At 39.6% G+C, this 72089-nt stretch overlaps 2 protein-coding genes and 2 long non-coding RNA genes across 4 annotated transcripts; 1 reads left to right on the top strand and 3 right to left on the bottom strand.

Annotated features, from left to right (window-relative positions):
• Positions 1-1143: 1143 nt before the first annotated feature.
• On the bottom strand, positions 1144-2163 carry LOC120551972. Its single transcript, XR_005637945.1, has 3 exons — positions 2065-2163; positions 1733-1821; positions 1144-1544 (listed from the first exon to the last, which is right to left on the bottom strand). It is a non-coding gene; the product is annotated as an uncharacterized LOC120551972 (long non-coding RNA).
• An 11466-nt stretch (positions 2164-13629) lies between these two features.
• LOC120552413 (musculin) lies at positions 13630-15459 on the bottom strand. The gene is made up of 2 exons (XM_039790481.1): positions 14814-15459; positions 13630-14621 (listed from the first exon to the last, which is right to left on the bottom strand). The coding sequence occupies exons 1-2, from the start codon at positions 15234-15236 to the stop codon at positions 14544-14546; spliced, it is 501 nt and encodes a 166-aa protein (XP_039646415.1). The 5' UTR covers positions 15237-15459; the 3' UTR covers positions 13630-14543.
• Positions 15460-17773: 2314 nt separating this feature from the next.
• On the bottom strand, positions 17774-43766 carry trpa1b (transient receptor potential cation channel, subfamily A, member 1b). Its single transcript, XM_039790977.1, is given in 32 exon segments — positions 17774-18618; positions 18953-19018; positions 19020-19063; positions 20607-20708; positions 21067-21135; positions 21247-21429; positions 21897-22026; positions 22123-22292; positions 22675-22764; positions 22869-23025; positions 23181-23251; positions 24411-24503; positions 24584-24643; positions 24788-24878; positions 25085-25251; positions 25491-25605; positions 26364-26528; positions 27738-27913; positions 28421-28521; positions 28620-28719; positions 36007-36055; positions 37028-37164; positions 37917-38062; positions 38623-38731; positions 38946-39053; positions 39991-40166; positions 40368-40530; positions 41061-41208; positions 41439-41563; positions 41938-42003; positions 43194-43333; positions 43686-43766. Coding segments are annotated over 28 exon segments (3348 nt in total). The 5' UTR covers positions 41157-41208; positions 41439-41563; positions 41938-42003; positions 43194-43333; positions 43686-43766; the 3' UTR covers positions 17774-18404.
• Positions 43767-43785: 19 nt separating this feature from the next.
• LOC120552749 lies at positions 43786-54738 on the top strand. Its single transcript, XR_005638065.1, has 3 exons — positions 43786-43916; positions 52260-52364; positions 54372-54738. It is a non-coding gene; the product is annotated as an uncharacterized LOC120552749 (long non-coding RNA).
• The last annotated feature ends 17351 nt before the right edge of the window (positions 54739-72089 follow it).

Raw genomic sequence — 72089 nt, 5'->3', positions numbered from 1 at the left:
GACAACACAGGTGGCTGGCTGCAGACCACCTGGAGCAGAAAAGCTGGGCCACACTAAGATCTCTGGGAGACACCACAGAGAGGAGAATTTAGAAATGGGGGAAGAGAGGGAGGAAATTATGAGGGGGGTTGGACAGAGTGAAGAGTCGGATAAAGCAACAGACAAACAAAGGATAGGAATTAAGATACTCATTGAAGGAAAAGGAATGGAAAGAGTTAGGCAGCTGAGACAAAGTTTCAGGACATGTTTGAAGAACTTTCAAGAAACCTATTCTTAGCTATTCTTAGTTAACAACTCAAAGCTTTAAGGAATTAGTAAGACATTTTGGTAAATGCACTTCTTTGCTAAGAGTTAGACTAGAAGATTGTGTTTGTATGGTAAATATGAAGCTACAGCCTGCAGACGGTTAGCTTAGCATAGAAACTGGAAACAAGGAAACATCTATGCCTGGCTCTGTACGAAGGTAACTAAATCACACCTACCAGCACCTCTAAAGCTCTCCAATTAACATATATCTCGTCTAAACCGGGGGTTATGTGTGGGACTATTTTTTAGCTGGAAACAGTGACTTCTTGGAGTGACAAATTGTTGTTTTTACACTTCGGTTGTTGAATGAATTAAAAGACAAAATGTGTTTATTTGTCTAGCTGTTTCCCCCTCTTTCCAGTCTTTGTGCAAAGCTAAGCTACCCAGCTGCTAGCTTAAGCTGTATATTCAACAGACATAGAGTGTGGTATCAGTCTTCTCATCTAACTCTCTGCAAGAAAGCATTTAAAGCAATTCCCCAAAATGTTGAACCATTGCTTTGAGAAACCTAATCTAAATAGGTTTTGTACCTTGCATTTTGCTTCAAAAATGTCATGCAACTCCAAAATTTTAACAGATAAGTTACATAATTTTAGATAATAACAGAAATAAACAATTGCATGCCAACATTTTGAGAAGATCTTATTATAATAACATACAACTGTTTTTCTATAATAGTTTATTAGAGTTAACATTTTAAAGAGGACATAGAAAGTGATGTCAGCAGAAGTAAGATGAAGTTTGTTTTTTTTACCCCTAAATGACATCTATACTATTATTTATAGTGATGGATAAACTCATCAAAGCTAACCCTATATCTATCACCAGCATTAGTGAAGGGTTCGTCTCACATGTCACAATAGGGCGGCTTACATCAAATTTGACCTCTCTCCTATTTCCTTTAACAATACCATTTAATAACGATATGGTCCGTTACGCTCCACATTGCGATTACATGCCCTCCTTTCAAGAGGTTTTCTCCTGACCAAGATGAATCTGTCTTCGGGACTCACGCTCATGCCCACCTTTGAACTGAGGGAGATGCTTTAGTGCCGTGACCTCAATCCATTCCCCCCTTATAGAGCTCAGTGAACATTTATCCAGACAGCACAATCCCCTGGATCAAATTCTTCAGCACGATGGAGAATTTCTGGAGCCAGCGAGTCTTTAAAGCAGAGATGGACTTCCAGTGAGGAAGAGTGGACTTGATAGCCTTTAGGACCTTAGATCAAGTTTTCCTGTGTTGGACATGACCAGTGGTTAGTCTTTACAGAGATGGAAGAAAAGGGAATAAAAATAAGTCAGACAGAGCATTGGTGGGGGACTGATTAGAAACGCAGAAGAAGCCAGTACTGCCAGCCGCGGGCCTGTTTAAAGTTTTTGACCTCCATGCTTTTACATGCAGAAATAGCACATATGACCTTACCTGCTGCTGGAGGAGCACTGTTCATCATCAAGGCAGATTGGCAAGCCTCCTTTATGCCGTTGCATTGAAAGCCACTCACAGGAGGTTACCTTGAAATAAAGACAAAGTCAAAGGCCTGCTATTCTTCTATAATCTGTTAGCTTTGGAAAGTTATCAATTCCCCTTCCACTCAACATCTTCATCTCTTTCTGTCCTTGTTGCTATCACTAGATTTTCTTTTCTCCCTCCATTGTCAGCATCACCTCTCCATCTCACAGACTTCATTTGTCAGCCTATTTCTCCCAACATTCAACATTCCCCCCCCCCCTCCCCTTTTTATGCCCCAGTCTCACCTCATCAGGAGCGCTTCCCTATGTGCACTGCAGCTCTCCTGTGTATCTGCATGCGCTACATCTGGGTCCAGGCCTGCTTGGTGGGAGCCCTTCACCTCCAGTGCAAGGCCTGACTGTCTTCAAGCCTCCTCAACAGCTGTCATGAAAAACCAAACAGACACTCTTAATTGGTGTTCCAGACTCAAGGAAACTGGACTAAAATATTTGCATAATTTCTAAGAGGACGGAGGAAATTGTTAAAACATGTGAGCCGAGGCCCCGGCTGCTGTAACCCTACCCGTCGGCCGAGTGGCTCTTGGGTGCCACCCAGCGCCAACGGTGCCAAGAGGGAATGGAGGGGGAGGGCGACAGGGGTGAGGGGAGGGCAGTGGAAGAGGGAGAGGCGAGGAATGAAAAGGTCATACTGGCTGATCCTATTAGAGTGTCTCACCTTCTCCTACTGCTCAGAGCCAGAGAAGACCTGACACAGGCCGAGCCAAGCCTGCAGTATCGTATTAACACACAACACTGGGTGGTTCTTGTTAGGGCAAACTACATTCTTTTTTCACCTGATATTTCTTCTGTTGCTTTTGCACATGTACTGTACACATGGGTGTTTGTGTGTTTCAGGTTCATGCATTTATACTAAATAAAGCAGTAAGTGTGAGAGGGTTGTGAGATGATCACCACGTTATTGCCTTTTTCTTGTAACATAAAGCATTGTTTGACCTCATGGAGGCCTCTAAAAGTTATTCAAATTAAACTCAATTAAATCACTCTTTGCTTGCTTGAAATGCTCACAGCTCATAGAAATATGCAACCTTAAAAAAAAAAGTCATGACTTGACTTATTCTTGTTTTAAAGAGTCTCAAGCCAAACATGGTTGTGAGCCTGTAGCTTATATTATTGCATGGATCATTGCAGATTAATTAAGCAGAGTATAAGATGCATTCGTGGCAAATTAAAGACCTGAACTGCTCAACAGTGCCTTGAAATCCCAAATTGTCCTCACATCTCAGAGTTGATGTTTTAAAATAAAAAAAACAATAACAAGGTTGGCTCATTTGAAAAAAAAAAAAACTAATTCAGAAGGAGAGAAACGGGTGATAATTTTATGACCAAATGGGGTGATCTTTTAAAGTACATTGTTATGAAATGATATGTTGCTGCAACCACAAAGAACTGTGGACAAGTAAGACTTTGTATAGATTTAAACTGTAGAATGTAAATGAAGTAAGAATTAGTGTTGGAAAAAAGAAATATATGGAAAGCAGGACAGTAAATATTTGTGTATCAGGTACGTAGCCTATAAGTGCTTGTGTGTGTGCAAGTAGATGTGCTGTATGCATATGTTGGTATTCTTTTCTTTCTATTGTTTTGTACATATATTTTTGTGATTTGCTAGAGAATACGTACATTTTGGTGTATGGTTACAGCAAAATCAATTCAATGAGTAATAAATGTGTATATGAATGGAGATATGTATATTCAATTAGAATTGAATACAACATGATACAATAGAATTTGACACTCTATCCAAACTTTTTTTTTAACATATTGTATTAACGTGTATTAGTTCATATTAGAATTAGCATATATATATGCAGCAGGAATCTGACCCCTGTCCTCCTCCATCCTGGTTCCCACATAGTGAACCAGAGTGGTGGGCGTTCACAGCCACAGCTGAGGCAGGGGTAATTAAACTAGTCTGGGCCATGTGGAAAAGACATAGAGCTTTAAATGCCCTCACTGGAGATAACATGAGCGCCATGCAGATAGATCACATGGGAGCCCTCCGTTTACTGGGGATGCCAGCTGCACTGAGACACTGCGGCGAGCTTTGTCACCTTGTAAATGAAAGAGGAGAGACAGGGAAGTGTGGGGAAGTCAATGAGTGGAACTACAGTGTGTCTTTTTGTTGCACACCAGAGGTAGAGGGAGCAGACAGGGGAACATGGGGTCTGAAATTGCACGGTGCTTAATAAAAACACGGAGGAGGCTAGTATGAGACGCATGAAGTAGCTCAAACAAGCATCAGGTGTCTCTGGGATTTCAAAAGGAAATTTCATGCTGTAAAACTATTTTATGGTTCTCAGCTAAGAGAGATGGTGAAATACAAGCCTATGATTGTTGATATTAGATATTATTTAGTTTTCATTTTTTTTGCAATATAGATGCAAATGAGCCATCACTGTACACTTCAGTATAAAGGAAATGGCAAATTACAAATTCACCAGAGCTACAACTATTATAAAAAACAACTTTGTATTACTGAGGAGTGATTAGATCTAATCGAATGGAGATAAGGCAAGTAAACAGATCATGAAACAGCCGCTCCTTATGAATACAACATAATTATTAAATGATTATGGGGATTACACACCCACCAGGGTTTGTGGCATGTCTTCATTATCACACAGATTAATCAACGCCACAGGATGAGGCAGCAGGCTGGAAAATTCAGTGCAAGAAAGATGCATGAGGTGAAAAACAAGAACATATAGCATTTTCATCTTAAAAGATAGATAGCGAAATATATACACACACACACACACACACACAGAAATAGATAAAGACACTGAAAAATATATTTGTTAAACAAATAAACACATTATATTTGCCACAGCACAGTGGCAAATACTAGTTACGATGTATGAAATTCAGTATTTAATTTATAGAAAGTCTGTTTGGTTCAACTCTCTGGAAGCAGGTAAAGCAGTTATTGGTGTTTGGATGATGAGCTTTTATTTAATGAGATGAAATGATCACAAATGCTGCAGGTCACACTGAATCTGGCACAGGCACACACAGCTCACATCTTTAATGCTCCAAGGATGCAATGTACTGTATTTCATTACCAATTTGGTTCCCAATGTGTGATTTTTATATCAATGATGATGAAAAAGTCAAAATAGGTGGAGTTGAATGATAAATCACATTTGGGGTAACTGTAAATTAATGTTTTTGAACTGCATCCGTTTTTCAAAGTTTTGATATGGATCAGAGAAACGTTATAAAATGTTCTTCAACTGCATCACAATGTATGAACGACTAGTGAACAGTTACCCTGATATTAGTGGTCTTCCCATTATATGGCGCAAATGAATCAGTGTCACGGGCCCAGACAGTGGGAGAAAAATATTGGATGAAAAATGTCTGCATGGTAACCATGGGACACAAACAAAGGAAGAGAGCAAGGCACTGAGAGTGACGGAGCGGGTCTTTGATGTAGTGATAGAGAGAGAGGCGTGTATGTTTGTGTGTGTGTGTGTCTTACTCTTACTGATGCAGAGAAGAAGGAAGAGACAGTGAGAGAAACAGTGCGTGTGTCTTTTCAAGTGTGTGTGTGTGAGTAGGTCTTTCTATGATGACAGAACGAACGACCTCTTCTGTCATGCATGGCCTTGAGAAGCCTCCATGGATTTAGGGCTCCATCAGCCGGGTGGGGGGGTGGGTCGGCTCTCTGGCTGTCCTTGGAGCTGCCCGTTTGTCTCTTTCCACACCGCCGACTAGCCAAACAGCAGGGTCCTCCGCCTCTCCCATGGGTCAGGTCCCTCTCAACCTCCGGCAAGCTTTGATCTGACGGACAGAAGAAGGGGGTCTGAGAGGGCTTTGGGAACTTTAAGCTCTGTGTAGGTGTGTGATGGGCTAACAGACAGAAAGGCAGGGGGATGGTCAGAGCCAGGTGGGGTCAAAGGCCGGTGTCCATCTCCACTGTCCTGTTTGTGGACCACAGAAAAACAAAAAAAAAGTTTATAAAAGATGCATGGAGTTTAAAGCTGCAATAATCAAAAAAATTTTTACAATACCAAGGGATCAAATGACTGTCACTCTTCGTGAAGAACCCACTGGGAATTACTGCCCGACTCTGTAGTTTTTAGCTCTGGGAAGTATTATAGCATCTTTCAGCTCATTGTTTTGCTTTTCTGACCCTCAACTTCAATGTTTAGGTCCACTCATCGCTCTCAAAGTTTTGTTTTTAGGCACCACAGCAGCTGTTCTTAGTTTGAAAAAAAAACAAAAACTGTGCTTTACCTGTCTGGCATCAAACAGCAGATAAAGTTAGCAACTAAACATTTGAGGAACATAGTAGAGCATTTAGCATTTAAAGAGCCAGATATTTTCATTGTTCGAGTTGGTAGAGACCAAAAACATGGCTAAAAGATGAGTGAATATTAGACGTGTCAGATGGCCAAATGAATGCTAACATTGCTACGTATCTGTTGGGTGTGTGTGCTAAATAATTAATTATTATAGGTTTAAACCACTCAAAATCTGCATGATTTTAATACATCATGCCCTAACCTTTTGTACCTTCTGCTCAAGGTGTTTTCAGCTTAATTGAATTATTCAGTAAACATATTCATTTGCTGTTTAATTTGCTAATAGTGCCACTGATAAGTTGAATTTTTCAAAATGTGAAGAAGCAACCTACAGGAAAAGATATTAAGAACGAGCTTTGTATCACTTTATGATGAGAACAACCTGATTGCTCACCTGTGTGATGGGTTGCATGTCTGTGTGATCACTGTATATGCATGTAGACCTCCACATGTGCCACTCATCTCCACGCCTTTTCCCCACGGGCAGCCTCTCTGACCACCACACAGCCATCAGCCCTCCACTCACTTCTATCCAGGACAGCCCCCTTTTGAAGGCTGAGTAATTAACGTGCCATCTGATACACCATCCGGCCATAGAGGCTCTCCAGGGACACACACACACACACACACACAAACCTGTATGCACACTCGCACGCTTACACGCACAGGTGATCCATCAAACAGTGTTAACTGGCCGAGTGTCGCTGTCAGCTGTGTCTCGTTGTATGATGGTGACCCTGAGGTTAGCCCAAAGAGACCATCATGTGCACTAATGACAATCCCCTCTTCAGCAATTTGGAATTGGATGCACCATAAAACTAATCCTGAAGATATGATGTCTGATTGAAGGTCTCTAACTATTGCCCTAAAGGGATAGTTTGGGATGGGGGAAATCTACTGACTAAGAATCATACAAACTGGTGAATGAATACCTTGTTTGTTTTTTTACTATTTGCGTAGCTTGAAAGTGTGTCAGGCTTTGCTTAACTTTGTTAGAATGTGTTTGCGATCAAGTAGCCACTGTGCTTAAAGTTAGGGACAAAATGTATCAATAATAATAATAATAATAATAATAATAATAATAATAATAATAGCTTGCATTTTTTTCTTTAAAAAAGTTTTCACAAATACACAAAAAGACTGAATAATTACAAAATGATGTGTGATTTGTCTAGGTATACTAGTAAAGTATTTTTTATATAATACATAGTCTACTCTTTCTTTCTTAATAATTAAATGGCAATTATAGATAAATAAGATCAAACTTGAAAGCCAGGTTTAACAAAATACATACTGTAAATATATTAAAATGTGGGTTTTACTCTGGGTGAGTAAGAAATAAAAAAAACTATCAATCTCCCCCAATACTGAACTGAGTTGTTCTTGTTAGCACATACTTTAATCAGTTTTAGAAACCAAAAGGCATGCTAATAAAATACATTCATTTGACAAAAATGTCCTCGTAATTGATTAAAATTGATTTGAATTGTGAAATATGTGGACGTGTGTGTTTCCCCCCGTCGATGCAACGTTTGATATGGTGGTGTTACGTTTTTCATGCTGCTGTGTAAATTAGACACAAGGGTTCACTTGTGTTACAAATCTTGACCTGAAATCAGCACAAAAGTTCAACAACATTAAAATGAGTAATGGGAGAGAGTAAATTTTTACTGTGATCAAGATCAAGGAATATAACGGGAAGTGTTATAGCGACGAGGAAGTCTTTGTAAAGCAACAAATATCACTGCAGTAACACAAAACATATCTATCTCTTTTCAAAAATGTAAAAGACTGGCATTATTTGTTGCACCTGTGTAGACTGTGCGTTCTTCAAAAAAAAAAAAAAAAAAAAACTAGATAAGAGACCACATCTCAATACATTTCTTTCTTCCACTGAGATTTTAAAGGACATCACGTTCTACATGATGACCGTGAAATCACTTTGATTTCTGATGTGGTCATGGAAAGTTCAAGCCTCTTAGAAAAAAGGTTGAAATTGGGATTTAGTTGCTTGGATGTGGCCATCAGAGACCCATGACAGAATATTTTCTACACAAGGTTAAAGGTGATGTCAAAATAAGACTGATGCCTGGAAAAGATATCCTTCCTGACATTTATTTGGACTTGTAAAAACATTTGGTACATAGATTGATTGAAATGATGGACTCCTGTAAAACAGTTATTTCAACATATTAATATAGAAATACATTCACAGGTAATCTGTACACAACAAGCCAGCAGTAATTAAAATAGGAAAAATAATAATTTAGCCTGTCCATCTTAGCTGTGGGTGTTGACCAGAAAAGCCTGTGTATTTTTTTGGTCTAAAAGATCACTTTTGATGTGGCCAACACTGCCATGGGCAATGTGTCAGAAAAGAAAAAGTAAAGGACAAGAGAGGAGAAAAAAAGAGGGTAAGAAAAGGATCTAATCCATAGTTGCAGGTGTGTTACACTTTTGTTGCCCCAGCAGAAGTTCACAACAGAGTTGATGACAAAGGGCCAGGCCCCATGCAGCCTATTGTGGCCTGGAGAACAATATGGAGGCTGTGAATGGCTAATCCCTCTGGACCGCTGACAGGTTGGGCCTTTAAGCAACCTGGGGACTCATTTCTCCACTGGGCTGGGCCGCTGTCTGACAGGGATGGGAAAACCCAGGCTACTTACAGTCACTGAGCCTTCGCCCAGAGCGGAGACTGGGAGCCATTGTGAAGGGAAAATATTATCTCCATTGTCAGGTTGTGGCCGTCTTTGTAATGTCAGAAGATGAACTCGGGGAGAATACGCCACCGGAGGGAGACTGGAGGAGCGATAGAACCAGATCAGACTGAACGCGAGTTTTCTGTTGACCTCATTAATGCTGCACAGAAATACAAGTGTCCCAATGGAATCTACTAATAACAAAAGTGTTTGTGTTGATATTTTCATTTATTGACTGATATTCAGTTTTTACATTTTTTGATATTTCAAACTTCCAGTCAATATTAATGATGTAAGTTGCCCTTTATTAGTTATTATCATCTAGATAAAATTTCTGAAAACAAAAAAGGCCTTCAACAACAACTTTAATTTCCCCCTCTGTATAGTCAACACCAAAGTTTAAAAAAAAAAACTTTCACAAATAACATGATTTTTATTTGTATGTACAGCCTAACTGTGTTTGCATGTCTGCAAGAGCACACCTTACACATCCAGAAACTCAGACACAATGGGAGTAGTATGCAGTGTGTACGTAAAACAAGCCCATTGAAAGAACCTAGTGGTGTTAATGTCTTTGTGAGAGAGACAGAAAGGCGAGGACAAGATAATAGGCCAGGGGGGCACCGCCCAGACCTTGTAAACAGGACTGGGATAACTCCACATGCCCTGAGAACAAACACAAATATCTGTTTCTTCTGGGCTGCCATTGGCAGCAGCAGGACACAACCCAAACAGCTCAGCGACTGTCTCAGCCAAACACACAGCAGTTCGGTTTGGAGACAATGGAGGACGAGGGCGAGAGAGGGCCGCGGGGCTTGTGTGGATATTGTTTTGTCAACCTTCCCCTAATAGCACCCTCCTTACCTCTCCTCACCAATTTATGCATCTTCCCTCCCATCTTCTTCTACTCTGTTTTCCCCCCGTTTGGCTCGACCTTTCCTTTCAGAGTGTCCAGCTCATCCTGCCACAAAGAGCCTCCATTCTCTCCTGAGAGGAGGCTGCCAGTCCTGTACTGTAACCCAATCACCTATCTAACAGAAGAGTGTGTCATCTCCACAGAGTAACAGGAAGTCAGATCTCCGTCTCTCTGCCTCTGTCTCTCTATCTCAGTCACACTTACTCACCAGAGGGCATATGCATACATGCATGTATGAGCAGCAAATTACCAACATCCTGGACAAAACAGCATGACATTTGATTTTGGGGTATTTTTTTTTATACTTGACTTGGGGGGGTTACATTGACGTAATTGTGTTCTTTAAAGATAAGGCTGGTGATATTCTATATTTTTGTCAACAAATCCAATTAAAGGACCAAAACTAACACTACTTGTCTGTGTAGCCAAAGCCTGATCGAGCTTATTACATTCCTTTGTGCCATAGACCTCCAATGTTGTTACTGTTCCCACATGAACATGGTCACTGTAGTTTATTTGGAGTGCTGCTGCCGGAAATATTCACAAGCGCATCAAATCTCCAGTTTAAATGGCATTTGCTGAACAATAACAGTGCCAAGCTGTTTTAAAAAAAAAAATAAGGCTTTAAAGAAATGAAAGTATAAATATAAGATTGAAATCTTTAGTATGGACTTTTGGGTTAAGTGTCAGACTATTGACACTATTGACAGACTACGACACTGTTGGTTAGGCTTTTCACAGGATTTGTAAAATGTCTTAGTCTTTAAATCACATAATTTAGTATATTTTATTAGTGAGAATAGTAATTCAGTTAACTGAAAAAAAAGTGTTTCTTGTCAAATAATAGCAAGAAGTTAAAATATTTGTTTTTTGGTAATTGTAACATTCACAGAAATGTGTGTGCTTGAAAGAATAAAATGAAATTCTTACACAGATGCACTTGCACACACATAATGTGTCAGTATCATTTAACCCTCAGCAAAACAAACACTTTCTCCCAGCATGTCCTTCAGTCCAAGTCCAGCTTTGGATGTGTTGCAAGTATCCTTAGGCCTACTTTTCTGGTTCCTCAGTTCATGACCACATTCCTGGAGATGTTAGGCAAAACTAAGTGAGTGCTGGTTATCCAAAAACTACATCCACATCCATGTTGTGCTACAATCCCACTACAATAATTATAATTATGGCAATTTGTAGAAAACCAATAGCCCAACTGTAACCTTACATTTATGTTTTAGGATGACAGTTCGGGTTCAGGGGTCAAAATGTTCATACCTGGAAAGAATGTATTTTCTAAACAAAGCCTGGACATAGCAGGGGAACTAATCTCCTCATGAGGAAGTGTATAAACGGGATTGAAATAGTTCAGGATTTACATATCCCTTTTCTCATTAGTGGTATTGAGTGATTGGATATTGAATAACAAACACGCTGAAAGTGGGTTTGGAAAGCTCAAAGCGTCGAGGGTGGATTCCTGCAGACTGTAAGGCCTAAAGTTAGTGCTTTCGGGGCAGCTACAAAGGCAGCCTCGCTGAACCCCCCGATGTTGGCTTTGGACCTATAGTTCCTTCCTGTTCATGGAAATTCTTCTACAAAAGAAAAATGTTTCAGTCGTACCAAAACAAGCCTTGATGGCTGACGATGCAATTTTAAATCAAAGCAATGTGTTCTGCATGAATTAAATTAATATCTGAACGGTTAAAAAAGACATAAAAACAGAGATAATGCTAATTAAACCAGACAATATTACTGTGAGCAAAGCACACAAGTAGCAAAAGGACATGTATTTGTTTAAAAAAAAGAAGTGAATTAAACTATTGATGTTTGGTAGCCATGTATGGAGAAAAATAAACATGGAAAATCAATTTAATGCTGAGGCTTCCTAATCCCAATATACTGCACAATGCAAGGAAAGTAAGTGTTGCATTCTGTTGTGACCATGTTGACCATTGTGAAGATATACTGACCTCTGCTGGACAAAAGAAAATGTGTTATGTGAGACCACCCATTGTAATCCTGTGTCCTCAAGTAGGCATATATGCCAGCACATATTTGTATTTAACCATTGTATTTCATTTAACCTGCTTATGGGTAGCAAAGAGGCAAATGCTATTACATTATTTCAACACTTCAGCAGTTCAAAATCAGGCCCTTGCTTTTACTTGTCTTTAATTTTCTGTATCTACAAACAAGTCCTCTCATTGTCCTTGTCTCGTTGTAAACCTCAACCGTTTTTACTCTAGAAATCTAAGGGCCCTTTTCACAGCAGATATTCTGATTTGTCACAGTAAAGCGCAGGCTTCAGTAATAACATTAACAATGGTTTTACTCAAGCGTCCCAGTGAGCCAGCATGTAGAAGCAGCTACATTCAGCCGTTATTAATGTTATTATCTACACCTGTGATTTTCCTATGACATGTAAAATGCCCTCTGATGTCTCCTATTTTAATTTCTCATACTAGTCATGCTGTCATCTATTTTAACCAGAAGACTGATTTTTTACTTTTTTAAGTAAAAATTCTGCCAGCTAGTGTAAGATTATTCCACTTGTTAATTTGCTTGTTTTGGGAAATGTTCTAGCAGTTTGCGTCAGTATCTTGAAATACGACAGAACAATCATATTGCTGCACCAGTATCACGAAAAAAGAGACTTAAAGAGAAATCTTAAAACAATTAAAGTCTTAAAACTGTAATTTGAATACAGTTTTTTTTAAAGGCAACGTTATATTACAGTAAAAGTGATTACCGTGGGTTTGCTGTTCACATTCCTCACTCACCACTAGATGCCACTCATGTAACATTATAAACTGCATGAGCTTCAATGAAACCTGCTGCAGCAACATATGTTCATCTTAGCACCAGTGTCTGTGTTTCTCCAGCCAGCATCGGCCGTAAATTGGCACACACTATCTGTTGTTTTATTTCCCAGAGTTCACTCCGAGAGATCAGCTCATTGCGCGTAAGCCAGCCCCAAAAATCATAATTTGGTTGACGTGCCATGTTTTGACTAATGACACCTCATTTTCAGTGCAGACAAGATGCACATTGGGCATTTACAAGTTGCTTTCCCTCTATGCCACATTTGAAGCGTATGGTGCGAGAACAGAGGAAGACCGAGTGTGAGAAGGCAGCTCATTAGCTGTCCGGGTCCAGCAGAGTAGCTGCTTTCTCCCAGGAGAGCAGTTCAGAGTTCTGGGAAACTCCCCAACACGCCAACAGCTGCGACTCTACACGAACCTGATGAAAACTCTTCCTCTTTCTCCTTCCTTTGTCTCTTTCTTCATGTCAAGCACTTTGTCAGTCTGTCCCACCAGACCCTGGATCTCTATCCATCTGTACTCACATCATCTTGGGGTTTAACTAAATAAAAGGACTCGTAGATCAAGAGATCACTGTCATACATTATACTCTGTCTGCTAAGTGTGGATGTTCATGAGTGTGTGTGTTTGTGCAAGTGTGATGTGCAAGTTTGGCTGTGTATGTGTGTGTGTTAAGGCGGGGGTGTGAGTGAACTTCTGCTTCTATCTGAACTTTTGACCAATGCTTTGTGAAGTTTTTTTTGTTTTGACTGAAATATGAACAACTGCATTCCGTCTGATGACATGGCTCCAGATCTCCACAGAGTCCTGCTGAAAGATAACAGTTGGGACCACAATACAAATAAAGCTGATTTGAATACATTGAAAAACTACAGCAACTTAATAAGATTTTGTTGGTGTCACTAATTTATACCTTTAATGATATTTAAGGGATTTGCACGTTTAGCAGTTATGATGGTGTGTATTTTTCAACAAAAAAATGAATAAACGTGTAAAAGTCTTGTGAAGTGATTTAATACAACATATGTTCATTGTTTTGTGAATAAGTGTTATGTGTTGTTTGATTATGAGAGAATAAAACCGAACCAAACAGTTTTCTAATTATATATCGATCTGTAAACAGTTTCCAAATTGCACACTTGGTGTTTGGTTACATGCACAAATGGCACAAATATCAAACATTTTTGTATCTGCTTTTCACAGGATATGGGTGCTGCAATCCCCACAGATATTTACACTATCAAAATTCATGGATTTGTTTACTTTGCATTTCAAGCAAGTCTTAATAAATGAAGTAAAAAGCTAAATCACTGAGGGAATAGTTTTGATTTGATTTAACACAGGAAGAGAAGACAACCATTATTAATAACATGTTATCTGAAATACAAAAATATCAAAGGACAAACATATCACAAATGCAATAAATACTGTAGACCTACAATATAGAAGAATCTTGCAGCACATTTCAGCTCGGTGATGGCAATACATTCAGAGTAGCAAAACAGACTTTGAGTTGTGAGGTGATTTTGTGAAATGCACTCTAGGTCCTGTCAGTCTATGCAGATAAGTAAAAATGGAAGACTGCTACTACCTACAGGCAGAGCTTTACACTGTATCAATAATGTTTTGTGATCAACCAGAATATCTGTAACACTGTCCAGTAGTCCAGTAGTAGTAGAGTTTAAAACCAATAGAAATGAGTTTAGGCCTACACACAGTGTAAACATACCATAATACTAATCAGCATGCACACACAAAAAACTATATCCGAACAAACAGAGTATTTATTGCTCTAACTGACATGCTCTGAAATACACAATCCTCAGTTGATTAAAGGTTGAGTTCAAAGTCATTGTTTTGGACACATGCTGACAGTTTCCAAAGATGGACACTGGACAGGGAGGGTTTCACAATGTCAGCCTGGCTCTACAACAACCAAAGCTGGTGTTTGAAGAAGAGAGTCCTATGCTGTTGCTCCGCACAGTCTTACAGTGATGCCTTGGCTGTCCTCTGGTCGGCCTGTCATCATAAATGGCCAGGTCTGTTGAAGCAAAAGACAGCAGGATTAGCAGTAAAGAAACACATCCAACACAGTGCATTGTGAGCTCAGTGTACAATTTGAATGATATTAAAGTATTTTCAATTTGTTGATGTTATTTGGTAAAAGTACACACTCATAAATTTCACTTGAATAAAAGTTGTTTTCGTAGCTCAACAAGTTATATCTTCATACCAGGTTGACTGGGTGCGCAAAGCTGTTCCCGAACCGGTCATCCTGCAGAAGCTGTCTCAGGTGAGAGATGTAGCTCGAGGCGAGTCGAAGCGTGTCCAATTTGGACAGTTTGGTGTCAGCTGGTACCCAGGGCAGGCTGGTTTTTAGTCTGGAGAACGCTTTGCTCAGCACTCTCATCCGCGCCCTCTCCCTGGCGTTGGCCGCGTTCCTCTGCGACTGCCGCGCTTCCTTGTGGTGCGTTTTGGAGAGTTTGCGCTCATGCTTGATCCTCTCCTCTACGCCGTCGTCCTCCAACTCCTCATCCGAATACCGGTTGGGATTGTAGCAGGTAATCTTCCGCGCGCTCCTCTCCAGAGAGGTGACGGCCTTCCTGTGGCATGTCTCATAGTCCTCAGCATCACTTGCAGCAGAGCCAGTGGACATGGCTGCTCCACCTGTGCCTTGGAGGCGGAGTGGCACTTTGGGGATAGCAGTGACTGAAAATGTAGATTCTCAGCTCAGCAGAGATTTGAGTAAACGACACGAGGTTGGACGTCAGCAGACTATGTACACTTTTAAATTCCCATTTGGTAACCCTGAGACTTATTTTCACCACCTGACAACGCTACAATGCCAACTGCTTGAGGTCAAATCTGAAAATTGCAGCTCTCTCTAAAACTGAAACATGCCTCCTTGCTTAGCTACCCCTCTAATTTAAGTGTCCTGGACTTGGCATCAGTACAGCGTTTTTTTTTCTTCTCCTCCCCTTTTTCTCCAAGCTACCATGACCTCAGTTAGACCACAACTCTGTCTCCTTGTGTATACTGTTAAAGAAATAAGTTGCTCATCTGCAGCCTGATAACAACATTAAACCATGTAAATGAATAGCTTATTATTGGTCAAATAAGGGGGAGGTGAAATGAAATTGCAAAATGACTCTAAGGATGTCAGATGATTGATTTTACCCAACAGAGATAATCCATCTGATATGTTGTATTAGAGGAAGGCATAACTCCCCTGATAATTATACACTGAACCCTTTGCAACAATTTGGAAATAAGATAATATTAAACATTTCCCAACTTTGTCGGTTCCACAGATGTATTTCGGTAATAGAAATGTCTTGAGGACCTTATCAAAAGTGCCTAATCCTTTGCTGGTTTCACAGAGGGATTGGGTTTCTGCAGATGGAGCAGCCTTTCACACGCAGCCTGCGTGCACCAGCCCCAGCTGTTATCGGTTCCCATGACATCTGGAGCGTTGGCATGACAAGGGTGTGGCAGAGGCGAGGAGGCCCCATCTTCATTCCCATAGTATTGCGAACATTCTTTTTTGACTGTGCATCTTGGCTATCTTTTGCATTTGTTTTGTGTCCTCCAAACTTTCGTACGAGCATCCACCTATAGAGATCAGACAGGGTAGCGCTTTAGTGTTGATTGAGATCAAGAACAGAGGGGAAAGAGAAGATTGATTGCTTTGTGCCTCTGAGGCTACAATATTGCAGAATGTTTTTGCAGTGATAATGCATGAAATGTTTCTGGGAAAGAAGTATTTGTTTTGCACCAAACTCCACACTTCAGACAGAATATCTGTTGTAGTATGTGAGATTTGCAAACATCACAAAGTAAAATACAGTTAGTATATTTCATACTGTATTCAAAAATGCAAGCCAAGGAAAACACTGGAAGGAGCGTGGAGGTGTGGGAGCACAATTTCTCTGAGTAAATGGAACGTTCTGTATTCGTAGAGTACTAACAGGAATCCCCTTTACTTTCTCAATATATTCCCAGAAAATCCCAGGTCCCTGTCAGCTATTACTTCACATAATATGTGTGAAATTTAGATTTTTTTTCATGACAATAGCAAGACTCTGCCAAGAATTACCTAACTGCAGCTGAGATGCATGCTTGATTTTGGTAGCAGGCCATGCCAGGATCACTAAACTACTGTACTCTGCACTGGGCTGCTGAATGCAGCACTGTACTCTTACAGTTCCCAGGATGGTGTGTAAATTATTCCAACATGCTGGCTCAAATCTCACATTATTAAACTGTTATATTCTGTCTTCCGAGGCTTGTTGTACTTGTTGGTTACCTCTTTATAATGATGTTCCATTTACATTTTTCAGTGTCAAAATGCAAGTCACTGTGATTTTTAAGTGTTCTGCGGTGTTCCACTGCTCAAATTTCCAAGAATGCTCCCTAATCCAAGGACACATTCACATTCTTCCCACAATCCCGCTCTTCCATGCACTTTTCACAAGAAGACCTGACATCAGCTGGACCTTGGAGGGATACTTAACTTATCCTTGGATGTGTCATGAGGTTGAGATATTAAGTTCCACTTGAGCTGCTGAGACAGTCAGAGCTTCAGGCAGGCTGCCATCTCATCCCCTGTCACTGCGTCCGTCCGTCTGACTGACACACTTGAAGGTGCAAACTAAGGGATTCTGCTGTTGGATTTACTCCTCATTTGATAAGCTGTCATAACACAAAAAAAGGTATTGGCTATGTGACACATATCTCAACCTGCTGCTTCATTCACTGTCAGGTTGGAAGAAAAAAACAAGCGTGCTCATTAGTCATTCTGTAGATGTAGTTTCTCATGTAAAAGCAGAAAATATTGTCTAAAACATGAGTGTAATTGATGGTTACATGGATATTGTATTTGCCCAGGGAATAATTAAATTCAAGGCCAACAGTAATAAATATCACTTAAAACTTGAGTTAAAGGGGGAGCTAGCATTTGTCTATCAGCAGAGACTTTCAGGGGTCTTGACCTGTATCGGGGCCCTGTGCTGGAGAAGCCGAGGGACAGGTGCAAGCTCATGATGTCAGAGGCCTCTCTCTGTTTCTCTCCCAACCCTCCTATGATTCCCATGATCCCCACTGAAGCATTAAGCTGGTGTGTGACACCAGTGAAGAAGGCAGTGCACAAATCAGAGGCAATAATCCATCAACCACTGTGACGTTTTGGAAGTATTTTTTATTATGTTGTCATGCATTAAACCCATTAACGCCCAGCCCAGACATTGTCAAACAACACTACAAAGAGTTCAGAAATTCAGTCACAATCCAAAATCCAATTGAGGAATATAATCCCTAAATCCAACTATGAATGAATGAATGAATCTATCTATCTATATATCTATCTATCTATCTATGCTTTCTGCAAAAATGGTATATTGGTATAGATAGTTTTTCCTTGTCGAAATTACAGTAACATACAATTAATATTCATGTGCGTAAGAGACGTATGGCAACACTGTATACACACCACAAAAAGAACTTCAAACATTTGTTTATCAGTGTGTCATGAGTGTAACTTAGTGTTTCAGCCTACAATGAAAACATTTAGAATACAGTACTGTAATATCATGCACAGTATCAGTATCAGACCACACAACAGAACACGCAATTAAATTAACTGTTGCAATATACAATAAGTGGACAAATGAGTGGTAAATCTTAATATAATGAATTGCATTGTGCAGTAGTCACATAATGATGCCATTTAAAGCTACAATTAATAACAATGTAGTGATAATTCACTTTGTCAAATTGTATGTTTTTTCCTGCTGTATGTTAAGATGTTTTATTTGTCTTATCCTCTTCACTTTTTTTTTGACTCGATGGCCTTCAGCAGTGGGACCCAACGTGACACGCCGTGTCCTTTCGGCTTAACCTGAGTTAAACCCGGCCACATGTTGCCTCTGATGTTCACAGGGCCGTCGTACTCGTCCGCCTCTGAGGAGATCTCCATCTTCTGGATGATGAGCTTCAGGAGGTTGTGTTGCTTCTCCATCATGCTTGACACCTCTTTTAACCTGAGGAGGAAAACATTAGTTTGTGTTGCTCAAAGACAGTCCTCATCAACACTTGAGTAGATTTATAATCCGGCTTTTTCCATGTGTTTACAATAGACAGGAATAGTCAGTGGTCACAGTCTTTAATTTTTGTAACCACTAGGGGCCGCTCATGCATCAAAAACTACTATTACTGTAAATGGCTTGATGTAGTTGTTGCATTACTTATGGTAGTTCATTGTTATTATTACAAACAATTCCATAATCTCAGTCGCAAGCATAGTTTTATTATTCCAGGGAATAGGAAGCTGACTCTCATGTGATTATCATGTTGTGTACCCCTTGAGTGCTTTACCTGCGCTTCTGCTTTTTGAGCTCATTCTCTATCACAGTGCAGTTCTGTGATTTGACCTGCAGACGCATCATTTGTCTCCTCCTCACCTGTGAATAATTGCTTTATATAGTTCTGTCAACAAAAAGTGGAAAGGATTAAAAAAAGGAACTGACATAAATTACAAAGACAAATCAATATGTTGCACAGCAGCGATCATCAACTGGATTTCCCTATTGGGGCCACGTACAGCCCGTCGAAGCTTCCAGCCCGGCAATAATAATGAATTTAGAAAATGTGAAGAAGAAAGAAATGCGTTCTGGTATTTAGCATATGTAGCACTTTTATCTTTATATTTGGAAGTAGTCCCTAAAACAATTGAGATGGAAATACAAGTAGATATAAACAATAAATAATTAATACAGGCTGCTCATGAATGGGTCATGTTTAACGTAACTGAAAGTTGGCAATTTGAATGCAAACTTCCAAAGTCCATTCTTCATTAAAGCTGTGGTTTTCCACGTCAACTTTTCGCTTCCCACTGTAAACCCAGATTTAGTTAAACTTTTTAGTGGTCACTACTTATTCTTTTATGTTTTGTTGAAAACCATATTCATTACTAAATCACATTAGTGGTTTGTGATAATCAGCTTAAGTATGCAGTACACAGATCATGTTAGGCAGAGATAACTAAGTGTCTGTATGGGAGGGGCGGGGTCATTTATGTATTGATTTCTTATTACTGCTGTTATGGAACAAATGCATTGACTACATTATTCTTAAAGTCATACTGCCATAAAGGAAAATTTAAATTTAATTTCATTAACATTTAAAGAACATTTATGTGAACAAATTATTTCTTTGGTAGTGGTAAGTACCCTAGTGTTTTAGATTTATGTTTCTTTGCATGTTTAAAGCTATAGTGCGTAGTTTCTGTCTCCCCCATGAGGAATTCTAAGTAATGACAACAAAACTGAAAGCGGTCGGCGTATCCACATGATACAGGCCTTCCATGATCGCGCACCACCCCCACCCCTCCTCCACGCAGTTGCTAGTAGCCAAGGAGGACACGGAGGATTAAAAAACATGATGGACTCTTCAGAAGAGGTCATTATCTTTACTTGATTTTCTGCGCACAAAAGTCACTGGACGACACCAGTTTCTAAATATGGCCATGCTGAAAAATACAAAAAGAGTTTTGTGGAACTGATTTTTACTAATGATTTTTAGTAATGACTACTAATATAAACGTTATTTGTCTACTGCATCAACATAACGCGCTGTGTTAATACAACTTGACCTGTTCACCTTGTGTAAAAACTTAAGACGGTTTAAGGCAACGGGTTCCTACGCAAATTTCTAGAAAAGTCAACTAATTTGGGATAACAGGGCAGGCTCTTTGAGAGTGACATTCTTAGAGAGTATACATCTCCACTGCAATGACGTTTCCTTATACACATATTTTGACCATCACTTCTCAGTGAACTGCCTCCTTGGCGGAGATCTGAGAGCATTTTCTAGTTAAGTAGCCTATCTAGTTATCATTATCGTTTGTTCACACTCACACGTAAAGTCTAGCCCCCACAGTGTCCGCTTAGAAAAATCCCGCCCCTATAGAAAAATGTGGTTGATGACCCCTGTTGTACAGTATCTGTTTTTAAGCAAGTCTTAAGCATACCCTGGAGCAGTGTCGATTGGGGTAGATGGTGAGGGAGGGTTTGTCCACTCGTTTCATGAACCAATAAGGCAGCTTGTCTTCCAGAGCGGTGTGGAGCTCAATCTGTGGCCAGAAATTCAGATAGTCAGTCAGAGGTGCAACTTTGAAGCGCAACCTCTTATTGACTAGCTCTGTTTGACAAAGGTTACACATTCTTACGGTAACCTAAACCAGTGTAATTACTTGTATTCTTAAGTCACATTAGCCTTTTCACACAATAATGTTGCCTTAACTGTACAGGCTGTGCTTATATTGAAATCTAATTTTATTAAACATGTTCTAAGTCTACTTGTAAAAAGGCCTCAAGGACAAAAGACCACAGCCTCATCTACTGTGCTTGTGGTTATTTGTCAGATGGCAGAATGGTCAAGCACAGAACAAGCAGGAAAATACAAGCTATGTCCATACATTACATACATACCTGCATGCCTATTCTTTTTAGGGCAGCATTTCTTTGTACTTCGGCAATATCTCCAACTGCTAAACCAATCTACAACACAGCCAAAAACAAATAAGAACCTGTTATTTAGTAGCTTTTATGTGAGAAGTAAATGTCCATAAGGAGTGGATGCAAAAGGACAGGCTGTCAGAGCATACTTACCATCAGGTTCACCAGCAGTATTGGCATGAGCAGAACAAAGGTCACAAAAATTATATAAGTCAGGATACCAAAAGGAAGCTCATTCTTCAGATAAGTGTCCAGGAAGTTGTTTTGGTAGTTGAGTTCCCCGACCATCATCACAAAGGTTTGTATCACTGAGAGCGGCACGGTGTTAAACTCTTTCTAAGGGTAAAAAATAATACCAGCTTTATCTGTCATAGTTAACACTGTAGCAAAATAGGTGTAAAATAATCCATTATAATAAAACATGCATTAGCTTGATATTGATGTCCAAATGCCCCATATCTGTTCTTTAACAATTATTTAACAGGGCAGTATAATGCAGCACACAGCATGCATTAAGTGTATGCCAAACACAAACAGTGCATGACAAAGTGATGTGCTGGGGACAAAACATGTCTAACAAATTTGTTTATACCATTACAGTGAGGCATACAGATGGTGATGTCAGTAGCTCAAACTCTTAGGATATCTTGTCAACTACTGGCCTCATCACCATAATATTTGCAAGTGATATTCATACTCCGCAGAAGATGATTTTGTGGCCTTGTTGTCTAATGCCAACATCAGTTTAAAGAAACATCAGTTTAACATTTTGGGAAATAAACTTATTTGTTTTCGTCTCCTACCTGGTTAAGCATTAGAGCATGGAACGCCAAACTGAATGCTAACATCAGGTACACGAACAGCATCACAATACGGACCAGTGTCCTCATGATCTCCCAAAACATCACAACATAGATGCCTATGCCCTCAAACCTGGAGAAACAGGAGATTATAAAAGTTAGTGGCCTCTCTACATCATAAAAAAGACCTTATGTTGAAATGGCACTATTAAGTCAGAGTGAAAAGAACCTTTGGAGATAAAGGAGAAATCCAATCCAGGAGCTTAAAACTGCCAACGCCCCTGCTTGCCATTGTAAAGAACCCTCTACATTGAGCATGGTGGGAATGATGAACAGAAGAGAGAGGACTGCTGAAAACCAGTCACTCTGGTTGGAATAATCCTTGAAGTAATTCCAGCGCTTTTTGTGACAAGGAAAAAAAAAATCAACAAAAACACAAAATAATCAGACAGACCAACAACCTTGCAGATATATGACAACATGTCATTCAGCATAGCTGCCTCCCTGATGTACTCTCACCCAAATGTTCCGCACCTGCACATTATTTCACTTAAACAACCATGCAACACTTTAACTGTATATTACTGAACATGCGATGTGGAAGTGTTTCTTATAGTTAGAATCAAAAATGAGGTAGCTAAAGTGTGGAGGTGACATTCTGGATGTGGTCATTCAGTGATCGTGCTCATCCATCACAGCTGATTGCTAGTGTGTCAACGCAGACCTGGTGCTGAACAGATTTATGAGCAGATACATCATGTGAGCTCTTGTGTAACAGTACCTGTTGTGATATCTGCACCAATTCCTTCGCTATGCAGTAGAAGTTCATGACCAAGACCATCACCATACAGAAGGACAAGAACAGACTTTGCTGAAAAATGAAGGATAGTGAGATTTACGTTATCTAGGGAGATTGCATCATAATGACAAATGTTTTGGAACATAAATATGCCAACACATCATGGTCATTAGTACCTGTATGAAAGATGTGGGCACCATCATGATACTGTGCTCGCCCGTGTCAGTGGTGTTCAGAGTGGGCCTCAGAGTCACTATCAGGTGAGTGAGGGGCAGCAGACCCATCAGGTACATAAACATGTTGAGCACATGAGCCGTGCTCCCGTATGCAAACCTGTGGATTACAACAAAGAAGGCTTTACCACTGGAATAATGACATTCAAAGTAAATAATGCAAAAACAAATAATGTTTCTCGCAATATGATCAGTAGTCTTAACATATCAGAGTGATAAATGTCACTCTCTGGGGGTTAAATCACAAATACTCACCACTTCATTGCTAGGTACTTTTTGCAGACAGGGTGGTTGAGGAGTTCAATGCGGTTGTACTTCACCATCGCCTGCAGAAAGAGTAAGCTCGCTGTTAATGGAGAAAAAAACCCAGCACTGACAGCTAAAGCCTAAAAGATTTAAAAGTTTGTTATTGATTATTATTGCTATTATTTGATCTCCCTTAGGCATAATGTAGGATGACATCAGCAGTTTGAGTGTTTTTTCACATCTGGTGGTACATGAGTTTGTGGTTTTGTAATACATTCAATATTACAATTCATCTGTGTATTGAAAGAAGTCCTGTCCTGTTAGACTTTGCCAGTCACCATACATATATGTGAACATTTTCCTGCTGATTTAACCCATTTTGAATTCATTACGAAATTAGAATATTCAATATCACAACATGAATTTACATGCATATGAGCACAATAGAACTTTTGGTAGGTTAATTGCTTACTCCTCCAACTTGAAGAAAACCAAATCACCTATCACTAGCGATCAGTAAATGAGGAGTTGACATTGTGGCCCTGCCTCCTCTTCCCCTGATACATCCACTGCTCAAAGTCAACAGCAATGCATGACAAGAGGTGTTGACCACTAAGGACCACATTTCCTTGATTTCCAGCTTGTTCATAAACATGTATACCCAACACATGGTAGCAATAACATGGGGGGAGCAGCAGCCTGACCTCAGAGCTCATTTCCATCTGGTTTGTCATCGGGGTCGAGGAAAAAGACTGAACCACAGTCGGCAGCGGGCACTAGCCCTCGCCCTTCGTCAAATTGACTCATAGCATCCTAGCCAGATTTGTTTGTCTGTTTCCCACCAAACTAGGTAACACGTTTGGTTTCCAACATTAACTGCTCCACTTAAAGTTTACTAGCCTGTCACTCTACACAATGGCAGAAGGAATACGTTCTTTTGTAACTTTTTAAGGCAGCCAGAGGAATGAAAATCTAAAGAAACCTGACAAAGCCACAAAGCTTGGCTATAGTTGCCACTGAGAAAAAAGTCACCACTGTCCCTTATGGATGAACTGGCTGACCCTTTAAGGATGAGCCTATATGTGCAAAATGTGAGCCCGTGGATACATAAAGGTGAAACTCATCAGAGGACAATGCGTGACTTTAACTGAACTTTACTACTTATCAGTCATGGGGGAGTAGATTATTTGGATTCTGCTGCACCAACAATATATTTGAGAAAGAATAAAAGTTGCTTACGTTGAGTGCAGCTAGTGGCTGAACCCTCAAGGTCTTGTCAGTTACCTTCCTCGATTCAAGGGGAGCTTGGAGCCACGAGAAATTGTATTCAATCTACAAAACATGAACAATTGTTTCAATAATTCTTTTTTGCCTGGCATATGCTTTATACAATATACTTGTATGTGGGTTACATGATAGTCAGGACTGTTGTGATCATCATCAGATTCCCTCACACAGCGGTCCAATAGGTGCTGTGGAAGAAAGTAGAAAAACACAGTGACAGAGAATCCAAGGGCTTTACATGTTCTTACAAAAAAATGATCAACTAGAACCAACAGCAAACTGCAGAAAGAGACAAGTTATGAGGACTTTTTTTTTCTTTGCCAATGGCAAACCTTGTAGGTCTCAGGCAGAAACTCAATCATGTCTAGTATGGGACTTCGCTGGCCAGAACCGGGTGTAAACAGGCTCAAAGCCTCAGCAGATCTGGAAGAAGAAAAACAAAAATCAATCTTAATGTCACAACAATGTGTAGAATTTAAGACTTTTGAACTTTGGTGCTACCCAGTGGTAGTTCTCAGAAATAATTTGAAAGAAAAATGCAGCACATAAAACACCTGTAGTATAAAAGTAGTTTTGAGCTAAGCCTTTTACTTTTTTTTCTCATCAAAGCACTTGTGTTATTAACATACCTGTGACTATCAATTACATTATTGACCACATCTTTTCTCCCATTTTGCAGCGCTTCATGGAGGAATGACGTGTCATTCTTGTTTAAGGTGAGCTCTGCACCTCGAGCCAGCAGGAGCCTGACTGCAGCCACATGTCCCTCTCTTGCTGCGATGTGGAGTGCAGTGTTCTGGTACATAACAGGAGACAGTACTCTGCATTTATCATAGAACAGTGATTTCTGATGTATTCGCTGCTACTTGTAGTCATTAGTGCGGCGATGTTCGGAAAACAACTGGATATACAGATTTATTTATTTTTTACAAACAAACTGCAAATATAAGCCTCAATATTGTCATCACAAATAAGTGGAAAATGAAGTAACGATTTGGATAAAGTTGAACCTTTTGAAACAATATTAATTCATACCCCATCCTCATCTGTTTTATCCAGTAACTTGAGATTGGCTGACAGGAGAATGTCCATAGTTTGTGTGTATCCTGCAGATGCAGCATGATGCAGACAAGTCCAACCCTTGTAATCACTGTAAACAAGAAGCAGAGTAAGGATTTCTGGCACAACTTTGCTTACTTCTAAAGGGGGATGGAGAAGATAAAAAGTCTGAAGAGGTCAAAGCTCCAAGCAACAAAATTATTTATACATATACTTTATTGTAATAAAGACATGCATAACTAGGACTACAGTTGAAAATTAGCCGACTGGCGAACACTGGCGCATTTACAGAAATGTTGATTAATGTGCACTGTCCTAATCAAATAAAATAAACCATAATTTACAACAGTCTTGTTCTTTATACTACAAGTGTTGCTGGAGTTTTGACTTTTGAAATCGCTATGAACATGACATGCCAAACTAACTGGATTTGGTAACTGAAGGTTTGTATGGATAGCTAAACAGTAGCATAGTACACCATGCTTTTGCATTTACACTATATGTACTTTATCATCTTTGTGCATGTTTTCCTCTGTATACACATGTGTTTACCTGTGAACAGGGTCGCAGCGATATACCGGTTTCACTGTATACTGTGGTATGAAAATTGACGGTTATCATCCCATGTACATTTGCTTATCTATGGTATTGAAAATGGTATTTTTTATATATTTTCAAAAAGGAAGAAAAACCTTCTCTTATCATTCCTTTAAGGTTCATTGTAACTGATAATACTACTACTAATAATAATAATAATACTTATACTACTTATATTTACTTTACTATTATACTACTTATATTCTTAGATGTTTATCGTACCATGAGAATCTCATGCTGTTGCAACCCTACCTGTGAAAGAGAGCTCCTTTGCGCAGCAACAGCTGTACCACCTTGGTGTGCCCCTCTTTTGAAGCCAAATGGAGCGGTGTCAGGCCTCGCTCGTCACCTTCATTTAGCAGACGAGAGTCTGTGATGGTCTCCAGTAATCGCTGACATGTATTTAAGCGCCCATACCTTAAAGAAGAGAGGGATAAGGAGAAGCAGTAGGTTTTCACTGCTATGATCTGTTGATCTCTGAAATAAAAATGCTTTCTGTGCGAGGCCCACAGCACAGAGGTCCGGGCCAGTAACAGCCCAGTTCATCTTGGCGATTGTATATTTTGCTTGAAGACACTTTAAGATTGCTGTTACAGGGCATCAACCTGTAGGTAAAATATAGGTTAAAAAAATGTTTGGACGTGTTAATGACTAATGGTGCTGTGGTCTGCGAGAGGACATAAACAGAAGTGACATATTGGCTTGCTACAGTATGATCTTTCTTTGTCTCCGAACCTTTTAAGAAGGTCAGCAGCACTTTGTGTCGGTGCAGTGGGACCGGTGGCGAAAGCGAATGAGGTATCCATAATAGGTAAAGTATGATATCATAGCGTGGCCTTCATTTGCTCTTTAGCTCTAATGAAATAGGTGACCATGATACAAAAAAAATCAATAATAATAATGTTAAATGTCTGCTCATTTCACACTACTAATGACATTTATTTACACATGCATTGCTAATTGAATTCTATTCCTGTGACAGTTCATTTGGGTCACTGTATAATACTGTAGGTATGTCATGGCAATTAATCATCAAAAGGCTTTTGAGCACAGAAATTGATTAAAATAACTGAGCAGTGAGGAGACAGTTTTAAGTGTAGGCACATTGTTCATTTTTCATCTGACCACCGCTGTTCAATTACAGAGATAAAAGTCTTGGCTTTAGGAAGATCGTAAGTCAAAGTCCTCTGAAGAGCCATTTTTTATGAATGTTTTATACTCTTGTGGTATCATTGATCAATACATAACACTTGTTACAGAGTAACTACTGGGATTTTAAGACAAGGAAGATGTGTAGCTACCTTTTCTTCCTACGGTAATAAAAAGCTATTCCCCAACAAAAACATCTTTTTTTTTAAATACGTTGTGTAGAAAGTAATTGCTCCAGAGTCTGCTAATTGAATGTTGTACTGTAGCCTTAATATAACATAACATAAACAATACAAAGGAACAGAGTATATACACTGCATCCCACACTGGTCAATGTCAAAGGCAATGACATTTCTGGCACTTCTTTGATCAAATTTGATCAAATTTGGAGCAACTTTGAGTAAAAATCTGGTCAAATCAGTACTGCTTAGTTTGATGTTATGGAAAGTCATGCTCTCGGGGACCAATCGAACTCACTGAGCAGCAAAGTGCAGGGCAGACTTCTTGTCCTTCGACTTGCATGAGAGGCCGACCTGCCCCGAGAGGCCCAGCATGTTCTTCACTGAGTCATGAATGCCCAGTCTGCACGCGTAGTGGAGTGGAGTGCAGCCCTCATTATCCTCACAGCTCAGCAGCGCCTTCACAGCACCACTCTAAAGTTAGAGACATTATAAAAACATGTATCTAATCACACATTATTGTTATAATTATTTTTGACAAAAAAAAAAATACGTACGGTGTGTCAGTCATGTAAGCTCCTAAGTATATAACTTCAACCATATACACATACATGAATACACGCACACATATGAGATTATACAAATAATAATGTAGTGTAATAATATGTAAACACAGATACAGAGAGATCCCATTTATACACTGTCTGTAAACAACTATCAAATGTAAATATTCCAGCCTTCCTCTGTGGCTCATTTTGAAGGCATCATTGTAGCTTTAGGTAAAGCTTACAGTGTTTTAAAGGATCATCTGGCTTAGTGAGAGTATAATGAACTTCATCAGCCGGCCTTGAATGCAGGCTAAAGGCAAATTGTTCAAGGACATTGCAGTAATTAAATTCCAATCTTAATGATATCTTTGTCTAAGCAGCATACATTGTACTTGATGTCACAAACAGACTGCATTGATTGAGGGTAGCCAACCTGCAGTACTTCTTCTGGGAGATTTTTCAGACCCTTGGGCTGGAGAATGGTCAGGTGAAGAAAGTTGCAACCGCTTCTGTCTTTCACATTTACATTTGCCCCTAAAAGACATAAACATGAGTGTGCACAACATGCCTTATCAGGCATTTTACAAATAATGTGAGCCTTGCTGGTGGTTATGTACAGTAAATAAGCTCACCTTTTGACAGCAGCAGAGTCACAGTTCTCCATGCTCCACAACTGGCAGCCAGCAGCAAGGGAGAGTTTCCTTTACAATCAATGCTGTTAAGGTCTGCACCCTAAGGAGAGAATGTTCTAAAACCTTAAAATCACCTAATTAATTACCACATTAATTTGAACATGCATTGCAGCAATTACTGCAAACAAAAGAGACCATGAGAAAATTTGCATTTCACATGTTTGTTCAACCGAAGTGAAGTTTGCATTGAGAGAGCATTGTGCACTGTTAAACCAGGAGGAGGGTGATATTTTACAAAACAGAAAAAGCTCTCTAGGTTTCTCATAAAGTCAGATCAGATGTGTAATGTGAGATGTGTAGTCTGGCATATGCACAGTTCACAGATAATTAAATGGAATTAACATAAATTTTAGATTTCTTGAAGATGTTTAAGCTTAGCAGCCATAACAAGGCATGGGAAAAATACAACAGCAAAGGTGTCAAGAAAGTTTGTCTGCTCTAACGTAAGCATATTATTAGCTAGCGTTAACTATATCAGTTTGCTGAGTTAAGGCTCTGACACACCAACCCGACGGCCGACCATCGGCAGAAAAGGCAGTTGGACTGATCAGTCGGCTCCTGTCTCTCAAAAAAGTGCCTCGGAACCATAGACTGTTAATATTAATGAACAGCGCATGTGTGACGTCACCCATTGGTTTGTGGAGATCAGCTATGAGTCGTTGAGTTTGCCGTTACGGGCGCAGCCATCCTGGTTGCGGATGTGGTGATTTTAGACGAGAGGGAGGAGTGAGGGAGGAGCCACGTTACGTTACACACTTTCACTGGCAATCACAAGATGGCTGCCAGGTGTTTTCTCTGAGAACCTGGCCTCTTAGAATCTAACAAAAATCTACTGAATCCTTTATGGTATTCTCAAATTTAGTGGTTAATTGCCTCAAGTTGCATTTTATTTAAATTGCGTCTTAATATTGGGGACAATATTTCCACTATCTGCTGAGCTTGTGCTGTAGCCCAAGTTGATGGGCTTTTGGGCCTACTAGGACCTGGACAAACGGATCTGTCACCATCAACATTTGCTACTTTCATCAACTCCCGGTACATCCTGGTAAGACACATTATGCCTCCTAAAAATGCTAAAACATCGCCTTGTGAGGAGGACACTGTTGTCACAATGAGTGTACTCTCTCAGTTAATGGAGCAGCAGAGAGGGATCTATAAAGATATGTTATTGCAGCAGCAAGATAACTTCAAATGTTTCATTCAGCTGATCATGGATGGAACTAACAAAAGATTGGATGGTGTTATCAGAGATGTACAGGAGCTGAAGACCAGCTTGGAATTTACCCAATCAAAGTTTGAAGAGGAGAAGATGGGATGCAAGGAGATTGAGTCAAAGATAAGGGCATTTGAGACAAACATCACTACTTCCAAGCAGGAATTGGATGCAATGCTCAACAAGCTTGATTACATTGAAAATCAGAACAGGAGAACAAATATTGTAATCGATGGTATTGCTGACGAGAAAGGAGAGAATTGGTGTGAATCAGAGAAAAAGGTGCGAGAAATGTTTTCAAAAAACTTGGGCTTAGATGGAATAAATATGGACATTGAGCGTGCCCAGAGACTTGGTCAGTTTCAGGAGAGGGGAAGGCCAAGGAAAATGGTTGTTAAACTTCTTCGCATTAAGGATAGATAGCTGATTCTTTCTTCTGCCAAGAAATTAAAGGGCACCAAGATCTACATTAACGAAGATTTCTCGGAAGCTGTGCAACTGAGGAGGAAAGAGTTGTGGCCGAAGGTTAAAGCTGCCAGAGAGAGAGGGGATAAAGCGAGTTTGAAGTATGATAAACTGATCATCATCCCAAGGGATGGACAAAGTCAGTTATTGGTCTAATGAGCTTTAAAGATCAATTTTATATATGTTTGTGTACATGTATGTGAGTCTGTGTAGCCTACTTGATGAAGATAAAATAACTTAGGGTACAAGATATTCAATTAGATTATATTATAGGACTTATTTACTTTTAACTAAGATGACCAGTATAAATAAACTACCTAAAGGTTTAATACTTGCACATATTAATATATGTAGTCTAAGGAACAAAATTCAAGACCTGTCTTTATTTTTACAACTAAACAAAATAGACATACTCATGATTTCTGAAACTCATCTGGATCACTTCATAGATAATTCAGATGTTGATATAGGGGGGTTTTCAATTTATAGAAATGATCGAAACAGGTTTGGAGGTGGTGTGGCCATTTATATACGGGATCATTTCCCTGTTAAACTGTTGAAGTGTTATGGTTACAGGTACATCTTCCACATTTAAAACAGATTATTCTTGGTTGTTGTTATAGGCCACCTAGTGCCAGGATAGAGTATGTAAATGGTTTATGTAATATGCTAGACAAGGTGACTGAGGAAAACAGAGAACTATACTGGCTGGGTGATCTAAATATTGATTGGCTATCTGAGATTTGTCTCAGATAGCCAATCAATAGCCAATAGCCAATCTTGAAGAATAAGCTTAAAACCATGACAGACACCTGTGGTTTATCTCAATTAATGGATCAACCAACAAGAGTTTCTAGTAACAATACAGGATCTTTAATATCAAAATGTATTGATCATATTTACACTAATAATCCTGATATGTGCTCAACACCTATTTCTGTGACAGTTGGCTTTAGCGATCACAACTGTATTGCTGTCTCCAGGAGAACTAAGCTACCTAGAGCCTGTCCTAAAATTATTATGAAAAGATCTTATAGGGTATTTAATGAGGAGTGTTTTTTAAATGAATTGGATAATATTAAATGGAATTTGATAAGTGTTATTGATAATGTGGATATATCCCTTAATTTATTTATGGATTGTTTTATGAGAGTTGTTAACAATCATGCCCCATTAAAGAAATTTACAGTTAAAGCCAAAAGTGCTCCTTGGGTTGATACTGAGTTAAAGAGCATAATGGCTCAAAGGGAAGAGGCTAAAAAGGTTGCGGTTCTTTCTAACTCTCTTGAGGACAGAAAATGTTATTGTATTTTAAGGAATCAGGTGACCAAGGAGAACAGAGTGAAAAAGAAAAAATATTTTCAGAAGAGAATTGAAGATAGTGGTACAGATAGTAAGAGAATGTGGAATGTACTTAATGAAATCATGGGGAAAAAATCTACTTGTACTTCTTTTGTTGAATTTAATGAAGTTTATTTGACTAAGCCAATACATATTGCAAATTATTTTAATGATTATTTTGTTAATAAGGTTTCTAACTTTAGAGAGACAATGAAATACACTGTTGATTCCAACTCAAATGAGCTAATTGAAAGGTGTATTATGAAAGATAAACTGTGTAGTTTTGAATTTTATCAGGTTAATGTTGTGCAGGTGGAAATGTTGTTGAGATCTTTGACCGTTGGAGGGTCTGTTGGTACAGACAACTTGGATAGTCGGCTGTTGAAGTTAGCAGCTGGACATATCTCTAAACCAATCTGTCACATTTTTAACAGATGTCTGGTTAGTGGTGTGTGTCCAAAACTTTGGAAGGAGGGTAAGATAATCCCTTTACCCAAAGACACAAAATCAACTTTCTGTGGCCCAAATAGTAGGCCTATTAGCATTTTGCCTATTCTAAGTAAATTATTGGAAAAGATTGTATTTGAGCAAGTGCAAGATTACTTTACTAACAATGATTTGACCACTATGTTTCAGCATGCTTATAGGTATGGTCATTCCACCTGCACTGCAATGACACAAATGTCGGATAGCTGGTTAACATCAATTGATAACTCAATGCTGGTGGGTACACTACTACTGGACTTCAGTGCTGCCTTCGATGTGATTGACCATGACATTTTGATTTCTAAACTTATTAGTTATGGTTTTACTTCCTCAGCAATGAAGTGGTTTAAGAGCTATTTGTCGGAGAGGTCGCAAAGAGTTTATTTTAATGGTGCATTATCTTGTAGCAAGTCCCTGGATTGTGGTGTTCCTCAAGGAAGTTGCCTCGGACCTTTGTTATTTTCAATTTTCACAAATGATATGCCGTACATACTCAGTAAGGCTACATTGACTATGTTTGCTGATGATTCTACTCTTTATTATGCAGCCCCTACATGTTCAGAGCTTAATCAGGTTCTGTCTTGTGAGATTAGCAAATTGTTTAACTGGATCAAAACAAATAAACTTGTTCTAAATATTTCAAAAACTATGAGTATAATATTTGGTTCTAAGTATAGATTATCTGACAATCCTAAAATTAATATACAAGTAAATGGTCAAAATGTACAGCAAGTAAAAAAGGTAAAGCTTCTTGGACTTTGGCTCGATTCTACATTGTCATGGTCTGATCACATCAACAAAGTTGTTGCTAAAATGGGCAGAGCTGTTGCAGTAATGCGTAAATGTGCACAATTTCTAAATTTACGGTTGTTTAGTCGTGTTGTTTGTACATTGGTTTTGTGTCATTTGGATTACTGTTCTGTTGTATGGTCGGCTGCATCATGCAGTCATTTAAAAAAATTACAAGTGGCTCAAAATAAGGCTGCAAGACTGGTTCTTGGTTGTTCTTCGAGAACTAGTGTTGCAGAGATGCATGAACGTCTTGCTTGGCTGGTGGTCAAGCATAGACTATCTGCTAATATGTTAGGATATTTTCATAGAATTATTAACACTCGGATTCCAAAATTTCTTTATGACAATATAATTTACTATTCAGATATGCATTCACATTACACAAGAGGGGCGAATAGTCGACAGATTTCTTTACCCCTACCTAAATCTGACTCTATGAAGAGGACCGTGTTTTATAGGTCAATTGTGTTTTGGAACAATCTTCCAGTTGGGTTCGTGAAATCAAGGGAAAAACTGGTTTTAAAAAAAGACTAAGACTGTATTTGTTTTCAACATCATAATATCGTCTGGATTGGTTGAGCGAGGTTGTATCATGTGCTATGTTGTTTTGCATTATTTTACTATTATTCTAATCAGTACTTTTTGTATTGTTACTTTTTCTTGTTCTTTTATGTGTATTTATATATGATATTTTTGTGAGTAATTGTGATTGTAATTACTCACATACACGTTTTGTATGTATTGTTTGGACCCCAGGAAGACTAGCTGTCGTCTCGGCGTCAGCTAATGGGGATCCTTTTAAATAAACAAATAAACATCATAGCCACACCCTAAAACACCCCCTGCTTTATCGCCGATTTTAAAATCAACAAGACCATAATTCAAAAAATGAACATCATTATGGTTGCAGAAGACTTAAAACTAGAGATTGAGACCATAAACTCATTATGAAAATGTTTACTGAGGTAATAAATCAAGTGAGAAGTGGGTCACTTTCTCGTAGACTTCTACAGAAACCGACCTCCTTTTGCAACCGCACGTGTCTCCCCCTGCTAGAATTCAGATAGAATGCAGGTTTAAGGCACTTCCACATTTGCAGCACTTCGCCGACCTGGATGCGTTGTCCATTAATATTTACACAGTCAATGCTCAAAACACACCGAAGCGACGGTGACTTGAGCGTATGTTCTGCGCGTGCGCGAGACGTAATATGTCTCCATAACAGCAGGCGGCGCTAATCTGTAATTGTCGCCCAAAAATTTAAAACCATAAATGATGGAACATCTCTCTAGACCTAGTAAACACAGAGCACGCTGTCGTCAGTCATTGTTTTCATCAGAGAGTGTTGATAGCAGTCAAGAAGGATCGTTGTTGTCATTACTCGCTGAACGGAAGAAAATACGAAGACTAATAATAAGAAGATCCTGGCGTCAGCTCTCGGGCTTCTTCTTGTGGAAGAAGCACTGATTCGCTAGTCAAGGGCTAGCACTCCACCAATCTGATTGGTCATTGAGTCAACAACTAAAATCGGCCAAAACGGATGCCGACGGCTCCTCCGACTGATGACAGCACGGAACGCACCGAACAGACTTGAGTCACCGACCTCGCCAGACTGTCCGATGGACGATAATCGGGTTGGTGTGTCAGAGCCTTTACAGATTCCGGAAAAGAAAAACCCCATGACTAGCTGACTAGCTGTTGGTTTTTCCGCTCGCTGCCATCTTGCCAGTCAAAACGAGTCGATATGCAAATGCGAATGAACGGACTCCATAGGAGGAAATGTCATTCTTATATGAGGCTCCTTTTTCAACTACAAGGTCAATATTGTTTTTCACTAACGACAAAACAACAAATAATCCGTGCATTTATATGGAACTAAGCTTTAGGAGTTTTTCTGTCTTTACTCTCCTCCCTGTTACGTTGCATTCGGAGATCGACTCTTTTTGACTGGCACGATGGCAGCGACCGGAAAACCCAACAGCTAAAGTGAGTTGTTCAAAACCTTTCTTTTTAGTAAACTCTGGTTTTTTTTTTTTGAGCAAAGTTTCATGTTGTGTCGAGCCTTCTTAGTGTTTTAAAAATAGCGATTTTGATGCGCTCATAGTAGTGCCCCTAACTCTCCCATTCAAAAGGCCATTTGAACGAAAACGAGAATACAGGAAATCTTAAAAATGGTGTTTCCGTCCTAATTATGCCTTTAAACTAAAGTTTGACATGGGTATATTCACAAAAAGACCCTTGGTTGCATTTTGGCGAGAGTTACGCTTTAAGTAACTTAATAAGAGTTATCTCTGTCATGGCCTGATTTGTTAGTTGTTGTTTTTTTACATTTAAAAAAATCACACACCAAGCCAAAATCTTAAAGCCATACCTGGTCTTTGGTGAAGTCAATTATTGTAGACTGTTACATGATTTCAAAGACAAACATGCTCAGTGTGTACACTTTTTCTCCTGTTTGCAGTGTTTGCTTACAGAATGAGTTGACAGGATATACACTTGGACCCCAGCTTTTTCCTGGCAGCACAGTTCTGTTAAAATGGCCTATGAAGTGCAACAGATGGTCTACAAGCAATGGGTAGCACCTGTAACATGTTTCAAGAGGTGTGTTTGAAATTGCAAATAAAGCAAAATGGCAGAATGACGCAATCACTAAATAGAATCCAAGGAGCAGTGAAGACAGCCCTCAGCAAAGATTGGAAAAGTTGTTGATTTGCCCTTTAATTTCAACTACAAAAAAAAGGAAAAAAGCTAAACATGCCGTTTTGCTGTCCTTAATACAATTTTGTGCATGCAAGGCAGGAGATTAATAACATGCAGTCACTGATGTTAATGTTGGGAATGTCCTGTGCGTAACAGCTGGTGTGTGTGTGTGTGTGTGTGTGTGTGTGTGTGTGTGTGTGTGTGTGTGTGTGTGTGTGTGTGTGTGTGTGTGTGTGTGTGTGTGTGTGTGTGTGTGTGTGTGTGTGTGTGTGTGTGTGTGTGTGTGTGTGTGTGTGTGTGTGTGTGTGTGTGTGTGTGTGCCTTATTTACCAATGAAATTAGGTACTCTGCCAGGTCTGTGTGGTCAAATATTGTAGCCCTGGAAAAGTAAACACAGTTGTTGTAAACCAGCCACACAACACATGGCTTTGTGAGTTAAGGTTTTACCAATAGGCCTATTGTCAGATGTCAAATGAGGATAATTTTTATTCTAATTCTGCCTTGTCGGAGCATGATGTAAAAACCAGATTTTTCTCAGTACATCTTGTATCTTGTAAAGGCTTACGTCAATGACGCACTTTAAAGGTCCCATGGCATGAAAATTTCACTTCATGAGGTTTTTTAACATTAATATGTGTTCCCCCAGCCTGCCTATGGTCCCCCAGTGGCTTGAAATGGCGATAGGTGTAAACCGAGCCCTGGGTATCCTGCTCTGCCTTTGAGAAAATGAAAGCTCAGATGGGCCGATCTGGAATCTTGCTCCTTATGAGGTCATAAGGAGCAAGGTTACCTCCCCTTTCTCTGCTTTGCCCGCCCAGAGAATTTGGCCTAAGAACTTATTCCTGGTATTCTGCAGACATTCTACGTTCATTTTCACAAAGATCTATCCCCCTTCCCCTGTTCTTGTATAAGGTGTTACTCTGCTGCTGTCTGTGCCAACACAAAAAATAGCCTCTTAGATAAATCAGTGAGGGAAGCACATTTTTATTATGCATTCATGTCATTATTTAGTCACAGTTAGTTTAGCTTAGCATAAAGAGTGGAGACAGGGGGAAACAGCTAGCCTGGCTCGGACCAAAGGTAACAAAATCACAAAAGCACTTCTAAAGCTCACTGATTAACAAGTTATATCTTCTTTGTTATGTACAAAAAAACAAAATGACACAACAATTTGTGCTTTCATGTGCCAAGTTTGACATTGGTTGCCTGGCAACATCACAATAATGACAAGTCTCCAGACTCAGTTGTCCACAAGTGCCGTCCACAAGAAAGCAATTAACTATTCCAAGTCATTGTCTTATAAAAAAACATCATCAAAATAAAAGTAAATGGCTGGCAATGTTAAGCTCACCTGTGTAGAGGGGTCTGACAGGCCCCATCAGTTAGGTTGATGATGTCTTCCACTTGGTCAAAGGAGGACAGCATCAGTTTGACTACCTCAGTAGCACCCTGGGTGCAGGCCAAATGAAGCGGTGTGGACCTGTCATTCTGGACAGCAACAAACATGGTTTCATTATGAGTGATGAATTATGAATAAGTATAATGAATATTCACAAGCCCTGCAAACACAATTACTGTATGTCTGCTCCGTACAGAGACACTGTGACATACTGAGTTAGAAAGAGCAGAACGTGAAAAACACACACAAGAATTAGTATGCATGTACTCACTTACACACACATAGATACTGTACACTTCCCCAGTGTAACATTAGCAAAGTATCTCCCAGACTTACTGGCTGAACACTGGGGGCTGTAACACAAGTCTTTAATGAGATAACCAGGACTGGCAGGCGGAGGCCAGTGATCGCTCGACTCAGCTCCACAGTGTAAGTGGAGGTAATTTGTATCAATTTAGCCAACCGAAGCTATTACTGTACTCCCTATTCCTGCTGTAGCTCTGGCCACTACCCCGGAGCAAAACATAATGATCACTCCCAGATGAGCATGATAAGACTGACATGCTCAAACAGTACAGAGACAGAGAAATGCTTTACAGGTGTAGGCAAATTTCTAGATTAAAAACACAATGCAAATCTGGCAAAAAGCATGCGGTGGACAGATGGAAAGCAATATAATCTGCAGCTACCAGATGTTAATATGACTCATGTGATGCAGAGTGCTAGGAAAAACAGTGTTGACAACCAATTAACGACTGCCCTTCTTGACAGTCAAATCGAATGATTATGAAAAGCATGTTTTACATGCTATTTGTTGTTTTTTGTGTTGTGATGTCTGTACCTGTTGCTGGTCAACTTTGGCCCCAGTAGCAAGACAAAGGCTGATGGCCTCAATATTCCCGCCACGTACAGCCAGATGGAGGGGACTGCTCTTGGACTTGTCTGAATAGTTGATGTGAACTTCAGTTTGGTGGCCTAACTTCTCTCCTGCCAGCAGATAATTAAATCAATGATTTCAATTGTGAATGATGCACTGCATATATATGAGGCTCATAATGAAGGTTTCTTAGTTCATGCTTGTTTGTATAAGCTTATTAGTTTTTACAGTATCTCTGCCAAGCTGGGTATCGAAACCACCGGAAGGTAATCGGAAGGGAATTTAGATCACGTTTTATACTTTTCTTTTTTAGTTTTAGTGGAAGGAAGTTATGAGTAATTTTGTCCATTCATGGTGGACTGTCTGTGTAAATCTACAAACTGCACAAGAATGTGAATACCCATTCATTCCCTTGCTGAGCAATCCCAGAAATATAAATATTTTGTGCTCTGACTTTTTCCAACAACACAAGATTTGTCAAGCAGACCTCCCACAGTCAGTGTATGGCATCTGGCTTGCACAAAGGAGCACATTCAGCTGAATGTCTTTTGGGTCTGAGGTGAACTCTCTTCTTATCTATCAGTTTAATGCGCTGTTTGGCCTTGTAAAAACTTTTTCATTATTGTCAGCACTTAAAATTTTTGATGACCGATGAATCTTTTTGTCATACCGGCTGTCAGGATCACTTCCATGGCTTTCTTTGCACCTGCGAAGGCGGCTGCGTGTATGGGGAAATGGCCCAGCTTGTTCTGTTGGCAGAGCCGTGCTCCATGCTTTAACTTTGACAGATAGACAGAGAATGGATAGAGTGAAAGACAAACAAGAGACAATTCTTTGTCAGAGACAAAGCTGCAGAGGGCTGGCAGTCAATATAAAGAACAGCTCATAATCTGTTCTGTGCAGATGGACAATTATCCTTTACCAGGTGGTGCGGGAAGACAGTGCAACAGAACAAATACATGAGTCTGAATGCATCACTCGTACATCACGTACCAATGTGCTGAGAGCCTCGCAGTTATTGATGGAGCAGGCAAGCATCACGGGGGTGTTCCCAAGGTCTCCCTGTAGATTGCAGTCTGTAGCACTGTATGACAGCAGCAGCTGCAGGGGGCAGAGATAAGAACGTAACAGTGAGCTCCATCCTGCTTCTGTCCTCAACTCTCTATACCCCACACTGTACCACAGCTGTGTCAGTTTGTGGACAGCAGCCAGATGCTATGGGGACGACAGGACAAGGTCTTTCCAAGTAGACGGTTGAGTCCGGTTTTGTCAGATACGTAAATAATTGTCAGTTGACTTTAGAGTGCAGGGGCTGCTCTAAGTGACATGTTCTTATGCTATAAAAGATGTAATGTGATAATGTGATTGTCTAAAATAAAATAAAACATTTTTTATGGTGCAGTGTGGAGGATGTGGAGTTGAGGAGTCTCACAGCCTGAGGAAAGAAGCTGTTCTGTAGTGTGGTGGTACGGCAGCGGATACTCCTGGATTGCTTGCCAGACGGCAGCAGGGTGAACAGGCTGTTGCTGTTGTTAAGTCGAGATGATGAAACACATTTTTACATAAGACTTCCTGTTGGCAAACTGGATCTATAGTTTGAAAAAATAGTTCAGTCCACTACATTATGGACTATATGAAAACTATTGGGGTGGGGAGGGGTGGTAGATTTAATTTTATTTCATAAAAAAACACCCCCTAGTGTTATTAACCTTTTCTTTAAACCCTCCCACTGAGAAAAACTAATTGCGATAACCTCCCCCCAACTCTCAATATATGTTATACTGTGAATAATTAAAAAAAAACAGACACTTTAATAACATATTTTTTTCGTATTCTTATATTTATTTCATATTATGTTGTAAATATTGTTATTTTAAATGTATATTATGTCTTTAAAAAAAGCACTTCCATGTCATTAAAATATGCATATTTACTTATCTTAAAATGACCTTGTTATCAATGAGAAAACATAAAATCACTGGAGTACACCCACTTCATATAAATTGTTATGTCAGCCCGGCATTTTTGGCTTCCTCACCTCCACCAGGTTGTTGTGTCCGTGGCTGACAGCCAGGTGCAGAGGGGACATGAGGGCCATGTTGAGGATGTTGGGGTTGGCCCCCAGGTCCAAAAGAGCCCTGCAGCTCTCTGCCTTGTTCCTCTCCGCTGCCCAGTGTAGGGGCACATTGCCCTGGTCATCACAGCTGTTGAGATCTGAATGAGCACATGCAAAAACACAAATGTCAATACATAAGGATTTGTGTAGATAAAACTCTTACCTGACACAGTACTCTGTCATGTAACTATCAAACATACTGCTTTATATAGTAACTTAAAGAATGATGGTGACTCATGATACACGTATTTTACCTGTGCTGGAGTGCAACTTATGATCGATGACAGATGCATGCTTACCCTGTGAGTCTCTGACAGTGGTGATGAATTGGATGATGTTGATGTGGTCCCCTGCGGCGGCGTGATGAAGGGGACTTGCTCCACATTCATCTTTCTCACTCAGGACCTCTGGGCTCTTGCTCACCAGGTTCTCCAGGAGAGCCAGGTCACCCTTCTCAGCCAACTAGACGGTAATGAAGAATGTAGAACAATGTAATGTATACAATAGGAGAGTGAAGATAAGAGAAGAGCCGGTTATCCATGTAGACTTTTCCATTAGTCTGTCTCTGATTTCACCACAGATTACATGATAGTGAGAATGCATACTTATTAATACTAATATGAATTAACAGCTATCAGTGTCTTGTTTCTGTTGCAATAATTCAAGTATGACATAATGCCCATTTCTTCAATTGTTAGGCCAGCCTAAATACTGCAACTTGCATAACATTATTACGAAACACTTGAGTTGCCAGTCGGTCTCTATTCAGCTCTTCACAAGGACTTTATTTGAGGTTACACAAGGTTGGGATTACTGATGGGCTGTTACATAAAAAACTTATATTACTTATATTGTAAAAGAGAGAAACCATGTCTGAAAATGCTTTATTGTAGACCTTTATGGGATCATATTTGTTGATTTTTCCATCCATTTGTCCACTTACTACATAAAATAATTTCTTTCTATATACATTTTTTTATTTGTTTACTCACCTTGAATACATGTAGCCTTGCCAGGGCTGGATCCTCATCCTCTATCACATATGTATAACAACTGGTCTGTCGCGTCACCTCCCTGCTGAAGTTCATCACTCAACGGACACTCAATGGAGGCATGAAGGGTGACGGCAATGACACGTGTCTAGGCATAACCACATACACACACATACAACATGGATGTACATATCTGTTTACAGACAACGGCAAAATGCTGAAATAGAAAGCCAATCTACCACATTTTCAATAGCTGAGTATATAAAGCCTGCTCTAGAGGAACACAGAGTGTTGTGTGACCGAGAGGGCAGATAATGCCTTAAGCCATAGGCTCCTCTCGCCATGAGGGGATATGGGCACAGATGACTTTGTCTTTACCCGGAAGGGCATTCAGATCCGCCGAGTGTTTGGAGGTTGAAGCCCTTCTGTTGAAGAAAGCAATTATGTTCTTCGCAGCTGGGGGGCAGCTTGTTAGAGTAAGTCCCAGGTGTCTTTGGGTGATCCTGGGCAAGCGAGATTGAGAGAGACCTTGTAATTGTATCGTATGAGGCCCTTAGCCAAATCAAAAGGCCAAACAACAAATTACATTTTTGGTGAACAAATTACTATGAAGAATCCTTATTGGAACTTCTGCGGCAGCATTCCTTTCGTGTATACTATGACTGATCACAGTTATTTCAAATTGGAAATTATATTGTGTTTCCATTGCTCACTTGATTTACAGTACATTTCTTTCACTGACATCTGTGTTCAAACATTTAAGCAATATTGCACGGGTATGTTCACCTGGATGAAGGTTCTAACGGGGCCTTTACTGGCTCCTTTAAGGTAAGCAGAACGACTCTCTCCAGAAGAGAGATCAATAATTAACTCTAACCTCTGTGAGCTGTGGTCACCGTGGCGATCAATTCACTTCTCAGGCAGCTCTGCAGATTAGTAATATCTGATCAGTAAATAAAGAAAAATAATCATAAAGTAGAAGTGTAGCTCTTGATTAAACATGTGGTCTTTGCTTAAGGGGATTCACACACATGAGAAACAAAGGTACACATATAGACTATTGATAAATATGTTACAGATGTAGTATTTCTGCATCCCACAATGCAATACAATGTAATGTTTGTATTAGGTAAGATAATGCAAAGTGTTTCTGTCCAATAAAATGTTTCCATTATAATCCATCAATATTTCAGTGCTGCCTATACTTTGATCTTAAGTCTTGACCACAATGTAAAGTATGAAGACTCACAATGAATGTCTCGAGGCACCAGTGTTACCTCACTTCACCTCCTCTGTGGTTGAGATAGAGCTTCATATTACAGTAAAACCCACACAATGCTGCCTCATTTTCTTCTTATTTGATAATGACCCACAGTATGTCATCCTCCCCATTGTTTCCGAGCAGCAGCGGCAAATAAGTGTGATTTTTTTTTTTTGTAACCGAGTTTGCCACTCATCTGTTAGTAGCCGCCAAGTGTACAGGAAGTGCACTAATGGCCACTGGTAAACAATTCCAAACGCAGATATAATTGTTTTTAACAATGACATCCTTGCATGCAACGGATTTGCTTTTACAGTTTACTCTTGCATTGTTTATATTTAACATTATACAGCAGTAATAGTGACACATATGGGATAGATGTTTGCTTATAAAAAAAACACTACGACTTAATTACCTTAGAATATGTAATATTATATAATATATTAAAAAAAGATTTCTGCAGAAAAAGAACTATGGTCAATTTTAAAGAGTCACACTGGACTACTAGATTATGATCATGAAATATGAAAACCAGAGTGATTATATAACTTGAAGTGTTAATTTGATAAATAAATGATGAACTTTGATTTAAAAAAGGAAGTTTGCCGCTGTGCTCAATGTGGACACTTGTTGGATGTCACTCAAACTCTGCACAATAACTGATTCTAATCCAACTTCCAATATATTGAGTTAAATTGACATTTTAAGTGAAACACCAGCTAAAGCTTTAAACTTAAACACATTGTTCACAATGAAAACATTTGTCAGCATCCAACATATCCCTCATATTTTCATTTACTCCTTATAGTTTTTGATTAATAAGCAGTAGAGTTCAAACATTAAAGACAATGTTGAAGACATGATGTACTTACTGTATTTGTGTGATGAGCTGAGAAATCTGGGTGTTCTCCTCACCACTGCAATAGGGCTTTAAATAGTGTGGTGAGGGAGCTTTTACCCAGTCAGTCTCTAATGCAGACAGGACGCTGCCCCTTGTGACCAAATGACTCTCCTGATGTTTTTGCAGCGAAGAAGGCAAGCCCATGTTGTAATATGATAACATTTGACTGGCAGAAATACATTAAGCACTAAACATGATACTGCTGTCTGTCTCACAGTAATTTTTAGTTAATGTGTCTGGATGCTTAATACTGTATTCAGGAGAAGAAAATTTGATATTTTTCATCTTTTACACGATAACGCTGAAAAGTGTCTTTTTCTAGAAAAATGTCCTTTCCACTAAGGAACCAAAGCTGTAAAAACGAGAACTTGAAATTGCTCATCTTACTTTGATTTTCAATTAAACTGAAGAGAAAATATGTAGTGGCATTGTAAACGTTGTTAAAGTAGTTACTTCAACTTACTGTATTAAGTGTCTTGTGATAAGTTGGTCTCAATGCAAAATGTATGGTGGTGCAACTTTGAAATTGTGGACTCAAGTTGAGGCCAGGGCAAGTACTCTGCGCATGCTTCACGCTAAGAACAGGGTTTCCTGAGCAGTTCTGCAGGGGTTTTCATCCACATTTCGGACATGTTAGACATGCAATCGTAGATTACCTGATTTTGTCGAGAACCTTTACCATTAAATCATAAAGGTGAGTAACGTTATTTTGTTTGAATATAGTACTGCAAAATTGGCTTTGCATTAATCACAGGTTCATTTTTTTATTTAATAGTGTGCTTGATGTTACACTGCACCTTCCCAGCTAACTAGCTAGCATGTTATTATATATTAAGTAATGTTATTATATATTAAGTAATGTTAATGTTAGTCAGCTAACGTTAATGTTAGCATGGTAACTAACCCTTAGCTAACATTAGTGGGTTTGATAAATTCCATGTCTAGCTATATTGAACATGCTGGTTATATCCGCTGGTTACCCGGTAAGCGGTCATATTCAGGTCATTAGCTACCATTACAGACGAGGCTGTTGCTAACCTTAGCTAACGTTACGTGGCCCATGGGGGTGGGGGAGGGGAGACACCGCTCGCTGCCAGGGTCTGGAGGTAACGTTAACGTTATAACAGTATTTCCTAACGTTCCGAAAATATTAGATAATCTAAAGTTATATCAGTGCTTGGAAGATTTTCCTAATTATTAATTTTTCTGTATATTTATTAATGCTCTTGAATAATTCCCGGGCCCTGGCGACCAGTCACGCCATAACGTTATTAAAATTTAAATTAAATTATAATTAAGTATAGCTAGCATTTCGTTTAGGGCTGCAGCTATCGATTATCAGTAATCGAGTATTTTACCGATTGTTCCATCGAGTTATTGGATAAGAAATACTTTTGTTTTATTGAAGAGCAATAATACAATGTTTGGTTTAATTTTCGGGAAAAAAAACATTTTTATTGCCTACATTGCTTACAATATCTCTGAAACTAAACATTAAGTGCATTTAAGTGCCATATTATTATTGTTTTTAAAGAAAACATTTTCTGAAATGCAATAACAACCTCAAACTATTCCCTCTTTAGATCAAATTGTGGTCACCACTACGTATTTTCTTGTCGTTGTTTTTGGTAGTTGTGTTTGGTGTAGTTTCATGTCCATACGACTCTGTGATTTAATTTTGTCGTCCGCTTTGCGGAGGATTAAGTTAGACTCAATGTTTTCTGTTAAGATGCTGAAGCACTGACTTCTTGCTTTTACTATGGTAAGCTAGTTCGATTTTGCAGTAGACACACTGTACAGAGTTTTCTTTTTAATTACATTTGAACTGATTCCAAACTTTGGACACTTTCTGTCAGTTTTCTCCAGCCCAGTGTTTTCTTTAGGATTTTTTTTTAGCAGTGGGGGCAGGTCCAAACACCCCTTTACGGGCTTGACCGTGGAGTGTGCACGGTGTCCAAGCTCTGGAGCGAATCAGTCAGTTGTTAGAAAATGAAACGTCTCACACCGTGCTAGTAACGGCTAACATTAGCTCGTCCGCTTAGAAAGCGTCTGAAGGTCTGGCTATAGATGCGGACAAGTTGGCGGACGAAGCTGTGGGCAATGGGTCGGAGGTAACGTTGCCAGTTAGCACAACAAGCGGATCCGTGTGCAAGTCAGTCACACTGGCGAGCGCTAATGAAACAGCGGAGCTGTAAAGGCCTTTTTATGGTTGTGCGTATACGCCGCTGTAGCATGACGTGCACCTCTCGAAAAATTTATCTACACATCGCAACGACACACGTCGCTCGGCCATGGCCAAGGAGGTAAGCTTCGCTTCAGAACTCGAACCTCCTATGGCACCATTTTGATGCTACAAAGAGATCACCTCCTGTTAGCATTCCACTGACTAGCATACATTTTGGCGCCACTGACAGCGAATAACTTTACATCTGAAGCTTTTAAAGACTGTATTTGTCCATTGTTTATTTCTAAAGAAACACGACAACGTATAAAAGGCTCCATTACCTTGTACCTCACGTTATGGCTCCGTAGCAGACGTTTTTATAAAAATAGGCTAACGATTGTGTCACAACCACGAGACTTACTGTCACACAGTAGAGGAATTACCGTATAGTACAGGAGAAGCTCACAGGCAGTTTGGACTTATGTTAGCTGTTTAGGTTTAATTACTAATGTTAACTAGCATGTTAGTGATCAATAATTAGCCTATGTCTATGTTATCTCCTTTACATATACCTCCGCTCTCCGTCTCTGTAAGATTGGGAATGATTGATATTTCTCTTGGCACAGCTACCAGAAGACTTAACTTTCAGACACGTTGCTCACGTCACATTTACGTTGTCTCTGTCAGTTGGAGGCTGCGCAGTAAAGCAAGTGATCACCGGAAAAGTGCTTCTAATATCCTTCACTGGTCTCCGTCCAGAGCAACGGGCTCTGTTGGTCCATTTTATTATGTCAATGGCCTTGGCTTGGTAGCGTTCCATTTCCCCCGACTCATTTCCTTCTCCATAAACAATGTGAAATCAAGGGGAGGGTTAACTTTTCCTGCTAAAGATGTGTCACCTTGGTCAGAAAGCACAGGGGAGACAGTTTGTTTCTCTCACTATGAGCTACTCGCTCCGTCACTCTCTCACTTCTCCCTCTACCACACACTCCCCCCACATACACACATGCCGGCTCGATGCACACACCAGGGCACCAGTATAAACACCAGGCCACTTATGTAGGCTACGGCGAAAGCTCTGCGTGGAGCCTCCGCAGGACCATAAAACCTGCCTGCAGGTTCCTGGTCAGTTAATGTTAAAACAGCACCGGAGAGAGAGAGAGAGTTGTGTATAAGATGTATCCACATCAAGATACTGTGTCCCTTGCCAAAGATGTTCATTTCTATGGGACCCAGTATGTAAAGGGAATGAGAGTTTCTGCTGGGCAATGCAGTGGGCTGCCAGATTTCTACAAGATACTGAACATTGTGGTCAACTTTGGGAAAGTGTCCTTTGTCAGTACAAAGCTCTCCTCTTGGTTCATCCAACATTACAGGTCTTACCAATAACTGACAGCAGCACAGACATTGAAATCCTGGATCCAGAGGTTTGAATAATTACCACCCATTTGCTGGAAAGTTAAAGGGATATGTCACCGTTGGAAATATAAATATATCTTTAAATTGGGTCACTTATGTAGTAATGTGAATTTATTTTTTTCTCTTTTTGAAATTGGTGGCTTCTAGGCCGAGAAAAGCCAGAAAATGTGTTTTTTGGCTCGTGGATGAAAGACATCAAATCCCAGAATGCACTTGCTTCGCTGCTTTAGAGTCCACTCCCAAGCCGTTTTCTAGGGGTGGGGGAAAAAATCGATTCAGCATAGTATCGCAATATTTTCCGTGGCAGTACCGTATTGATACACAGACGCCAAGTATCGATCTTTTATTATATATGTGTTGGTCAGTTTGTCTGCTTGACAATCCCATTTTGCAGCAATAAAATTGAAGTGAGATTAACAAACAGAGAAATGTATCTTTTTAGATAAAACAGATTGTCAAGCAGACACAGGCCTCTGGTGATTCCAACCCCTACCGTTTACAGACAGCGAGGCATTCAACTCAAGTGTGTTTTTATTGTCATTTCAACCATAGCCGCAAGGCAGAGACACACAGGGCCGATAATCAGCCGTTGGGCAGTCTGGCGAGGTCAGTGACTTGAGTCTGTTCGGTGTGTCCCGTGCTGTCGTCCATCTGAGGGGCTGTCGGCCTTCATTTTGGCCGACCTGACATGTTCAGTCAGAGGCAGGGCAGTCGGGACTCACCCGGAAATGGCGAGCGGAAGGAGCGTGACTAGAGTCTCAAAATCAAGTGTAAACGCGAGCAGCATAGTCTGCCTGCTTTCAGCTACACACTGCCTGCGTGGTGTTTCTGTTGTGTCAGCTGCGTGGATTTTTCTATGCCTTTGTACACCAGAAACGTGTCCGACTGCTGCTAACCTTGTCTGTACACATGTATGTTTTCCATTGATTTACTGCACTCAAGCAGTAGTATACTTCATGTTAAACATAAATATATACTGATTTGATTACAGCAAAGACAAGGTCGGCAGTATTGACGGCAAAATAGGCTACAGAGTATTTTGTTCTGTATTGATAGGTGCAATATTTGAAAATCGATATTGATTTATTATTTGTCATTTTTTTATTTGGTAACATTTAAGTTATTTATATTGTTTATGGCACAGGTGTCATTTTATGTTTTGGCCCTTCAGTTGAGTTAAAAATAAAATGGACAAAATAAACACTTTTTTTTAATTAGTCGAAAGAGTAGTCGTTAGTGGCAGCACTACACAGTTTAACAACAACAAAACGCTGAGTGAACATTATTAGCTATGTTTTTGATGTTGGTTTTGAGTGGTATGCACCCCCACTAACCTGGAAAACGGTTTTAAAACGGTAACATTATTACAGCGTGTCGGAGGAATACAGCGTCTCCTGCAGCGGGAAGTCAAACGCAGAGGGACCGTCACCGCAGCGTTCGCTAACGTTAACCTCTTGTCTCATCTGGGGTCGGATAAACAGTAAATTAATTAATTAATTAATTTCATGGATCAGCTTTCGTCGCCGTTTGTCACTTTGCCTAAGATTGAGTGACAAGTGTACTCGCCCTATTTATTAGTTTAACATAACAAATAATCGATGCATCGAATCGTGGACAATGCTGCATCGATAATTGGCAGGCTCATAATCGATTATTTCTGTTTTACAATTTAATGTAGGCCTAACATTTCGTTTACATATTCTGTTATGTTTTGCACATTCAGGAAGTGCCATGTGCTCAGTGCTGTAGTTTTATGTATCCAATTTATTTATTCAACGGTAGCATAATGAGGGTCCCTAAATGTTAACCGAAGCATTGAGAACATTGTAGCAGTCTAGGAAAGTACTCATCTAAGGTCTGTTCTAAAGGTCCCCAACAGTCTTTAGTGGTGACACAGTAGAACTGTTCACAAATCTGTAGAAGTCAAAAGAAGCACAAAAACAGTCACAAAAACATCTGATTGAGTTTGTAGTCATTTTGACAGTTATTTTGGATAGACTTATATAGGGCTGTGTAATTAATCGAAATGTAATCGTGATTATGATTTCGGATCCCAATGATCACAAAAACATAATAATCGAGAAAAACAATTATTAAGCTCATTATGTTTTGTAAGTAAACTCACAGTTGTATGTTTGTTTGTTTTTACTGTTGATTTATTTAACTTTTCCCACTGTTTTTTAAGTTCAATAATTGCAACATCTTTCCAGAAGTCAACGAGTAATCGTGTTAAATTATCGTGATTTCAATATTGACCGAAATAATCGTGATTATGTTTTTGCCATAATCGAGCAGCCCTACACTTAGACCGAACCCGGCCTGAGCCCGACAGGCATCAAGAGATTTATGTCCGAGCCTGACCCGGCCCGACACCGTTAAAATCTCATTTTTCTCATACTAATGACACATGTAGGCTACGTGTGTTTGTGTGGAAAGCTTTTATTAAGCAACTGTAAGGAAGGCACCCAGAAATGTCAACAGATTAGCGCATCAGCACAGTGAGCGCGCACACGGGGCAACAAGCGCACGTTAACACAGGCGCACACAAGAGGCCCAATCATATAATTGAAATAAAATTAACATATGCCTAGACAACTATGTGGAAATACTTCCACACAGTAGTCTTTCCTTCATTTTCGGTGGTTTTAAAATCTCCTGAGGCCAACTTCTTTTTAACATCTTCCATCGTTGCGCTCTGATGCTGCGGCATGCAGTCTGCCTGATAAGCACGTGTTTCTGCACACAGGAAGACGGATATTTTAATTTTAATTTTAATCACAAAAACTAACCTTTGCATCAAGTGAAACAGGCCCATTACATAATAAGCTGTTTAAATGCATAGGCATACTGCTCAAAACCAACATGAAAAAACATAGTAATGTTCCCTCAGCATTTCGTTTTGTTGTTAAACTCTATGTAAATGAGCAGGGACGTTAAATCACCTGTTTCACGTAACGTTACTCTAAGGTAGGGCTGAACGATTAATTGCATTTGCGATAATATCGCGATATGTTAAAACGCGATTTCCTAATCGCAAAGGCTGCGATTTGGTCACGTGACTCACGAGAGCAAATCAGTCCGCACTCCGTAGTCTGCAGAGAAAGCATCAACTTAGCACGCTAACGGTACGCCGTACCTTGAGCAGATTTCTGTCATTCAAACAACTCTGAGTTGTAGTTTAAAACTTGTAAGGGTTTTATTCGGGCTCCAGTCCACACATGCAGTTAATGAATACAGGCACGCAGAACTGAAGGCTCGGTTAGCAACGATTAGCTCTGATTAGCGGTTAGCTCCGGTTAGCTCCATTATAAAGATATGGAGCGGAGGATACTGCCGGAGAGGGGTAACAACCAGACTCTGATAAATGACGTTCGGGGAGCTGTCACAGCGCAGCACGGTGTTTCAACGGTTTTATTAGTACAGTTAGCTAATCCCACGGCAACACCTGCATGCTACTACTAACGTAACGATAGCCTCTCTGAGCTAGTGCAGCGTTGTTGTGACGATGAGGGAGGGGAGCAGGCAGCTCCTCTCAGCGCTGTTAAAGAAAATACACCGATGTATATATTTTACTTATTTAACTGTCTAGTAAAGTTCAAAGACAGTGTTTAAAAAATGCAATCCACATGTTTACATATGTCTATGTAAATAATAATTAAATAATCTAAATACTACTAAGTGTTGTAAAGCCACATTTGTTTTTATATTTCTGCAATCTGCACTTTAGTGTGATTTATTTCTGACTTTCATATGAATGTTTCCACCAGGCTTGGTCAGTGCTCAATATACTACTGAAATATACTACTAAATAAAAGAGGTCATTCATATAAATTCACGCATCACCTAATTTCACCATCACATATAGACCTGGCCTCCAGGAAAGAACAGCTTGTTTAATCTATCTAATCTTGTGAAGTTCATACTATACAATGATTTATTGCTAGTTTTTGTTGACTAATACAGAAGACAAAGCGCTTAAAAAATAATCGCATATCGAATCGCAATCGCAATATTTTTTAAATAAATCGCAATTAGATTATTTTCAAAAATCGTTCAGCCCTACTCTAAGGTACCGTCTATGTGCTGGATTTTTCCTAAGTTTAGCTAGCCCACTGATGTCGACATTATTGATATTTTGGCACAGTGTTTAGTAATGACAGTAGTAGTGGTCATAGTGAGTGAACATGTGATGTGAGATGCACATTGTGTTATGTCTGTGGAACTGTTCATTAGCTGTGTAACATTATGTGTGATCTCTGTAAAGCTGAACCGACTCGGTAAAACAGATTTCATTCAGATTTTTTCTTTCTGTGAGATAAAGGACACTAACATATTATACCCTGGACACTATCCATTATATCCAAATGTTAATGAGTAATCGTGTTAAATAATCGTGATTTCAATATTGACCAAAATAATCGTGATTATTATTTTTCCATAATCGAGCAGCCCTAAAAGCCTGTGAGGACAAACAGAAAAATAAATTGTGCAGGACCATTAACTGAACTGTAAGAACACAGATCTGGATTTTAAGTTATCAGAGAAACAAGTTGAATTAGCAATAAGCAGCAGCTGCCAAGATTTCACTCTACAAACCCATAAACCTCTGTCTTTTGTTACCGTCTTGCTCAAGATACCCCTAACAGCATAAACTAGTACAGCACGGCACAGGACAGGACAGTACGTACCATTTCATTCAATGCAGCAGGCATGTCCATGGGGGGTCACCATTAAAGGGATACTCCACCAATTTAGCATTAAGCTTTGTATCGGTAAAAACCCGGTAGTATTTTCGAATGACCGTGCTTCCATCCCTCATGTCCCCCTGAGACTAGATTTCTCAGTATTGTGGGTCTGGAAAAAAAGCCTCTGATGATGCAAAAATTGTCATCTGGCTGTAGTCTGTGGACTACAGCCAGCTAGTTCCGCATGTTTTCAACCCCCCCATAGGGGGTGGGACTATCTTTACACAAAGCTTGCCGAAGCAAAACGAGTGTCAGCCATCTTGAAGCTTCGTTAAACAGGCTCCGTCTTTTCAGCAGAAAACTTTTACAACAATTATGTGCATTCAAACTACCGCACATGTGTACCACTGGGATACATTGGTACAGATCGGAGAATATGCAGGACACTTTATTACAGACGGAATAATCGACACACTACGCGAGCTTCGCCTGCTACGGAGACCAGCACCTCAGCCAGCGGTGTTGCTCGATGCCGCTAGCATCGGAAATCTAACGCTAGCCGGGCCACCTGGTCCATCAATCCTGCTTGCAAGTTCATTAGACAACAAACTGTTGTCATTTTTATACATTTTAAATGTGTAACACCACTTGAGCCACAGTGAAACGTTGTTTCGCATCCATTTTTAGCCGATTTAACTTCCCGCCGCTGTTGTGTTGTATTTTCCTATTCTGTGGGCGCATCTTGAACAATTCTGTGTTTCCTTTTTAGGTGCTCGTGCATCACAGTTGTGCTCCTGTGATAAGCAGGGTGGAGGGGGAAGAAAGAGCATAGCAGATTAACCAGCAGGGCACAGACTGGTGTGCAGAGATGGGAGTAAGTCACACATGGGCAAGTCGCAAGCAAGTCTCAAGTCTTAACCTTCAAGTCTCAAGCAAGTCAAAGTCATTTTTTGTGACAATCAAGCAAGTCAAGTCATAGCTTTGGTCAAGCAAGTCACAAGTCAAGTCATACAAGAGTTTCCATTTTTAAACAAGCTAAAGACAGTGATTATGAACTGCTGGAGTTTTATTTGCATTTTTTACTCAAAAGACATTGCGTCCACATACATTGAAGAGTTTAAATTAACACAGATAAAAAAAATCACAGCCTAAAACTGATATTAGGCCAACAATAAATCAACATTGTTCAATATGCCTCAAACATGACATTAAATCATGAAATTCCTTCAAACAATTAAAGTATAATGGTTCCTAAGTCAAATAATATTCTTCAAACATGGCTCACTTTTATGAGACAGAAACACATCCTTTAACCTTTCCTTCTCTTAAAGAACAAAACATATTCTTTAGGAGTAGCTGAATCCCACCACCTTTGCTTATCACATGGAATGGAAAGTATCTGAACCCGAATCTCTCCCGATTTTAAGTGTCTGATGAAATTCAACGTCGGAAATAAGTACTGCAGACCTTGCAAACTGCCATATGTTTTCTCTTTGCCTGGTCAGATGTGTAATCCTTGTAGCCAAACTTTATTATTTTCTGTGCAGAGGGATAGGTGCCGATTTATGTTTTCCTCCGTGGGTGCTCGCACACCCTTTACAAAAAAAGTGTTTGCATTTCAGAACCTTACGGACAGCGGCCGACACAAACACACACGCCATAATAAAGCCATGACAGCGCCACTTCTCACAAATACAGATAGGATTGGAGATGAAAAGTTTAACTGGCACGTAACCGCGATCAGCTTCGTGGGAAATTAAGAATCAATGCCACCGACATAACCAATCACACTATGACAGACGCTCCACAACTGCAGTGTTTAATTTTGAGAGGGATCCATGACGTTAAGTTAGCCTACTAGCCATAGCCAGTGTTGTTTACTGACGGTCTGCCGCCGCGCGCCGCGTCATCATATCAACGGTTCCTGCGCATGCAATAGCACTAAAATCGTAAAATTAACTCCTCCTCAATATCAGAAGGGACAAATATATTTATTAAACAGAAAATCAAGTCATTTCAAGTCATTTGACTCCAGTCTAAGTCAAGTCTCAAGTCATGAATATCAAGTCAAAGTCAAGTCGAGTCTTTTATGAATGTTAATCAAGCAAGTCTCAAGTCCTAAAATTTGCAACTCGAGTCTAACTCGAGTCAAGTCATGTGACTCGAGTCCCCCATGTCTGCTGGTGTGGAGGTGAATTACAGTGAGCTGTTTGAGACAGGAGACCAAAAATAAATAGGTGGTCGTTAGTAAAACGACACATCAACTTAAAAATATTGCCGTTGACTTATTTTAATGGTCGATTACGTTGACTAATCGCGGCAGCACTAAAACGAGCGGTGACGGTAAATCACCGGTTTCAGGGAATGGCACCCTACGGTACCGTCTATTTGCTGGATGGTTTCAAGATAACGGTCGGTAGCTAACATTACGTAGCAGATAAGCCCATTGACAGCGATGTTATTGTTCATGTTTTGGAACAATGTTTCTGACTATACTAGTGGTCATAGTGACTGAAAGTGTGACGTGAGATGCTAAAAAGAAACTACATGCTGTTTTCAGGTAACGTTACATTTTGACGTTTTGTTGATCAATTAATCAAACAAACAAAGTAGGCCCACTAGTTGTCGACCACAACCTGAAAATGAGAGAGGAACAGGATGGGAGCAACATCAGGGAGCCCCCTTATTTTAGGCAAAGCAACATGCATGTCATCGATGAGTTTAGCCTGGATTAATAGAGTAGATACAATGGTGAGTCAACCAGTCTATTTAACTACCTCATTTCCTCTTCCAAAATCACAAGTAACAGTGCTCTCTTGTGTTTGTAAAGCATTAATGTTTAAGAGCGGTTCAAATAATAAAATTGTTCTTTTTAATTTAGGGTGACCAGATGTGACCTGTCCCCAACTGGAGCTGTCCCCGGAAGTGTCCCCGGTTTTCATTGTGACTGACAGACCCGAAATTGGAATGAAAGAAAACATTGAACAAACGTATAGTCACGCTGAATTGTGCACCCTACACGCGCAGGCTCCAGACATCCAGAGCTAGCGCTGCTCAGAGATGTTCTAGAATGCCCATGTTTTACGGGTTTAGCGAAGCAATTTTGAACCTCCCCTTTAAGTTGTAACATTACCTAAAGTTCTTGTATTTGTCAACAGATGCCATGATGAAGTCACGACTGCAGTCTAACTCTGTAAATAGGCCCAATATTCACTGCTTTAAATAAAGTCAGATTTTTAGACCTCTAACATTGCACTGCATCGAAGGAAAACTTGTCTTGAAGGTCTACCTGTATTTGTCTGTGACACAGCAGAGAAGCTCTTTCTGACATGCCTGGTGAGTACAGCATGGCCAGCCAAAAAACTAAGCTAGCTGCCTGTTCCCTGAACACACTGTAAAAAAAGAATGCGGTCTCTGAAGACAGCTCAGGCTCCCCAAACGGCAACAAAAACAAACTGCGCCAACCTGACCCACGAACCATAACAGTGTTCCAGCCAATAACCGACAAGAAGGAGCTGGTTGAGCCATCACTGCAGCAGCGTTAGCACATAGGCTACTTCCACAATGCATATTCATGACTCAACCAACTCCTTATTGGCTGGAACACTGTTTGTTATGGTTCGTTGTGCAGGTTGGTGCAGTTTTTTTTTTTTTTGCCGTTTGTGGAGCCTGGGCTGTCTACAGAGACCCTGTTTTTCACAGTGTGTTCAGGGACCAGGCAGCTAGCAGATAGTGAGGAGATGTTTGCTGTATGTGACAAAAAATGTTGTAGCCTAAAAAACGCATCACATCACATAGAGCACCAAATGAATGTATGGGAAACACTGAGTGAAGAAATAAGTTTGGATTGGAACATGACATCCCTAGTTACAGTGTTTGCAGTTACACTCCAGAGCCGGACTTGTGACTAAAATCCTTCATCTTGTTAAATAATATAGTTAAAAAAACGATCAGGATCTAAAAAGGGTCATTAAAATGAGACTTAAAACTGGATCATTCAGTTTAACAACTTCTGTTATACAACCACAACGCTAAAGATTACTGAAATGGAAATATAAAACTATTGACAGGTGACGAAATGGACTGTTGCTCTGCGTAAAATTATGGATTTGTTTCGGTTAGGTGAACATATTGACATTACCACGGGTATGGCAAATTAACGGGCCGTCCACACGGAAAAGTTGTTTTGTGCAAACGCACATGTTTTGCACCGTTTGGGCCGACCGTCCAGACGAATCCTTAACGCACTACCTGAAAACGCACTTTTTTGAAACCTGGTCTCAGGGTGAAACAATTCGAAAACGGCTCTCGTTTGGCTTCGTATGGATGGTGAATACGGATACGACCCCGTATCGATGATCATCGATGAGGTCATCGCCACACCCCTCGACCTCTTAACGCACTTGTGCTAGTGCACGCCGGTCACACACGAAGCTAAGCGAGCATATCCCATCTCCATGGTCAAACCAGCTCACTTCATCTAAATACGTTCTCTGCTCCCTGACACTTCCCTCTGCCCTGCCGGTCCTGGATTCTACACAAGATATATTGCTAACGTTATGTAGCCAACGTTAAACATTGCTAAAGTAGCTGACCGCTACAGCTTCGACGTAGCTAACGTTAGCTGCTATGGTTGTTTATAAAGTGGAAGTAGACAACTTAGCAACTAGCTAGCTAATCTGTCTGCTTATCAACTCCTTGAACGGATTATAGTAACTTTTACCACGGCTTATTGTAGAAAGGCTACCGCCAGAAAACCGTAGATTATCAAAAAGACATCATTCATGGATCATTGATGTTTGTTTGACTGCCGATGCTAGCAGAGCTAACGTTAGCTAGCTGCTATCTAGCGTGCTGCAATCATGTCCGATGGCAGAGAATTGCAAAATAAAAAGCAATCCAACAGCACATTATACAATGTAAACAAATGCACGTTTTCTTGCGGCGGCCTTTATAAAATGAGCAGTGGTGAAAGTTCTTATAGTCCATGAAAGTATTAAGAGAACGTTATAATCTGGGGTCTCATTTATAAAACTGCGTAGGATCCTTACTATAAGTGTATGTACGCCCAAAAGCCTAAAATGGCGTACGCTGAAAAAAAGTTATAAAACCGTGTGTACGCACACCTGTAAGCAATGTTCCCTTTATAAATCACAGATTGCCTACAAGTGTGCGTACGTGGATCAGCCCCCTATCCCGCCCTGTACACGCCCATTTTTAACCATAAATAGTCAATGCAAAGCACCTCGTGAATGCTGATAAGTATGTTAATGACCCTGGCAGCTCGTTACACCGAATCATGACGACTGGCGGAGAAAAAAAAAAATTAATAAATAAACCTCTCAGATGCTTGGGAATTGCTGCCAATTGAATTATAATTTTGGCCTGTTGTCGCACAGTGTAGGGAAACCGGATCTATAGACTACCTTTTATTAATGAAATCTTTCAAAACGGCAGGCATTACGACACTCGGGGACAGCTTTGATATACCAGACGTATATTATATCCAAACAAGCCTTAGTGATGAAGTTGAAGATTATATATAATATTTATTTAACCCTTGAGTTGTCCTTCGGGTCCCAGTGACCCGAAGGACAACACAAGGATTATGTACTTTTGTTGAGAATTGCTCTCTAAACAAGGGTTAATACAGCACCTTAGTTCTTGTTTGTACAGCATTTTGGTCAGCTTAAACTGTGTTTAAATGTGTTCTAGAAATAAACTTTACTTACTTACTTTACAAGAAACAGGGTTTAGGGAGCAATTCTCAACAAAGTAAACGGAAGTACATAATCCTTGTGTTGTCCTTCGGGTCACTGGGTCCCGAAGGACAACACAAGGGTTAAAAAACAGCTGTCTGACATTTCCCTCTGGAAACAGCCGGTTTCCCCCAGAGTGGCGAGGACCTGTATTTGGTGTGAAGTGGAAGTTCTCCCGTTATTAGACATTCTCTGGAAGTGACTATGCTCTTCTTCTCCGTTTTTTTGTGAATTTCTGTAGCAGAAACAGTGCCACCTATAGGCCTGGCATATGAAGTAGCGTGTAAACTCAAGTACACTTTTGAAGCTATTCAGCACATCTTCATGGAACTTTCTGCCAGTTGCTCACAGCGTGTCAGGAGCTTGAAAACAAAGTTCTTACTCTAAGTTGTTAGCTGGTCTTTTTGATTTTACATTATGGCTGGCCTAATCAGCTTTAGTGACGTTTCAAAAAACTTGGTTTTAGTGTTGCCAACATAATGTTTGCACTGTTATTGTCAGTGTTTTTTGAGATGTAGGCCTGTTTTGTGATCACTTAAAGGGGTGATAGAATGATTATATACAGTGCCTTGCGAAAGTATTCGGCCCCCTTGAACGTTTCGACCTTTTGCCACATTTCAGGCCTCAAACATAAAGATATAAAACTGTATTTTTTTGTGAAGAATCAACAACAAGTGGGTCCCAATTATGAAGTGGAACGAAATTCATTGGCTATTTCAAACTTTTTTAACAAATAAAAAACTGAAAAAGTGGGCGTGCAAAATTATTCAGCCCCTTTACTTTCAGTGCAGCAAACTCTCTCCAGAAGTTCAGTGAGGATCTCTGAATCATCCAATGTTGACCTAAATGACTAATGATGATAAATAGAATCCAGCTGTGTGTAATCAAGTCTCCGTATAAATGCACCTGCTCTGTGATAGTCTCAGAGGTCCGTGTAAAGCGCAGAGAGCATCATGAAGAACAAGGAACACACCAGGCAGGTCCGAGATACTGTTGTGGAGAAGTTTAAAGCCGGATTTGGATACAAAAAGATTTCCCAAGCTTTAAACATCCCAAGGAGCACTGTGCAAGCAATAATATTGAAATGGAAGGAGTATCAGACCACTACAAATCTAACGGACCCGGCCGTCCCTCTAAACTTTCAGCTCATACAATGAGAAGACTGATCAGAGATGCAGCCAAGAGGCCCATGATCACTCTGGATGAACTGCAGAGATCTACAGCTGAGGTGGGAGACTCTGTCCATAGGACAACAATCAGTCGTATACTGCACAAATCTGGCCTTTATGGAAGAGTGGCAAGAAGAAAGCCATTTCTTACAGATATCCATGAAAAGTGTCATTTAAAGTTTGCCAAAAGCCACCTGGGAGACACACCAAACATGTGGAAGAAGGTGCTGTGGTCAGATGAAACCAAAATCGAACTTTTTGGCAACAATGCAAAACGTTATGTTTGGCGTAAAAGCAACACAGCTCATCACCCTGAACACACCATCCCCACTGTCAAACATGGTGGTGGCAGCATCATGGTTTGGGCCTGCTTTGCTTCAGCAGGGACAGGGAAGATGGTTAAAATTGATGGGAAGATGGATGGAGCCAAATACAGGACCATTCTGGAAGAAAACCTGATGGAGTCTGCAAAAGACCTGAGACTGGGACGGAGATTTGTCTTCCAACAAGACAATGATCCAAAACATAAAGCAAAATCTACAATGGAATGGTTCACAAATAAACCTATCCAGGTGTTAGAATGGCCAAGTCAAAGTCCAGACCTGAATCCAATCGAGAATCTGTGGAAAGAACTGAAAACTGCTGTTCACAAACGCTCTCCATCCAACCTCACTGAGCTCGAGCTGTTTTGCAAGGAGGAATGGGCAAAAATGTCAGTCTCTCGATGTGCAAAACTGATAGAGACATACCCCAAGCGACTTACAGCTGTAATCGCAGCAAAAGGTGGCGCTACAAAGTATTAACTTAAGGGGGCTGAATAATTTTGCACGCCCAATATTTCAGTTTTTTATTTGTTTAAAAGGTTTGAAATATCCAATAAATTTCGTTCCACTTCATGATTGTGTCCCACTTGTTGTTGATTCTTCACAAAAAATTACAGTTTTATATCTTTATGTTTGAGGCCTGAAATGTGGCAAAAGGTCGAAAAGTTCAAGGGGGCCGAATACTTTCGCAAGGCACTGTAGGGTTTTTCACACTGTTCCTTTAAGGTACTCTAAGTGATGTCACGCGTTTTTTAGGCTACAACATTTTTTGTCACATACAGCAAACATCTCCTCACTATCAGCGAGGTGCCGGTCCCCTGAACACACTGTAAAAAAACCCGCGGTAGACAGCCCAGGCTACACTAACAAAAACAAAGTGGTCCAACCTGGACCATGCAGACATACACAAACCGTGTTCCAGTGTTCAGCCAATAACGGACAAGAAGGATTGGGGGGGGGGTTAGTGAGCTGAAGCACAGAAGGGAGGGAACGGGATGAGGAGCAGGGAGGAGTGAGCTAGTCTTCGTTTTGTTTGAAAATACTTTGAACGTCAACAAGAAGTAAGGTAAGATGTGTTGGACTTCAGGAGGTCCACACAGTCTGACGAGACAGCGGCAGACCCGCTGCGCTCCATACCCAGGAGAAAGTTACCGTTTCTGGGTTACTGGACAACCGGCTCAGGGCTCCGCAGAGCCTGCTGGCTGCCGGCATAACTATAGTATATTTACAGTTTGAATTTCGTCACGCCACTTATATTACAGCTACACTAAGGTCTTACAACGGTACAGCTTGTGTCAGATTTCAATTTAATGCATTTTTGTGAATATGAGGGGTTTCGTTAGCTGCTAGTGTCCCTTCAATCCTATGGGTAAAGATCGCAGCTAGCTGCAGGCCCTGGAGCTCTGTCAGGGCCTCTGCGACACACAGTCGGACAAGATTTGCAATTAGCCATCAATTTTTGTAAAACAGCCCATATTTGACCTCTACATAGTTGATTTATCGAATAAAAAAGTCTCAGAAGTGAATTTAGTAATTAAAGAGGACGAACAATGTTTAACATTTCTGAGATCTGCGTGACCTAGATTCAGAAGACTAAGCTGACCTCAGGTCAGTGGTGTAGCCTATGTAAATGTTGTGGCGTGACAAAGGTAGAGACTAGAGCCAAATAAGGAGGAGCCACCGAGTCAACATCAACTCGGTGGTTCGTTGAGATTTGCCCGTTTTCAGAGGCAGTTTCAAATTGTGAGATTTGCAGAGGAAAGAGGTGTCAATGGGATTTTGAGGTTCTATGTATGTCCTATTTACCCTCCAAACTGTCGTTTTTCAACTATGACAAGGTAAAATCGGTTTTGCATTCTATCACCCCTTTAAAGAGAAGTACAGTTGTGAAGTCGAGTAACATGTTGTTGAGGGAGAGTAAGTAAGCCTATTTTAAATTGCCCCAATTACATTTGCATGAGAAGTACAGTTGACTATTGTCTTGCCACTGTTTTTTGTGATGTACAGATGTATATATGTACACTATTTTGAATGTCTGTTTTTAAAGCTTACACTGGACTTATATAATGATAGTCAAGTTTTAAATGTGCTTAATGTTTGTTTAAAATAAACATGTTAATTGAAGTGACTTTGTTGTCTTTACAAAATAATTAGTTGGCACATTAGTTAGTGTATAGAGCTCAACATTTTAAGTTTTTATTAAAATGAAAGCAAATATCTCAAAACATAATTACTTGGCATGACTTTTTTTTAACTCAAAACTAAGTTTTTATACATATGAAAGTTAATTATCTGAACAAAAGATAATTAGTTGGCATGACTTTTTGTTTTGGATTATTTAGTATGTAATGTAATGTAAACAAGATCATTTGATTTAAGATTTTTACACAAGATCATTTGAGTTTGCCAAGTTGACCTTATTGTTAGCATTTGAAAAGGCTCCCTCACATTTTTCAACAAACCAAAGAAGAAACTTGACCACCTAGCCGCACATAACATACTGTATACCATTTATCAAACCATAACTCTGTAGGAAAACTATTTCCTTTCAAGCACATGCTTGAGATGAGGCATGTTCTGCTGCTTTTTGTGACAAGATAGAATAAAAATGACCTCCAAGACCTCCTTGTTGATGGTGGGGATTAAAGATGTCTTTAGGGAATCTTTATCAGGCAGGATTATCAGATAAGGTATATCATTAACTAAGGATTACACTATTTCAACCAGCATTATCATGAAGGGAATAAGTATCATTGGAGATTGTAGACTGGTCTTTGACTACACAAAATGTATCTAGCTGCCATGCCAGCAGTGCTGAATATTCCAATCTTATTTTTAAAAGTAACTTAAAACCATGCAAGAATATTACTTCAAATAGATGAGCCACGGAGTACTTGTTGCTCTGATGACCTCTTTGGTCCAGACTGAAATATTCCAACGACTACTGAATGGATTGCAATGAACATTTGAGATTCTTGGTCCACAGAGTATAAATCTGGTGATCCCCCTGACTTTTCCTCTAGCACCACTTTGGCAGGTGATTGGATAAACCATCTGTCTATCCCGTCTGCCATTGTTTTGAACGAACAGTCGATGCCGTCGCACACAGCATGATTCTCGCGTACCTCATGATATTGTGAGAATCCAGTTGCCGTGCAAGGTAAACCCAAGGGGGTAAGCTTCTCCTCGGAACACGTAGCTCCTATGGCGCCATTTTGATGCTAACAAGCCATCACCCCCCGTTAGCATTCCATTGACTGCCATTCATTTTGGTGCCACTTTGACAGTGAATAACTAGCTACAGCTGAAGCGTTTAAAGACTATTTGTCCATTGTTTATTTCTAAAGAAACGCAACAATGTATAAAAGGCTCCATTACCTTGTACCTCACGTTATGGCTCCGTAGCAGGCGTTTTTATAAAAATAGGCTAACAATTGTTTCATAACCATGTGACTTACTGTCGCATAGTAGAGGTATAACCATACAGTACAGGAGAAGCCCGCGGGCAGTTTCGACTCACATTAGCTGTTTAGCCCTCCTGTTAAATTTACTGACATCCGTTATCCTTGGGGTCAATTTGACCCCAGGATTTTAAACCTCCAGAAAATGTTGGTAATTAAAAAACTTTTACCAAATTTTTATGTTGATAGCCTAAACTGGCAACTAGAAAATGTTGACAGCCCCCACACACATCCAGAATACCTATTACATGACTATTGAAAGTGACTAATATGAAATTCACTACAAAATCTCCCTGATTCAACTTAAATTGAAAAGAAATGCAACCAGACCTTCATCCACAGTCACATGGGGGCCTGGATTGTAGAGAAAGGGTAATCACTGCACCCACTTGTCCCAAACATCCCGTATTGCTGCCAATTTGTCACGAAAACATTGAATGTTTTCAGAGACATAGTGGCTGGAAATATTGCCCTTCCAGTGTCAGCATTCCAAAGGCTTGCTGTTGCTTCACTTTTTGACTTGTATACTCCTGCCAAAATGAGCAACCCAATGTAGGCATGGAGGTCTGTCATATCCACATCTTTCCAACTGTCCACATACACACAACTTCCCTCTAAATTTGTCATCTCAAGTATATCTTTTTCAACTGATGGTGTCATGTAAAGCTCAAATGCTGATTTTATGTCGTGGACATGGCTGACAGCATATCTGGTGGGGCCTGGAATCATTTTTATCACATTAGCAGCACTAAGTCTACCCTGTCGTTCAAGTGGGGAGAGGGACAATAATAATTTCCCGTTTATGGAATGTAACGTGTCTGCTGGTGGTTGAGAGACAACAGAAGGGTCAACCCCAAGAGTCTAATTTTCTTCAGAGGAGGATGCCTCATAATCAGGGTCCTCCTCAACATTATCCTCAGTCTCGGATACATTCTCCTCTGTCACTTTCAGTGTCAAAGAGCTGTGACAAAACTTTGCTGACAGAAAACCTTTTCTTGCAGGCCATTTTCAAATGAAAGTGAGTGTACAGAGAGAGCACATCGCGCACCAAGAGAAATGGTTTAGAAGGCAGCGGTGCCTGCGTGTGAGCTTTTATATGTTCGCCCCTCCCCTGTGTATCATGTGATACAAACCATCCCTGCGAGAACCATATTTTCCCTCCCTCAGAGTGCAGGAACAATATCTTCCCTCCCTCAGAGTGCAGGAACAATATTTTCCCTCTCTCAGAGTGCGGGAACAATATTTTTCCTCCCTCACAGAGGGTGGGTGTGTGTGTGCATGTGTGGGGTGGGGGTAGGGGAATTGAAGATTTTGAAATTGCAACAACCTGCATGAGAAAGTGACCTCAATATCAGCCAAAACAATCTCAGCAAATTTGTGTAAAATGTTCGTATTTTCTATGTTTATTACAGATAAAACAGCCTGGGGTCAAATTGACCCCAAGGAACACTGATGCGTACAAAATGCATACAGGACATTGAAAATATATCATCATGTTAATTTTATGTTTACCCAGTTGTCCCCATTAAATTAGGAAAAGTCATTCAATATGAAGCAAAAAAAATGATGTCAAGCACTTTTTTAGAGATGTTAAACATTGAATGGGGTCAAATTGACCCCAAGGATAACAGGAGGGTTAAGTTTAATTACTAATGTTAACTAGCATTTTCGTCGCAATAATTAGCCTCTGCCTATGTTTTCTCCTTACATATTCCTACGCTCTCTGTCTCTGCAAGATTGGGAATGATTGAGATTTCTCTTGGCACAGCTACCAGAAGACTTACAACTTTCAGACAGGTTGCTCACGTCACATGTACGTCTTCGAGCTCAGTTGAAGGCTGCGCAGTAACGGGATCTGTTGGTCCATTTTATATGTTATTGGGTAAACCTTAAGGTTGATATTTTCAGAATGTAGGGAAATTTTTAATAACTGCTGGATAGATTGCTATGAAATTTGGTACACATATTCATGTCACCCTGAGGATAAATTGTCATAACTTTGGTGATCCCCTGACTTTTCATCTAGCGCCATCGTCACGCAACGATGGTGAACAAAGACTGGGGAAAAAACTACAATGATACACATAGTAAACATTATGCCAAATATCAACATGTCTCTGCCAAGTTAGCGTGCTGACATTAGCATGTAGCAAAAAGCACAGTTGTGTTTGTTGTGTCAATTGGTACGGCCTCGCTGAGCTGCTAGCATGACTTTGGATTCTTGTTAGCACATTTAGTTATTGTGTATTCTGTCTGACAACATACCTGACTTAACCTCTAACACTAAAAAAGAATTGAAACTATTGACGCAGGTCTGATTTATAGCCGCTGTATTATATTAATGAACCAATAAATACGCAAACAAGCAAGCCAATTTCTAATTTTATTGAAGATCTTTAAGTTTGCTAAGTACAACATTATCTATCCCAATAAATGTCACCAGGTATACTTAATTTAGATCCAGAGTCCAAACCTAGCAAACGTCTAATATCTCAAAACTAATATTTGCCCGGTTATTGTTCCCGCAGGTTATCTTTGTTATTGTCTAAGCAATATTTGAAAAGCCACACATGCAGCAGAAGTGGAGCCAGTGTCACAAAGCGTGCATTATCTGTCTAGCTGAGGTTGATGATTTGCCTGGATCAAGTTGTATTAGATAAATAAATACAAGTAGAACCAGAACAATATGAATGTGTTTGTTTTGGAAATATGCGTTGGGTAATAATTTAATGCACAAAGGCAGAGATGGAAGAGAGGGTGAAAAAGACAAATTGATGAGCATGTATGTGTTTTAACCAAATTTGTTTCAGGTATTGACTTTATGAGTGTGTCTGTACGTATATGTAATGGCTATATAATGATGATTTGAATATGCTGGCGTTCAGAAGGAGGACATCTGTATTTAGCAGTGAAGTGGCGCCCATGTCCTGATGCTCAACTGCACCTGTCGAATGATGCCGCAACTGCTGACGATACGGTTACCAAGCTCTGATGCAGTAAGGGCTACTTAGGACTACATTATACATTGATGTCATGTCATTATGCAGAAGAGCATACTGCATACTGCATTAAACATGTCATTTCTTACATGCTCTCCCACATGCTAACCCATGTATTTGATACCACTATTACTAAGACATATAAAAACTTTATTTCCAATTTTACACATTTGCCCTGATTTACATATTGAGTGTTTTATCGGTAACCAAACATCCTCAGGCAACAAGGAGGAATATATATGTGATGCACGTCACCCAAGAGTTATTTAAAGCTTGCTTGCAGTAGAAAAGCCTCTTATTGGCTTACAAAGTGTGAAAAGGACAGGTTAATATGTTGCTCTACAAAAAGTGGCTGAGAACAGCAATATGCAGAGTGCTTTACCTGTAGAGCTGTCAATCACAAGTTCACAACAGCCTAAGTGGTGTGTGTGTGTGTGTGTGTGTGTGTGTGTGTGTGTGTGTGTGTGTGTGTGTGGGGGGTCCTGGTTAACATGTGGCACTGCGTTGGTGTTCTATCACTTATAAATGAGGTTACCTCTTAAGAGTGGTGGTGTCCTTGGGGACTGAGCAGGAGGCCTGGCTGCAAGACTGCTTTTTGACACTCTATTTATCCTTGCTGAAGAGGCAGTCAGCATTTTTGACTTCAATTTTCACACAAATCATCATTGAGTTGAAATCACTTCCGCATCCGTTAGACCAACATGAACCGACAAAACTTTTTATAATGCTTACTGTATGCTCGTTTCAGTTATTTTCCTGCTGGACAGTGGTGAACCTGTCACACATTGTTGAGCTATGGAGCTAAGTTCCTGCAAAACTTAACAAAACATGTTTTCCAAATGCCCTACAATTCACTAACACACACAGTGTGGTTTGCAAATACAAAACATCATTGGATTAACAAACTAATGCTTTTTCTTTGGCAAATATAAAATGTACCTATCAAACAAAACACGTTTTTAATACTTAATATTAGGAATGTAACAATACACTCAACTAACGATTCGATACGATTCACGATTTTATGTTCACAATGCCAATTTCCTCGATTGTTTATTCCTTTGTTTATAAAACTACAAAACAGCAGATGTGTCCTTATCAAAATTGCAACTGAAATAGTATTTTATCTTAAATAACCAAAAATAAAAAATAAGATTAAAGAAAGGCTTGTTAATTGCTAAGGCCTTATGGTTATATTTAAAAAAAAATTTTTAAAGTTTAATAACTTATAACAAAAACTTTTTTCACCAGTCATTAGCTGTTAAATGACAAAAAGAAGAAACATTTGATTGCAGAACGGTATTTTACAACAATATTGAACGCAACACTAAGTCACTGTTGTTTATCCGACTGGCAGTGCCCATGCTGTCAAAGTCTCCTCTGTGTCTTCAGCTACAGACTGTTTTAACGTCCCGGTGTTGGAATCCTTTCCAGTGAAACACAGTCACACTTTACACCAGCAATCTTCAATAGGGGGTCCGGGACCTCTAGGGGGTCCTCAGAGTCACTGCAGGGGGGCCTCAAAATATTTGTTAATTTTTTAAAGTTTTTTCAAAAATTTAAAAGTCTTAACATGATTCCAACATATTATTAGCAAATATAGATTCCCACTGATGATAGCCTATAGGTAATGTTATCACTAAGGTAGCCATCCACAGATACAGTTCATCCCACATGTGTGTTTAACATTAAAACATGATTTATAAAATCATGCCAACAATTATTAGGCTATTTGAATAGCTCAGTATTATGCAAAAAGGTATCTATAAACGCTTTAGGCTGCCCTAAAAGTTAATGTAGGACCAGATTAATATGCAACTTCATTTTATACAATATATGTAGTAGGGGGTCCCTGATCTGTCTCTCTTTCAGTTAAGGGGTCCTTGGCTTAAAAAACGTTGAAGACCCCTGCTTTACACCATTTAACTGTCAGCATTATAACCATGTTTAAGTCAGCGTTACTATCTAAAGGCAGGCTAACTGATACACGGCTGTGTAGTGTTAGCTAGCTTCACATCCCGAGGCTGTTTAAAATTCGCATCGTGATTCATTTTTTATCTCAACTGATTGTAATCTTTATATGTTTAAATCGATTTTAACTGATTCACGATGCATCATTACATCCCTAATTCAGGGGTCAAGCTCGGACTTGGGCAGAGAATCTAAGCTCTACTCAGCACTATCACAGCGGAAGGATTGCACCAAAAGTCGTGATATTTTTTGTTTTTGTAGAATTTTTATTCTACTTGTAAGACAGCTGTTTTTGTATCTGAAGCATGATGTATTTTCGAAATACCTTGTGTGTTTGTTTGATTAGTATGTTTTGTGTACAAAAAATGCATCAGTTTGTAAATGGTGTTTTGTATTTGCAAAGCAGGGAATTTGTTTTGTTTGTTCGTTAAGTTTTGGCAGGAAATTAGCTCCATACTGTATAAATCACTTTGAACCAATGATGCAAATTTCAGTATAAATATCATGTTTGCACAGTGAATCTCTTTAGTCATACTGGGGATTAAATTCTTGTTAAGCATATAATTAAGAGCTCAAAGGCATGCTTTTCAGGCTTTACTAAGATATGGAGTTATGCCATAGAGACACATTTCCTCTTTGGAAAGGAAAAAATGTATGATGCTTGTATTTCTCCACATATTTCCTCAGGGCAATTAAAACATTCTGAATATTGGTTTTAGTAACAATTATACAGATGTGAAATTCTTCTTATTCAGAATATTCCACACAACGCTGAATTAATTATTAATGTCTGTGATTTTAATGTGACACAGTGCCTGTCCAAGGCAGACAGCACACAGCAGTGGTATCTCACACCAAGAGACATCAGTATCCATTTTACAATTTTGCTTTGTCTTGAGTGTAAGTAAACCACATAATGAATAACTTAACAATTGTCCTATGCTTTAGTGCAGAATTTGCAGACTGAGTGTTTCAGTATTGGACTTTCCTTGTGCAGAGTGGAATTCAGTGTAGCAGCAGCACTTTTTTTATTTTTATTATTTATTATTTTTTATTTTACTAATACATAGAACAAATTAAGAATTACAAAGACAACACAAGCTTCAAACACCCCCACCCACCCCTACCACCCCCCCCATGCATTCACACCACAATCACCACCACAATCAGCTCCACATCTGTAGTGTTTTAACAAAAAAACAAACTATAAATAAAAAGAAACACAGAGCAAACAAAATAAAGAAACAAAAAAAATAAAATCAATCCTCTAATTCAAGTAAACAAACATTCCATTTCTTTTCATGTTCAATTATTCAGTTGTTATTTGTTGCTATAATTGTTTCCAGCATATGCTGATGATAAACTCTATTCTTAAAGTGTTTTATACATAAATTTGATATAGTTTTAGCTTTAAAAATAAACATTTTACCTATCAAAATAATCATATTCAAAAAGTGATTACATTTACCCTCATATACACATAACAAAATATTCTGAGGTGTGATTCGCAAAACAATATCCATAGACCTTAACCATATCTGTATATTGGTCCAAAATTTAGCCACATGCGGGCAAAAATAAAACAAATGCATCAGGTCTTCCTCCTCATCCCCACAGAACCTGAAACAAGGGTCTTTTTCTATCTGCCACTTAACCAGAGACTTTTTTGTTGCAATAATTTTATAAAAGATTTTAAGTTGAAATATTCTGGAATATGAATCAATTGTAGTTCTATAAATTGTTTTAAAGTAATCTTTCCACAAAATTGGTTCATTAAATTCGTCTCCCAAAACAGGCAGGTTCTGTGTGGAAAAAGTGGAGTGCCTGTGATATTTAATTTCCAAATATATATTATTTTATTTATCTTTGCACCAGATACCCATTTTAAACATCTTATTGGTGGGAGACAAACCATTAGTTTATTCTTCTTATCATTTTGCAATTTTTTTTTCCAAATTTGGGGAATTGCAGAAATTAACTGGTTAAATTGTAACCGATCAAGAGAAATGCTAAAAAATGTTTTCAAGTTTTCATAAGAAATAAAATCTCCAGATAAGTCTAAAAGGTCATTGACAAAAATTAACCCATTTTTAACACATTCCTCCCACAACAATGGCCTGTCTCCAACCATAATTTTTGAATTCATCCATAGCAACTGTGTCTGAATATCTTGAATTGTATCTGGAGGGTAGTACTGGAAATTCAACCAAGCCTTCAGTGCATCCACAAGCAGCAGCACTTTTTAATCATTTTTGCTTACCACAAAGAAATGTATGTATGAAATGTTTATAAGACCCCTTTACATGTTGGGTCAAGGTAGATACAAAAGTAGATAAAGAGGTAATACATGAATGTCAACCTTAAATTTTGGCAAAATGTTTTTTAAATCAACATGTACTATAAATGCCAAATAAATATATTTTCTTTATTTTTAGAATTTCTATATTACCACATGTAGGTCTTTCTTTCTTCTATCTATGTATTTCTTTATCTTTTTTTTGAAAAATACAATATATAAATTATTTTTTTCTTTGTTCATTATCCTAATTTGGGCCTCCATAGACAAGGTGAATATGTGTGTGAAGTAATACAAATAAAACAGCCATGGAAGATTTAACAATGGTTGATGGGGTGACAACAATCAGGACACCATGTCAAGTTCTTTGGTAAAAAGTTTAATAGTCTGCTTCTAAAGTTTGATAATTGCCTCCTACAAGCAAACCATGCGTTGTCCCACTATGAAAACATGACAGTGTGTAATAAGTGGGATTTTTCTAGTCCTCTCTGTTGCTGCTCTGAATTATGGTTTAGAAGGGTATTCTGAACCTAACCTTTTAAAATGTTTCCCTTGTGGGCCAACATTTTTCACAGCATGACACGATAATGTTCAAACTATTTGTGCGTGAAAGGCTGAGAGGTCATAGATGTATTGGACATGATAACTAACAGATAGATAGATGATGGTCCCTTCTTCCAGGAAACTTAAAGGTGTAGTATCTCTTTATATCACTGTGTCTCTCTCCTCCATTTCTATCCTTTGTTTTTTATCTCTACAAAGCCCCAGCTGGTCTGAGCTAAGCTGAGGTGAGCTCAACTGCATTGTCTTGAGACTACCATGAGCATTATAACTGCTGGAACCCCCTGAGGGCTAAATCCTTGATCCTGGTGACTCTTATTATCTGTGTGGATTCGCACACGTCAAATTGGAAAAAACAATCATGAGCTACACAGGCTGTCAGAGACAGTATTCATATCCCATCGCTGCTACACCATCTGCTCAGTTTGAAAGGCCATGCCCTCACACACTAGTGGAGCATTGGATTTGTCAGCATTCCAGTTTTTTTTTCTCAAATTCTTTCAATAAAAAGGTTCAATTCGCTGCTAGATATTGATCATATTTATTGCAGCTATGTTTGTGATTTATATTACACTATAATTCCACGCAGATTAGCAATAACTCCAGACCAGGACTGAAGAAGAGAAGAATGTGTGTTGCAGCTGCTTCCGGAAAGCAATCCATGCACTTCATGTGATTGTCTCTGCTCCATCCCCTGGCGTACCTGGAGGACTTCTTCCCCTGAGCCAACCTTTAATCCTCTTTAATGGTATTTTTCCACCTATCAATGCTGTGCTTGGTTCTGATCGTTAACACTGAATTTACACTTCGGCGACCAACCTGATGGGTCCTCACATCCGCAGTGTCAACAAAAAAAAGTAAGCTTAATTTTGAGATAAGCAGCATTACAGGCAAACAGGAGTGCAACTGTACACAACACCCTAGATTGGGCTGCAACAGCTACTCTGAAATTCATTAGAGTTTGTTTCCCTCACAAATTTTTAGTAACTAGCCATCCATTTTCTGCTGCACATCCAGGGAAGTAGCTAGTACCTAGCTAGTTTCAAACTCAATCAATAAATCTTAAGACATTAACTAGTTAAGACTTAAGTAATGTGTAAACGGTAGGTATCATTTGTAGCATGGCACAATCAAAAGCAATGAACTATTTGTACCATCACTAACTGTAAGATATAAGCCACAAGTAGCAGTTTTAGGGGGTACATGCACATGGCATAAGCGTGTGCTGCCTCGCCCCTCCCCCCCTACCATCAACTGTCACCGCCTGTTACCCATTGGCTGGAATAGTGTTTTGTGGCTCGTGCACTCCTTTCTGTTCCATTTACACAGCCAGGGCTGTGTATTAACACTGGATTTTTTTTCAGCGCACACAGAAAATAGAGAGCTAGGTGACGGTGGGGATATATTCGCTGAATTTGACAAAAAGTGTATTGGAGTAACATCATTTACTATACCTTTAACCCTGGCACCAAGGGGGTTGTGACTGGGTTAGTATATATCCTCGATGTTACACTTCCAGGATTGTTTTCGCCGATGTCCGTTTCCTTCCTCTTTCTTTGTGTTGGAATTTTAAACTCCGGTGGATTTATGAGGACAATGGTTAACTGCTCCTCAGATCTCTGCACAGTAAATTGAGACAGCTAGCTAGACTATCTGTCCAATCTGAGTTTTTTTGTTGCATGACAAAAAAATTTTGAACGTACACATTCCACCAAAACAAGTTCCTTCCCGAGCCTATTTTGCAGCGGAGTTTAGCACCGCCCATGACGATTGTGATTGGTTTAAAGAAATGCCAATAAACCAGTGCACGTTTTTTCTCCCATCCCGGAATGCTATGTGGAGTAGCCAGACCCTCCTCCGCAGCAAGGATGGTCTGGCAAAGTGAGACTATGACTGGGTAAGATCAGCCACAACCAGAGCTGACCAGGGCAATGTGTCTTTCTGCAGACGAAAGGGGTTTACTTATAACTGTGTTGCATATTCACTCATTTCTTATTGCACACAGCTTGGAATTACAATGGTAGATAATCTATAAGGTATACATCGATTTCTGGTTATTT

Source organism: Perca fluviatilis, chromosome 22, assembly GCF_010015445.1.
Source record: "Perca fluviatilis chromosome 22, GENO_Pfluv_1.0, whole genome shotgun sequence".
Lineage (NCBI taxonomy): Eukaryota > Metazoa > Chordata > Actinopteri > Perciformes > Percidae > Perca > Perca fluviatilis.
Note: the sequence above shows the minus strand (reverse complement) of the source record. Positions and strands in the feature narration are given on the sequence as shown.

What these genes read in the sequence shown, in the direction of transcription:
- LOC120552413 (XM_039790481.1), bottom strand. Translation starts at nt 15,236, where the DNA reads ATGTCCACTGGCTCTGCTGCAAGTGATGCTGAGGACTATGAGACATGC. An exon ending in TTGCGCACCCAGTCAACCTG is followed by an intron (nt 14,622 to 14,813) that starts GTATGAAGATAT and finishes TTGCTTCAACAG; the next exon opens with ACCTGGCCATTTATGATGAC.